Source organism: Vicia villosa, unplaced genomic scaffold (genome assembly GCF_029867415.1).
Source record: "Vicia villosa cultivar HV-30 ecotype Madison, WI unplaced genomic scaffold, Vvil1.0 ctg.005929F_1_1, whole genome shotgun sequence".
Classification (NCBI taxonomy): Eukaryota; Viridiplantae; Streptophyta; class Magnoliopsida; order Fabales; family Fabaceae; genus Vicia; species Vicia villosa.
The window spans coordinates 21,070-88,063 of NW_026706698.1; the positions used below are offsets into that span (position 1 = coordinate 21,070).

At 37.0% G+C, this 66,994-nt stretch overlaps 1 long non-coding RNA gene and 1 pseudogene across 7 annotated transcripts; one reads left to right on the forward strand and one right to left on the reverse strand.

Moving 5' to 3' along the window:
• Window positions 1-23,901: 23,901 nt before the first annotated feature.
• LOC131642853 (DNA topoisomerase 2-like) lies at window positions 23,902-30,769 on the forward strand (annotated as a pseudogene).
• A 277-nt stretch (window positions 30,770-31,046) lies between these two features.
• Window positions 31,047-37,614, reverse strand: LOC131642854 (uncharacterized). Of its 7 annotated transcripts, none has more exons than XR_009296058.1 (8): window positions 35,511-37,614; window positions 35,344-35,401; window positions 34,229-34,324; window positions 33,987-34,095; window positions 33,626-33,725; window positions 32,906-33,057; window positions 31,907-32,091; window positions 31,051-31,575 (listed from the first exon to the last, which is right to left on the reverse strand). It is a non-coding gene; the product is annotated as an uncharacterized LOC131642854 (long non-coding RNA). The 7 variants fall into 7 exon arrangements; XR_009296055.1 differs by having other exon boundaries at window positions 31,053-31,575; window positions 32,674-33,057; XR_009296054.1 differs by having other exon boundaries at window positions 31,047-31,692; window positions 31,907-33,057.
• Window positions 37,615-66,994: the final 29,380 nt, after the last annotated feature.

The window sequence follows — 66,994 nt, forward strand, 5'->3', positions numbered from 1 at the left end:
GTTTTATTTTATAAAACATGGTTGATTGTTTTATTAAAAAACGCGAGGTTTCGTCGTTTTGAAAACAGTTTGAAAGTTTTGTTTTGAAAGAAGTTTTCGGGTTAAAGAAAAACTGTACAAAGAAAAAGGAATGGGACTTATACTCTCTAATATTCGAGAGGCCCATGTTTTATTTTCATAAAACATGGTGGATGGTTTTGAAAAAGATATGAGATTTGTTGTTTAAAAAGCTGTTTGGAAGTTTTTGGAAAAAGTTTCTTGTTTAAAGAAAAACTGTACAAAGAAAAAGGAAAGGGACTTATACTCTCTAATATTCGAGAGGCCCATGTTTTATTTTCAATTGATCAATCCAAAAAGATTTAATCAGTAGTTTCTTTTGAAAAGAAAACCAAAAAAAAAAAAAGACAAGGTTTATCGTTTTGAAAAACTGTGATCGTTTGTTTTGAAACGGTTTGAAATTTTGAAAGAAATCAAATTAACTAAGATAAACACAAAGATTATACTTAATTAACACCTAAATGATTAGGGTTTGATCACAAAATATTTACAAATGATTAAGTTTGAAAAACCAAATGAAAAAAACAAATTTTAAAGTATAAAAAATACTTAAAAATATGTCATTTTAAACTTAATTAAAAATGTATTAAATTAATATTTTTTTGTGATTTTTTTGGATGTTCTTAAAATATACCTATTAAATAAAAAGTGTAAAAAAAATGAAGTGAAAATGATGAATTTTGATTGGTTAAATAATTAATTGAAGTTGTAAAGAAATTGAAAAAAATAAGTGTCAAAAAAATTGGGTTTTGGTCCTGCCAGGGTTTGAACCCACGCCCTGAGGTTCACTACTCAAAACAACAACCAACTGAGCTGCGCGCGCAGCTTGTTTATGATACACACTCATTTAATTATATTCAAAAACAAGTATTTGAAACTTCTGAACAAAAAATGGCGCCAAGAACACATCCCTATTTTGATTTTGAATTTTTCTGAAACTGAACCAATTTGAACAAGTAAAGGGTCTATTTCACTCGATTTTCCATAAGGAACATGATGGTGATCTTTAATTTCATTTATTTTTGTTCTAAGATGGTTAATTTTCTGATGAACACGAAGAACCCTAATATGACAAATCATTGTGAAATCGTGTATGATCATGAAATGATGCAATTGATTGAGGGTTATTATTCAGTGATGGTGCAGAAACAAGATGGTAACTCAATTTTTCATTTATGATGCATGTATGATAGAGTTTGAAGTTCATGAACACTTACCTTAAAAACGGCACAACTGAGGATCAAATTCTGCAAATGAGGGATTCCAGATGTTGTTTCTTGATCGGAACACCTTCAGTGGACCTTATGGAACATGTTTGGATGATTGGAATGAACTGAAAACCTCTGGACCAGTTGGTGATGCTCAATCTGCAGTAGGGCTCAAGTGAGGATTAAACTTGGTGATTTTGGAGTTACAGGTCAGGGATGATGATTGGGATAGTTCATATATGGCATATGGGATGTGTTTGGATGGTTAGATTGGACAGAATTGAGCTTGAATGAAAATTGGCATGATAAGGCTTATGTTATGCATATTTGAGAAGTGAGGTAGTGATTCTGAGTTCTTGGTGTTTTTGGGGTGTATGGATGGATCAGACACATCACATATGATGTTTATGAGTTGTGGGAAGCATCACTTTGCTCAGAACTTCAAAGGTTTGGAGGTTGGGATTTCTACCTCACTTTGAAACTTGAAACTTGCAATTCAAGAAAGAAGAGAGAAAACCTATGATTGTGAGGTTTTGGTGTGATTTGAAGAGTGATTTGCACCTCTATTTATAGGCCATGGATTCTGAATACAAGCCCTTGCAAGTTGATCCAAGAATGATGATTTGGCTTAAGAGATAAAATGTAATCTTTCACATTAAATGCAAATGGTTAAAAGTGACTAAACCATGGTTAAATCTCAAGCTTCTTATCCTCTTCCATTCTGATCTCAAACCAGAAAAATATCTTCCAATTATTGCATTGGTGTGTCATCACTTGGATTATAGGCCATATAGTATTGAACTTAGTGAAAATGGCTTGTAATTTCATGCATAATGACCTCTAATGACAAAATTCAAAACCATAGCTAGGCTCCATATTTTTTCATGCTCTTGGACATTTTGGAAAGCTCATATTATGTACTTCAAAACCCTAGTTGAAAGTTTCTTCAAGACCTTTAAGGAAATGGGTGAAAAAGATCCATGAACTTTGAAGAAAATGAGGTTTTAAGTGAAATTTTCAAAAGATACCAACTTTGAAGCTCCATATTTCTTAAATGGTTGATCTTTTGGAAAAAAATTATATGTGACAAAGTTGTTCAATGGATCAAAATCTACAACTTTCATGTTGGAAGTTTTTTTCAGTTTGTAGGTGAAATTTTGATAAATTCCCTTCCAAAATTTGGAAAAAACCATTGAAAAACACTTAGAAATTTTTCTAAGTATAAAAGTCAAACTTTTGACTTTTTGATTCTTGATTGATTTTCTTGATTTTTCTTGACCAAATGACTTCATATATCATATATTGATGATTCAAAACTTCAAAAGTCAAGGTTGACCAAAATTCCCCAAAAGTCAATGGTGATCTTGTGCAGTTGACTTTTTCAAACGAATCGCGTTTCTGGAGATTTTAAATGAACCAAGCTATCCTCACCAAATGAATGGTATGAATGGATCATATTGAGTTATTGGAGGACCTTGAGCCATGGTTTAAGTTATGGCACCATGTTCTGATTAAAAAGTCAGTTGTTCAGTGAATTAGGTCAAAAAACCCTAATTGTCGACCTGATGAGATTGATGACTGTGGATCTTGAATTGAGATGTAATTTCCATTGGATGTTGTCATAGGGAATATTTGAAGATGATTGAAACCTTTGATTGACTTCCTGGGGATTTCTAGGGTTTCCCAAATGTGATCCCTGATTTCAGTCCCTGATAGTTCAAAAAACCCTAATCTGATGATTTGAAATTTCATTGTTGATCAGTCCCTGTGTTGGAGATGTCTTGAGTCAATAGATTAGGTCAAAATGATGCACTTGGGGTCTTGAGGTCATGTCCCAAGTCATTAGGTCAAATCCTGAGCAGAAGTCAGGAGTATGTTATCTTCAATCAAAACCCTAATTTGGTTGATTCAGTGCCTTTGAGCTTGTTGAAATGAATCTCTGGGGACCAAATGTTGATTGTTGATGAAGATGATTCATTTGAGATGAAGGGGGAACAAAACCCTAATTGATTGTTGCTTGTACTGATGAGTGATTTCTTGTTTAAATCCTGCTGAGTCACAAGTAACAAACACAGGCTATGCAATTTGTTAGAGATGCAAATGATGCATATGCTATGATATGAGGTGGTATCTTAGGTTAAAAATTGGGGTATGACAACGGTTCATCCCAATCTTGAGCTCTCAAATACAATATATCTTCATTTGGGAAGTCCATTCTGATAGATTGATGATCATCAATTGGTTGGTGAGCGAGGTACTCCGCCAACACACTTCCTTTCACAGCTTTCTGAGCTCGATATTCAATATCATATTCTGATAACAACATTTGCCAGCGAGCGATCCTTCCAGTTAATGCAGGTTTCTCAAATACATACTTAATTGGATCCATTTAGGAAATCAATAGGGTGGTGTGGTTCAACATATACTGTCTCAATCGGCGAGCAGCCCACACCAAAGCACAGCAAGTTTTCTCAAGCAGCGAGTATCTTGTTTCGCACTCGGTAAACTTTTTGCTAAGGTAGTATATTGCATACTCTTTTCGACCAGACTCGTCATGATGTCCCAACACACATCCCATTGAATTTTCAAGCACTGTGAGGTACATAATCAAAGGCCTTCCCTCAGCTGGAGGGAGCAAAATGGGAGGTTCAAGCAGATATTCTTTGATGTTGTCAAAAGCTTTTTGACAATCATCATTCCACACACATCCCTGATTTTTCTTTAACAACTTGAAGATTGGCTCACAGGTAGCAGTCATATTGGAAATGAACCTGGAGATATAATTCAAACGTCCGAGGAAACCTCTCACTTGTTTCTCAGTCTTTGGTGCTGGCATTTCCTGAATTGCTTTGACTTTATCAGGATCTACTTCAATTCCTCTCTGACTGACAATGAAACCCAATAATTTTCCAGAACGGACACCAAAAGTACATTTGTTTGGATTTAGGCGGAGACGATACTTTCTCAAACGCTGAAACAACTTCAAAAGATCCTCCATGTGCCCTTCCTCTGACTAGGACTTGGCAATCATGTCATCCACATAAACCTCAATTTCTTTGTGCATCATATCATGGAAAAGAGTGGTCATGGCCCTCTGATATGTCGCGCCAGCATTCTTCAGCCCAAAAGGCATTACTTTGTAACACAATGTCCCCCATGGCGTAATAAAGGTTGTCTTTTCCATGTCTTCAGGTGCCATCTTAATCTGATTATATCCTGAAAAACCATCCATGAAGGAGAAAACCTCAAACTTTTTCGTGTTATCTACCAACATATCAATGTGAGGTAGAGGAAAATCATCTTTCAGACTGGCTTTGTTCAAATCTCTATAATCAACGCACATGCGAACTTTTCCGTCTTTCTTCGGAACAGGCACAATATTAGCAATCCATTGAGGATACACAGAAGTGACAAGGAAACCTGCGTCAATCTGCTTCAAGACCTCATTCTTAATCTTTTCCGCCATATCGGGATGACTCCTTCTTAGCTTTTGCTTGACAGGAGGACATTCAGGTTTCAATGGCAAACGATGCTCCACAATATCTGTGTCCAACCCAGGCATGTCTTGGTAGGACCACGCAAAAATGTCAACATACTCTTTAAGAAGCTCTACCATCCTCTTCTTAACATCTTGACCAAGCAGTGCCCCAATCTTGACTTCCTTCTTATCTTCTTCAGAACCCAAGTTGATGACTTCTAACGGCTCTTTATATGGCTGAATGGTGTCTTCCTCGTGCTCAAGCAGTCGGGAAATCTCATCAGGAATACATTCATCACTCTCTTCTTCCGCCTCATACACAGGACACTCGAAGTTAGGAGAGGGTGCAGGGTCATTACTTTCAACGGTTTTATTGATTAATCTGCACAAGTGATTATTATTTCAGGAAAAGGAAAGATATATGCAAACATGTAATCGTGCAGATTATGGCAAATGAAAACAATTTTTAAGGTTTTTTTTGTGTTACCACTTTCCAGAAAAAGCAAAAAGATAAAAAGCATGTATATGCAGAAACAAAATGACTTTTATTGATGATTTTAATGTTTAAAACAAACAGAAAATGGCCCAACAACTTCACTTTCATCTTGGGCAGAATGAAAGGATTTTGAAAAACATAAAAGCAAATTACTTTGAAGCATGAGTACACTCAGGAATGTCAATGGTGATCCAATTCTTAATCATCTTTCCATGGGTCAGAAAGTTTGGCACTTCTGGCTCTGGTTTATCTTCAATAACAGCGTTCACTTCTGGAAGAGTCGGATGTAGAAACCCAGCACTATGGAACATCTCCTGATAAGGACGAAAAGCAGATTCCGGCTTCATCACAGACTTGTCTGAGGCAGAAAATCCCAGACCAGCTCTATTCTTGTTCTCTTTCAGACGCACCACTTGTCCCCAGACTCCTGAATGTCCATTCTGAACCACCAGTTGAGCATCTTTGAAGGAGGCAATGGAAGCTTCATCCTTTTTGAATTCATCATTAACAGACAGGGCTTGGAATGCAGTTCCAATGACCACTTCATCAGCTTCTATGGTACGGAACAAAGAGAGATGACTAATCAGCAAAGCTTGTTCTCCATTCACAACAACCATCTTTCCATCTTTCACAAATTTCAACTTCTGGTGAAGAGTCGAAGTGACTGCCCCAGCCTCATGGATCCATGGGCGTCCCAATAAGCAACTGTATGCAGGGAAGATGTCCATCACTTGAAAAGTAATCTTGAAGACAAATGGTCCAATACCAATAGGCAAATCAACCTCTCCAACCACTGATTTCTTCGATCCATCAAAAGCCTTGACAATCACATTACTAAATCTCATTGGTGTGCCACCATAAGACAGCTTAGCAAGAGTGGATTTTGGCATGACATTCAACGATGAACCAGTATCAATCAAAACATTGGACATTGAGTCCACTTTGGAATTGACAGAGATGTGCAAAGCCAAATTATGATTTCTTCCTTCCTCAGGCAAATCTTCATCACTGAAGCTTAGATTGTTACACGCAGTGATATTACTCACAACCCCATTAAACTGATCCAGCGTCACATCATGATCCACAAAGGCTTGATCAAGTATTTTCATCAAAGAATCCCTATGAGCAGGAGAACTTGTCAGCAGCTCCATTATAGAGATCTTATACGGGGTACGGTGTAGCTGATCCACGATCTTATAATCACTCATCTTGATAAGCTTCAAAATCTCATCCATCTCCTTTCCTGAAGATGATCCAGCATTCACTTTTTTCGCATCATTATTGTTCACAGGCACTTGAGTAGGATTCCTCTGGACATCCACAACTGTTTGGGATTGAGTAAAAACTCGTCCGCTTCTAGTCACTCAACTAACATCTGCTATATTCTCAACAGAAGACAGAGGCTTAATCTCAACTTCTTTTCCAGCTTCCAACATGGTGGCATTGTATCTGTAGGGTACAGCTTTGTCAGAACTATAAGCTACAGATCCAGGCAAACATATCACAAGAGGTTCTACAGCAGCTTTGCCATAATAACCAATCTTTACACATTCCGGGATTTCAAAGCATGGTTCTTCATCTCTATCCCTCAGAATCTCGATGAGCCTTTGATCTATCATCTCTTGTAAATATCTTCTCACAATATAACACGCTCGAGGATTAACTGAACAGATCCTACAAGCAGCATGATTATGCTCATAATGACTGTATTCACACAGAGTGGCATGCATCTCTACCAATGATCCTCTGATGTGTTCCACACGGTAAATCTTATACTTCCTAGGGCACCCATACACCATATTCACAGCAGACGCTTCATGAGTTGGCAACAGATTGTTCTTCACATTAGGGCCAATATCACGGAAAGAAAGCATTCCAGAACGAACCAATCTCTGAACCTCATTCTTTAAAGGCCAGCAATTCTCTAAGTCATGCCCAGGAGCATTCTGATGAAAAGCGCAAGTGGCATCAGCCTTGTACCACCAAGGGAGTTTCTTTGGAACAGGAGGTGGTGACCTTGGTTGAACCAACTTCTTATGAATTAGAGCAGGATACAGTTCAGTGTACGTCATGGGGATAGGATCAATATTAACTCGAGGATGCGGATTCCGCCTTGCTGGTTGTTGATTATCAGGAGCTACAGGCACTGAATTCACGACAGGAGTTACTGACGCCACTTGTTGAGATTGATTTCTGAATCGACTATTCCTCCCATGAGAAACAACATTAGCATCTGATTCCTTCTTCTTTTGGAATGAAGAACCATACTTCTTTGCACCACCAGACGAATTGTCATTCCGAACCAGACGGCCTTCTCGCACAACTTCTTCTAACCTGACACCCATACCCACCATTTCGGTGAAGTCTACAGGAGCACTCGCAATCATTTTCTCATAGTAAAACGGACCAAGAGTCTTAAGGAAAATCTTAGTCATCTCTTTTTCTTCCATTGGAGGAATCACTTGGGCGGCAACCTCACGCCATCTCTGAACATATTCCTTGAAAGATTCCTTCTCTTTCTGCATCATAGCTCGCAATTGATCCCTATCAGGAGCCATGTCCACATTATATTTGTATTGCTTCACAAACGCTTCAGCTAAGTCATTAAAAGTGCGAATATGGGTGCTATCAAGGCCCATATACCACTTTGAAGCAGCTCCAGTCAAACTGTCTTGGAAATAATGGATCAACAGACGTTGATCATCAGTGTGAGTGGACATCTTCCTTACATACATCCCCAGATGTGCCTGAGGGCAGGAATTTCCTTTATACTTCTCAAATTCAGGTAATTTGAACTTAGCAGGTACTTTCACATTGGGAACAAGGCAAAGATCATGCACATTCTTTCCAAACAGTTCTTTCCCACGCAAGGCTTTCATTTCTTTCTGCAATTCTTCAAACTGATCTTGGAAACCATCCATTATGTCTTGAATTTAACTTGGAGCAGCATCATAAATGGGCTCCGGGACAAAAGGACCAGTATGAACAATAGTGAAGGATAGAAAAACACTTAGAAAGGGGGGGGGTTTGAATAAGTGTAGCTTTAAAAACTTGACAGATAAAAATAAATTGCACAGTTATTTTTATCCTGGTTCGTTGTTAACTAAACTACTCCAGTCCACCCCCGCAGAGATGATTTACCTCAACTGAGGATTTAATCCACTAATCGCACGGATTACAATGGTTCTCCACTTAGTCAGCAACTAAGTCTTCCAGAGTCTTCTGATCACACACTGATCACTCCAGGAACAACTGCTTAGATACCCTCTAAGACTTTTCTAGAGTATACTGATCCACACGATCACTCTAGTTACAACCTGCTTAGATAACCTCTAAGACTTCCTAGAGTATTCTGATCCACACGATCACTCTAGTTCCTTACAACTTAATGTAATCAATTCTAAGAGTATTACAAATGCTTCTTGAAAGCTATAATCACAAACTGTGATATTTCTCTTAATCGTTTAAGCTTAATCTCACTAATATATTACAACAGCAATGTAGTGAGCTTTGATGAAGATGAAGATTCTGAGCTTTTAATTTGAACAGCGTTTCAGCAAGTTAATAGGCGTTGTTTTTGTTCAGGATCGTTAACCTTGCTTCTCATCAGAACTTCATATTTATAGGCGTTGGAGAAGATGACCGTTGAGTGCATTTAATGCTTTGCGTGTTCCGTACAGCATCGCATTTAATGTTATACGCTTTTGTCAACTACCTCGAGCCTTGTTCACGCTGTGTCTACTGACGTAGCCTTTAGTAGCTTTTAACGTTCCTTTTGTCAGTCAGCGTAGCTTGCCACTTGTACTTTCTTCTGATCTGATGTTTGTGAATACAACGTTTGAATATCATCAGAGTCAAACAGCTTGGTGCATAGCATCTTCTGATCTTCTGACCTTGAAGTGCTTCTGAGCGTGATACCATCAGAACTTCAGTGCTTTTGTTCTCTTGTTCTTCTGATGCTTCCATAGACCATGTTCTGATTCTGCTTCGACCATCTTCTGATGTCTTGCCAGACCATGTTCTGATGTTGCATGCTGAACCCTTTGAGACAAAGCTTCTGAGCGCTGAATTATGCGTACTCTTTATATATTTCCTGAAAGGGAAATTGCATTGGATTAGAGTACCATATAATCTTAAGCAAAATTCATATTATTGTTATCATCAAAACTAAGATAATTGATCAGAACAAATCTTGTTCTAACAATCTCCCCCTTTTTGATGATGACAAAAACATATATAAATGATATGAATTTGCGATCAGAAAGAACAGACGGCAAAAGACAAATTACACAGCTATAGCATAAGCATATGAATATGTCTCCCCCTGAGATTAACAATCTCCCCCTGAGATAAATAATCTCCCCCTGAAATAAATACTCGAAGAACTTTAATAAAAGACTTCCCTGATTATTTCGGTAGAGACGATCATATAAGCTTCTGTCTTTAGAGAATTCATAGCTTCTGACTTCTGCTTCCATAGGACAGCTTCAGAACTAGAATTTCTTTAGATCCCTAGAACACTCACAGCTTCTGATTCCTGCTTCCATCTAGGACAGCTTCAGAACTTGAATTTCTTTGATCTTCTGAACATTCACAGCTTCTGACTTCTGCTTCCATCTAGGACAGCTTCAGAACTTGAATTTCTTTGATCTTCTGAACATTCACAGCTTCTGACTTCTGCTTCCATTTAGGACAGCTTCAGAACTTGAGTTTTCTGGATCTTTAGAGCATTCACAGCTTCTGATTTCTGCTTCCCTCGGATAGCTTCAGAGCTTGAATTTCTACCAACCTCACTTCATGCTAGATTTGTATCAGAACATTGTTGAATGTACCAGAGCATCATCAGAGCATCTCTACATCCTGAAATGTTACAGAACAAAAACTAAACGACAAAAGTCAGCATGAACGAGTCAGAACATAAAATGTATATTCGAACACATTATATGTATCAGAGCCATATAGGCTAAAATAATGTATCAGAGCAAATAGAATTTTGTCAGAACAAATAGACAAATATGGAAATATGGATCAAATTCTATTATCAGTGCTTCTGATTCATTCTTCTTTCTTGCTTCTGATCTCTGAAGCTTGACAGCACTCAGCTTGCTTCAGTTTCCATGGTTTTGCTTCTTGTGTTTGCTTTGAAGATTCTCTTCACTTCTTTATACCTGCAAAACACTTAAACCATATAGAACTTGCAGTTCTTGTTAGAAAATATGTGGGAGCTTTACCCAGCAACTGATAGATTAATCACATCATTTATCATTTATCTTTCTCCCCCTTTTTGTCATAACATCAAAAAGAATATTTTAAGCGATTCATATGAATAAAACGATAAATAAAAACACTGGAATGTAAAACAAGGAACACTTTTCATTGATAATCAAACAATATTACATGAGAAGATGTTTAACAAGCAGATGCAACAAGGAAAGAAAACTTCTAAGACCAAAACCTAGGACCCTGGCTAAGACAAAATCTGTGCCAGCATGCCATGAAGGAGTGAAACGCATCACTGACTGCTTCTTGGGCTTCCAGGCGAGGGGTCAGGGAGACTTGGTTCTGATGCAGATCTTCCACAATCTTTATCAGAGACAGCATTCTCAGCAGGTGAAGATGAGGAGACTTCTCTGGAATGGGTTGAGGGAGAGGAAGGGTTAGATGAGGAGGAAGTTGAGTCTTGAAGGTAGAAGGATGAGGAAGAAGATGGAGATGATGGAGGGCTTTCACCAGGGGGATGAAACACACGTCTAGAATAGTTTCCAGATAACATTGCTTCGAATGGATTCACCTTGAGAGGATCATAGGTGATTTTTATCTTTTTGGGTTTGGAAGGAGATGTTTCAACAGCTTTTCTCTTGTTTTTTTGATCATTTTCATGATTTCCTGGGCTTGATGAAGAGTTCATGATGGATTTGCAGATGATGAACAGCTAGGGTTTGATATGAATGCAAAAGGATAGGGAAGGAAAACAAGGACAAAGTGTAGTAGAGAAACTATAAGAGGGAAAGAGAAGCGTTTGAAGAGTATTTAAAAGAAAATAAAAAGAAACGAATGATGAATAGCATTTAATGTTACGTGACGTGAGGAGAGATAATAAAGACAAATGAGGTGACTAGCACAGTTACCTATGGTCGGCGTCCCTTCAACTGCACGCGCGCTTATCCATGAATAGTAACGACAGGTTTACCATCCCGAGATAAAACGTTACAGCTGTTTTGCTTTAAAAGAGGTTCTGAATCAACTTAGACAATGAAACGTTAGTAATAACCGAGTCATAATTTCTAAAAGATTTCAATCAGAACTTCTGATTAAAAAATAAATCCACATTCATTTCAGAAGATACTCATACGTAAGAACTTCTCATCTTCTCATTCTGGGCATAAATCCATACTGATGTTCTTCAGAATGAACTTAAACCTATCTTCAGCCAGGGGTTTTGTAAAGATATCAGCCCATTGATGGTCTGTATCCACAAAGTTTAAAGATATAACACCCTTCTGAACATAGTCCCTTATGAAATGATGTTTAATCTCAATATGTTTAGCCTTTGAATGAAGAATAGGATTCTTAGATAAACATATAGCAGAAGTATTATCACAGAATATAGGAATGTTACTCTCATATATCTGATAATCTTCTAACTGACTCTTCATCCAGAGCATCTGTGTACTACAACCAGCAGCAGCGACATATTCTGCTTCTGTTGTTGATAGAGCAATAGTTGCTTGCTTCTTGCTATACCAGGAGATCAAATGACTTCCAAGAAATTGGCAACTTCCTGAAGTACTCTTTCTTTCAATTCTGTCTCCAGCATAGTCAGCATCGCAGAATCCTACTAAGTTGTATTCTTTAGATTTTCTGTAAACTAAGCCAACATTAGTAGTACCTTTCAGATACCTTAGAATTCTCTTAACAGCAGTTAAATGAGATTCTCTAGGATCTGATTGGAATCTAGCACACAAACAAACACTGAACAGAATGTCAGGTCTAGAAGCAGTCAAATATAGAAGAGATCCAATCATACCTCTGTATAACTTCTGATCTACCTTCTTACTTACCTCATCCTTACCTAGGATGCATGTTGGATGCATAGGAGTTTTGGCTTCTTTGCAGTCTAGAAGATTAAACTTCTTCAGAAGTTCCTTCACATACTTGGTTTGATGAACATACGTTCCTTCTGATGTTTGATTTATTTGTATTCCAAGGAAATACTTGAGTACTCCCATCATGCTCATTTCAAACTCAGCCTGCATAGACTCAGCAAACTCCTTTCCAAGTGTAGCATTAGATGTTCCAAAAATAATATCATCTACATATATTTGACAAATTAAAATATCCCTTTTAAAGGTTTTACAAAAGAGAGTAGTGTCCACTTTTCCTCTAGTGAAACCATTATCCAGAAGGAAAGAACTTAAGCGTTCATACCAAGCTCTGGGAGCTTGTTTCAATCCATATAACGATTTCTTTAATTTAAAAACATGATTAGGAGACATAGAGTCTTCAAAACCAGGAGGTTGATGGACATAAACTTCTTCATCTATATAACCATTTAAGAAGGCACTCTTAACATCCATTTGATAGAGAGTGATGTTATGTTGAGTGGCAAATGAAATTAATAGACGAATAGATTCTAACCTGGCCACTGGTGCAAAGGTTTCTGTATAGTCAATCCCTTCTTGCTGACTATAACCCTGAGCCACCAGTCTGGCTTTGTTCCTTACCACTTCACCTTTCTCACTGAGCTTGTTTCTGAAGACCCATTTTGTGCCGATTATATTGAATCCATCTGGTCTAGGAACAAGATCCCAAACATCATTCCTTGTAAACTGATTTAGTTCTTCTTGCATAGCAATTATCCAGTCTGGATCTTCTAGAGCATGATCAACAGAAGTTGGCTCGATCAAAGACACAAGACCTAATTGACAGTCTGCATTGTTCTTAAGGAATGCTCTTGTTCTGATTGGATCATCCTTCTTTCCAAGAATGACATCTTCTGAATGACCAGAAATGAGTCTGGATGATCTTCTGACAGATGGTTCTTCAGAAATGCTTAGATTCTCCAGAGAAGCTGATACTTGATCTTCAGATTCTTTGCTTCTGATGCGTTGCTTCTTGGCTCAACAACTTCTGATATATCAATATCACAATCTGCAAAATTATCAAACTGCTTTGGTTTTTCAGAACCAAGCTTATCATCAAACCTGATATTGATTGATTCTTCTACAATCAATGTTTCAGTATTGTATACTCTGTAGCCTTTTGAGCGTTCGGAATATCCAAGAAGGAAACATTTTTGTGCTTTGGAATCAAACTTACCAAGATGATCTTTAGTGTTCAGAATAAAGCATACACATCCAAAAGGATGGAAATATGAAATGTTGGGCTTTCTATTCTTCCACAATTCATAGGGAGTCTTATTTAGAATAGGTCTGATAGAGATTCTATTCTGAACATAGCATGCAGTGTTTATTGCTTCTGCCCAGAAATGCTTAGCCATATTGGTTTCATTGATCATGGTTCTGGCCATTTCTTGCAGAGTCCTATTCTTTCGTTCTACAACCCCATTTTGCTGTGGAGTTCTAGGACAAGAGAAATCATGGGCAATACCATTTTCTTTGAAGAATTCTTCAAAGGATCTGTTCTCAAATTCACCACCATGATCACTTCTAACCTTTATGATTTTACACTCTTTTTCAGATTGAATCTGAATGCAGAAATCAAAGAACACTGAATGAGTCTCATCCTTGTGTTTCAAGAATTTTACCCACGTCCAGCGGCTATAATCATCTACGATGACTAATCCATATTTCTTTCCTCTGACAGATGCTGTTTTGACTGGGCCAAACAGATCAATGTGCAAGAGTTCTAATGGCCTTGAGGTAGAAACAACATTCTTGGACTTGAATGCAGGTTTGGAGAACTTGCCCTTCTGACATGCTTCACAAAGAGCATCCGATTTGAATTTCAGATTAGGGAGTCCTCTGACAAGATTCAGTTTGTTAATCTGAGAAATCTTTCTCAAACTAGCATGACCTAATCTTCTGTGCCAGACCCACTGCTCTTCAGAAATAGACATAAGACAAGTCACCTTCTGACTCATAAGATCTTGCAGATTTGTCTTATAAATGTTGTTCTTCCTCTTGCCTGTAAATAGGATTGAGCCATCCTTCTGATTTACAGCCTTGCAAGACTCTTGATTAAAGATTATATCATAACCATTGTCACTCAATTGACTGATAGATAAGAGGTTATGTGTTAATCCTTCTACAAGAAGTACATTAGAAATGGAAGGAGAGTTACCAGACTTTATAGTTCCAGAGCCAATTATCTTGCCCTTCTGATCTCCTCCAAACTTGACTTCTCCTCCAGACTTAAGCACCAGGTCTTGGAACATAGACCTTCTTCCTGTCATGTGTCGTGAGCATCCAGAGTCCAGGTACCATGACATGTTGTGCTTTGTCCTTTTTGCAGTCAAGGATATCTGCAATAGGAATAATCTTATCCTTAGGTACCCACATTTTCTTGGGTCCTTTCTTGTTAGATTTTCTCAAGTTCTGATTGAACTTGGGTTTAACATTGTAAGCAATAGGAGGAACAGCATGATAATTTTTAATGTGAGTTTCATGATATTTCCTAGGTTGTGTCACATGCTTTTTGGTGTGTGTTATGTGAAAACTTTGAGCATGTGAAGTGTGCCTAATATCATGGGAATGGCCATACTTGAACTGATCATACAATGGCTTGTATGCGAGTTTCATTTCATCAACAGGTTCAAGTTTGTATGGGGTTTCACCCTCAAAACCAATGCCGACTCTTTTGTTTCCAGACACAGCATATATCATAGAAGCTAGCTGACTTCTGCCAATACTTCTAGATAAGAACTTCCTGAAACTTAAATCATATTCTTTCAGAATATGGTTTAGACTAGGAGTGGATTTTTCTGAATCAGAAGGAGATCCAACATTATTGGATAATTTTAAAAGTTTTTCTTTTAATTCAGAATTCTCCAACTCAAGTTTCTTTGTTTCAAATTCAAATAGCTTTTTCAGCTTTTTGTATTTGAGACTGATCTGAGACTTGAGTTCCAGAAGTTCAGTTAGACCGGAAACTAACTCATCTCTAGTAAGTTCAGAAAATACCTCTTCAGAATCTGATTCTGATGTAGATTCTGATCTGTCATCTTCTGTCGCCATCAGCGCACAGTTAGCCTGCTCATCTTCAGAGTCTGAATCATCTTCTGACTCATCCCAGGTTGCCATAAGACCTTTCTTCTTATGAAACTTCTTCTTGGGATTTTCCTTCTGAAGATTCGGACATTCATTCTTGAAGTGTCCAGGCTCATTGCATTCATAGCACATGACCTTCTTCTTGTCAAATCTTCTGTCATCAGAAGATTCTCCACGTTCAAATTTCTTTGAACTTCTGAAGCCTCTGAACTTCCTTTGCTTGGTCTTCCAGAGTTGATTTAGCCTTCTGGAGATCAAGGACAGTTCATCTTCTTCTTCAGATTCCGATTCTTCAGGATCTTCTTCTCTAGCCTGAAAAGCGTTAGTGCATTTCTTGATATTGGATTTTAATGCAATAGACTTACCTTTCTTTTGAGGCTCATTTGCGTCCAGCTCTATTTCATGACTTCTCAAGGCACTGATAAGCTCTTCCAGAGAAACTTCATTCAGATTCTTTGCAATCTTGAATGCAGTCACCATAGGACCCCATCTTCTGGGTAAGCTTCTGATGATCTTCTTTACGTGATCAGCCTTGGTGTATCCCTTGTCAAGAACTCTCAATCCAGCAGTAAGAGTTTGAAATCTTGAAAACATCTTTTCAATGTCTTCATCATCCTCCATCTTGAAGGCTTCATACTTCTGGATTAAAGCTAGAGCTTTAGTCTCCTTGACTTGAGCATTTCCTTCATGAGTCATTTTCAAGGACTCATATATGTCATAGGCCGTTTCCCTGTTAGATATCTTCTCATACTCAGCATGAGAGATAGCATTCAGCAAAACAGTTCTGCATTTATGATGATTCCTGAAAAGCTTTTTCTGATCATCATTCATTTCTTGCCTTGTCAGCTTTACGCCTCTGGCATTTACTGGATGTTTGTAACAATCCATCAGAAGATCCCATAGATCACCATCTAGACCAAGAAAGTAACTTTCCAGTTTATCTTTCCAGTATTCAAAGTTTTCACCATCAAATACCGGCGGTCTAGTATAACCATTGTTACCGTTGTATTGCTCAGCAGAGCCAGATGTAGATGCAGGTGTAGACTTTTCACTTTCATCAACCATCTTTTACTGAAGCGTTTTTCTCTTCCTGAATCTTTTCTAAACACGGTTAAGTGCTTGCACCTTAGAACCGGCGCTCTGATGCCAATTGAAGGATAGAAAAACACTTAGAAAGGGGGGGTTTGAATAAGTGTAGCTTTAAAAACTTGACAGATAAAAATAAATTGCACAGTTATTTTTATCCTGGTTCGTTGTTAACTAAACTACTCCAGTCCACCCCCGCAGAGATGATTTACCTCAACTGAGGATTTAATCCACTAATCGCACGGATTACAATGGTTCTCCACTTAGTCAGCAACTAAGTCTTCCAGAGTCTTCTGATCACACACTGATCACTCCAGGAACAACTGCTTAGATACCCTCTAAGACTTTTCTAGAGTATACTGATCCACACGATCACTCTAGTTACAACCTGCTTAGATAACCTCTAAGACTTCCTAGAGTATTCTGATCCACACGATCACTCTAGTTCCTTACAACTTAATGTAATCAATTCTAAGAGTATTACAAATGCTTCTTGAAAGCTATAATCACAAACTGTGATATTTCTCTTAATCGTTTAAGCTTAATCTCACTAATATATTACAACAGCAATGTAGTGAGCTTTGATGAAGATGAAGATTCTGAGCTTTTAATTTGAACAGCGTTTCAGCAAGTTAATAGGCGTTGTTTTTGTTCAGGATCGTTAACCTTGCTTCTCATCAGAACTTCATATTTATAGGCGTTGGAGAAGATGACCGTTGAGTGCATTTAATGCTTTGCGTGTTCCGTACAGCATCGCATTTAATGTTATACGCTTTTGTCAACTACCTCGAGCCTTGTTCACGCTGTGTCTACTGACGTAGCCTTTAGTAGCTTTTAACGTTCCTTTTGTCAGTCAGCGTAGCTTGCCACTTGTACTTTCTTCTGATCTGATGTTTGTGAATACAACGTTTGAATATCATCAGAGTCAAACAGCTTGGTGCATAGCATCTTCTGATCTTCTGACCTTGAAGTGCTTCTGAGCGTGATACCATCAGAACTTCAGTGCTTTTGTTCTCTTGTTCTTCTGATGCTTCCATAGACCATGTTCTGATTCTGCTTCGACCATCTTCTGATGTCTTGCCAGACCATGTTCTGATGTTGCATGCTGAACCCTTTGAGACAAAGCTTCTGAGCGCTGAATTATGCGTACTCTTTATATATTTCCTGAAAGGGAAATTGCATTGGATTAGAGTACCATATAATCTTAAGCAAAATTCATATTATTGTTATCATCAAAACTAAGATAATTGATCAGAACAAATCTTGTTCTAACAAATAGGAGACGTGTTGACCATAACAGGAGTCAACGGACGAGTCATCTCAGGAACAGACAGATAACCTTCAGGCATACCCCAAGGATATCCATTAGGCATACGTTGCTGAGTAGTACCAACAGGAACAGCAGGAATTGTTGCAGCAGCAATTTCAGAAATCACAGTGGTCTGACCCTGAGTTTGGGCATTGGGAGGAGGAACTTGATTCTGATTCTGATTCTGAGTAGCCATCAATGTCTCAACCAGAGCAGTGAGACGATCCACACCATATCTCAAAGTAACAACCTCTTCACGTAGCTCACGATTCTCTTGTTCAAGACCTTCCATCTTCTTCTTGCAGTTAGCTCGAGTGTTATACCGGTGATACAGCTTGATTCTGTATGAAGAACACTGAATAAGACCTCGGGAATACTCTCGGAAGCAAGACCAAAATGCAGAATGATGCATGAAATGCAATGCAAATGATTTTTATTGGTTTTCAAGGAACTTTAAGACATTAATTGTAAACATTAACAAAAACAACATAAAACATAACAGTATTCTTTAATTAGTAATAGAAAAGCTTACAAAAGGATTCAAAGATCCAAAATTACAAAGTAAAGAAAAGCTAAAAACTAGAAGGGAACACTTCTGACGAAGATCCAACTCCTCTCCGCAGCTTCCTACGGAGCTTCTCCAACTCATCTTCATAAAAGGCCTTCAAATGAGCATTCTCGACCATCAACTTATCAGCAACTTCCTTCCATGCAACTGAATCTTCTTGACTACTAGAGGAAAATAAATCCTCTTGTTGTCTCTTTCGCTTTTTTACTTTGGTCTTCAAGATAGAGATCAATTTTCCATAACGGTTTTTGAAGTTGTCAATATTAGGAACCAAAGTTGCTAGCTCTTTCAATTCCTTTGCACTTGAATTCCTGAAAGTGTACTTCTTGATGCTTCTCTTTTGATCCATGGTACTTGTGATGTTTACAAAGAAAGTCTCTAAGTTCCTTAAAAACCATTTGTGAATGTCATTTTTTATGAATGCATGAATGCATGGTTTATGCATCAACCACAATCAAGAGCACACAAGATCACAGCAAATCACACAAAATCACACAATCTAGGTTCTTAGGTTCGACGTCACGAGCATGGAGCCATGGGTCTACCCATCCCACAAGGCGTGATCTAAGGAGTTTTGTACCTGCCAATCGGGTTCTACAAAGGTTCCCAGAGTTTTCAATCTTCTATCGGATATTACCGGCACACACAATTGCTCATGGGCGCCAACAATATGCCTAAAAAGACCTCGTCTGAGCGTAGTATCGCATGAAAACAAGCTCAAATTGGTACTTGATCTTGTTTCTGCACTACATCCTAAAAAGGCTTAGATGGGTTAAAAAGGTTCTAGGCCATTCAGCTTCTACGGACACTCACTATTGAAAGTAATAGCGTTATCACGATGGTTCGTAACAACCTCTACTACCTTCCATGAGGCCTCTACTGATTGGGGTTCCACCATATGACGCTCATGGTAAGGATTGCTCCTGACATGCGACTATTGGTCTTACCACCTCCTATCTCAAGTTACTCACCAAAGTCCGGGTTAGAACTTTATCTCATCACAGAGGAACCATCGAGCACCAAAAAGAAAATAAAGAAAATAAACAAACAAAGCACACAACAATATATACAAATAAAAACACACAGACAAACAAAAATAGGCTTAACACACTTAAAACTGGATCCCCAGTGAAGTCGCCATTTTTCTGTAGCGGGGAAAATCTGATATCGAAGCCATAGGATTGGCTCGAATCAATATTTCGTTTGAAATCGCCACCGCGCTTTATTTTTTCAAAGGAAAAGGGAAAAGAACGAAAAACCCAAAGTTTTGTTTTTAAAACAAGGAAGAGAACTCAGGTTCGGGTGTTGATTATACAAGGGGAAGGTTTTAAGCACCCCTCATATCTGTGGTATTCCACAGGAACCTTTTTGAAAATTTGTGTCGTGTGTGCTAAAAAAGAGTTTGTTTTATTTTTAAAATAAGCTCGGCAAAGCGTTAAGCTTTGTGCCTACATACCTCCTCGGTGCAATGGAGAAGTCAGAGCTAATGTAGTTCCGCTTAAAGGGAAAAATGTTTTTTTTAAAAAAACAAATAAACACTTTATCGTCGTTGGAGAGAAATACTCAGCCATTGATCTTGAGCATGAGAAAAAATGAGTTCTTTGCATCGCAAATGAAAGAAGGGCTCCAACTCGGATAAAATCAACGAGTATGCCACTAGCTCTCTCACGCGGAAAAGATCTCATTATATCAATCAATTTCAAAATCGTGGGGTATAACCACTCGTTTCGACAATTAACAGTGTCTAAGCTTTGAAGAAAAAAGGCCACTAAGGGCAAAAGATATTTTTTAAAGAAAAGGTTTTGAAAAGGTTTGCAAACATAAGAATGTTTTGGAAAAAGGGAGAAGATTTTGAAAATTTAAGAAGTGGGAGGAGATGAAGAGGCTATCCTATTGCGTAAAATAAAAGCTAAGGAAAAGAACGGTCTAACCGAAATAAGAAGCCAACACTTGACATTGTGAGTCAAGGTAGATTTCCCTTCCTTTGGAATATCAATACTAAACCAACATTATCACTTGGGGATCCAGATGAACTTATTGTCTTAGCACCACTTTGCATTAAGCACATTAAAATTCTGACAAAAATCGGGCAGAGTAACGGCTGTTTTCGGGTAAAATCCTTATCTCAATGCCTTGGAATTAACCATCAAGGACTTTCAAGGAAATACCTGCACATACAAACAGACAACAATCCAATGCCAGACAGACAGAATAACAGCAGAGTAATAACAGAATGAGAGTCCAGAGGTCCTAAGTCCATAAGTCCGAATCTCCAAAATGCTCGGGATAGTAACCAATAGTCCAAAAGAGAGCCTTAGGTGTTTTTTAGATTTTTGTTATTTATTAGTGTTTTAGCATAAAAGTAAAGTATGGTCCAAGTGGACAAAGGGAAAATAGCGGAAACATAAACATATGTCCAAATGGACAAAGAGAAAAATAGCGGAATGTAAATATGATGAAATGATAAAATAAAGCAATAAAGCGAGAAATATAAAGAACAGTATAGTAAAGTGCGGAAATTAAAGTCAATTGTTAGATGTTAAAGATAACCATCTTGAAACTTGTCCAGTATGTTATCAAAGTTAGTAGTAAAGATCGATGGTGAGTGAAGGATGTTCTCGGATTTAAATTCAATGGAACTTTATCAGAAGCTTGATAAAATCATAGCGACTACACGATAAATTTCCATAAGTCTTAAATCAACCGCATACAATTCTCTTCCATATTTGATCTTTTTTATTCGGGACACGAAATATTGCACTATGTTAAGCAGATCCCCAAGTGATTAATGTAGAAATCACCCTACAACGAGGCCGGTCAAAACTTTATGTGCTAATGCATGCGAGAGAAATGATATGTAGATCATTCTCCGAAAGCAATACCGCACGAAAAGAAAATAGGTAACGATCTAGTCTTTACTAAGAATCCATAAGAATTCTCAAAGTGTTAAGACTTTCATCGATCAAAAGAAAAAAAAGGAGAAGAAGAAGATAAAATGCATAAAGTAAAATCAACTCACACTATCATTAATATCATTCATCTAATATTATGGATTTGGTCCTTTCAAACCTATCAACATCCTAGATCCAATGATATTAATGAAATGGAGGAAGAAGAATAAAATTCACAAAAGATAATCAACTCACACTATCATTAATATCATTCATCTAATATTATGGATTTGGTCCTTTCAAAGCTATCAACATCCTAGATCCAATGATATTAATGAAGTGGAGGAAGAAGGAAGCCAAAACAAGCATAAAAAAGGCAAAAAACCACATTCTGCCAGCAGGAAATCGATTTCATGCAGGGGGAATCGATTTCCATAGTGCAGTTTTCAAAAAAAAACAAGTTACGTTTAGCAGGAAATCGATTTCATCCTTAAGGAAATCGATTTCATTAGTGTAAATTTCAGCAAAAACATCATTTAAAGGCATGAAACTTGATTTGAACAAATATACAAACACCTTATGATCACACATCAACTTGAGCACGAAATTTCCATCACAAAACCAGCAAATATCATCAATATAGCATCAAAGATTCATTGAACACAAGCAATAAAGATCTACATCATGGATCTAGCAAATTACCACTTCTTGAACAAAAGTCTTGGAGTAGCTTCAAGAGCAAGCACAAAGTGTATAGATCCTTCAAATTTGGAGATGAACAACCAAAGAAAAGAGAGAAATGTAGGAGGTTTAGTTCAAAATTAGCAAGATTCAATGTGAATCTCACTAATCTTATGAAAATGAACTTTGGGTGAGGGTTTTGGAAAGGGTGAGAAATGAATTTGCAAGCAATTTTTTGGCTCTCCAAGCTTGAGAAATGAGAGAGTAGTGGCCTCTATTTATAGGATGAGAGCAAGAGTAGTGGCAATTTGGTCATTTGCTCTTGGTTGATTAACTTGTGTTTAATTGGTGATTAAAGTGGCATTTAAATGGTAAAAAATGGTAAAATGAGGTTAAAATGGAATTAATGAAGGGAATTATTTTGGTGAGGTGGAAAATTGGTAAAATGACAAAAATGGTCAAAGAAAATAGGTGCCAAAATCAAATCAAGCTTCCCTCTCTATTTTTTAGAATTTCGCCTTAAGGAAATCGATTTCCCCCAAGAGTGAAATCGATTTCACTCTGTTCCAGAAGAGAATTTGGCGCAAAATACACTAGGGAAATCGATTTACCCAGGAGGGAAATCGATTTCATGCTGTCCAGAATGTGATTTTGTTGAAAATTGATGTAGGGAAATCGATTTACCCAAGAGAGAAATCGATTTCATCAGTCCAAAATGTGGAAAATGCCTTGTTTATTGCATGTCTTGGCTTGGTACCTACAAAACAAAAGCCTACAAAGAAACAAAGCAATATTTTTGGTATTTGGGTTAGTATAATATGCATACAAGATAAACAATCATTGGTGCTTGACGGTCCCTCTTATGGATGAGGTGAGTGCAACACCACAAACAAAACTTCCAAGTGAAGCTCTTGATTAATGATTGGGATATGAATGATATATGATCTTAGGGTCAAAAATTGGGGTATGACAGGTACCTTGGTACCTCTTGGCAATTCTGTTTGCATAATATATTCGGGTATGGGGGATGTGTAGTTTGGATGTCGAAGTCCATTATTAAGGCCATTATTAGCCATTATTCTTTCTATCATGGCAGTGAGATTGTTTTCTGTTGCCAAATTGTCTCTCCTAACCCTATGTACAACTTCATCAGGATGTTCGTCTCTTCCCACTACAACTACTCTATGCTGTTGTTGGGGAACTTCTTGTTGACCAACGTTAGTCGTTTGATTTTGAGTTTCTAAATCTACCACTTGATTTCGTTCGACTGGCGTCGGCCTAGGTGGCGGAACTGCATTTCGAATTTGTTCTAGAACTGGGTCCCCTTCTTGATAGGTTGATTGGTTGTTTTTTCGCCTATTTTGTGGGACTCCTAAGAAATCCGCCATCTGTCCTATTTGCGAAGATATTTTTTGATATGTTTCTACATTCTCCTGGTTAGTCCTGGCAATGTTTGTCGCTAATGGATTAAATATCGACCCCAATTCTCTAGCAAGGACACCTAACATATCATGGTTACTTGCATCCATTTCCTGTTGAAATGCCGCTTGACTATTGGTAGTTAAGGGAGGTATTTGGGCAGAGAAGCCTGTGTTTTGTGCGCTTCGACCTATCGAACCGACATTTGGCAAAAACGTCGTTGGGTTAGGCGCAGTGTATGTAGGCCCTGCCCCTCGTAATCCTACCATGTATGAATATGGCATTCCATATGGGTTGTTGGGTCTCCAACTTTCTAAACAGATGAGGATGGCCCTAGGGTAAATAATTGACTTGCAGCGTTTGTCGAGAAAGGTGGTTTCTCGCTTGCGCCTGTAAGCGGAGGCACGGTAGTCGAACTCGAGACTGGAACAGTCCCTGTTGGCCCTGATGTATTTTCGGGAATAGCTTGGGAACTACTTATGGCTGCAGATCCTGTCAAACCTGGTATATCCTGCGCTTCTTGAGTAGAAGTGGAAACATGCGTAGAATTTGCCGCTACTGTTCCTGACCCCTGTGGGGGATCTTGATCTCCCCCTCCACTGGCCACATTGACCATTTTCTTGTTGTACCTTCGTTTAGGAATCGGCTGCGCACTGCTGGTTAATTTACCGTTCCTAAGGTTCATACAAGGTCTTGATATTTTCTAGACAAAACAGAACAATCAATTAATAACAATCTGTTTGACACAGTCCCACTGGGCGTGCCAATTTGTTTACGGTGATTTCCGGTAAACAACCGCTAGTCCTCCAAACTATAAAATATACTTTGGTTACGCGTAGGATCGACTAGATTGTCCTAGGACATAGTCAAACAATTGCCTTTTGATATGATTTGGTTCATATTTGTTTGTTCTTGCTTCGAAAACTCGTTTGTGATATGATCATACGACTAAGAAAACATAAAAAGCGTGTAAACTGCAGAAATATAAAGTACAAGAATATAATGTGCAAGAATGTTAAATGCAGAAACGTAAAATGCTTTGAAATGAAAGTTAAACGAAAAAAAAAATAAAGGAATTGAAAAGATACTTGAATAAAGAAAGATACAAATGTATTTAGAATGGTGTTGGTGTCATACGTACATTTCTCAGCGAACTCGTTCTCTTAACACTTGATACTTGAGTAATTTGTGAGTGATTTGTACAAAATGAACACACGGAACCCTAACATTAAGACCCTTATTTATACTAATTTCGACCCTAACGGTCCTACACTAATCTGATGCCACGTTGCTCACATGAATCCCTGGGATGCCATCTGTCCTTGTTCGGTTACACAGACTATTTCGAAATTCAAATCCTCCCGCCTGAATCCTCTTTCGATACGTGGCAACGTGATCAGAATCGAGAATGCCACGAAAACACGCCAAGCTTCAGTACCATTCGTATTTCGCAAAACGTTTAAGTCTTAAAGACAATTCACTTTGAATTAGCTCCAATTCTAATCATCTTCACTTCAACTTAAACAACACCCTCAAAACATGGCCATCAGTAGCCATTTTTAATCTCAGAAATGGTCATCAGTAACCATCCTTCTTCGAATTCTAACTCTTCAAAGAATATTTTCTCTAAACGAAATTTCCAGCCAACACATGTATCAACATATGGATTTTCTTTTTGGAAATATATCTTAATATATGAATTTTTTAAATTAAATTAAAAATAAACAATTCTAACTAGTCAAGTTTTATTTAGGGAGTTGATCTTTTTCAAGAGATATTTACACGTGAAATTAAGCTGAAATCAAATGGTTAAAAGATTCAAGGATATATTTATAAAAAAAAAAGGATTTTAGTAAGCATGTTATAAAATAAGGACATTTAAAATAAAGACAACTAAAAAATTCTTCATTTGTTTTTGGATTTTTCAAAAACAAATAAAATTGAGTATTTTAGTCAACATACATAAAAAAAAATTGAGAGAATATTACAAATCAAGAACCTAAAAGAAAAATCCATGTTCATACATGTAAAAGAGGGGTGATTTAGATCAATTTTGATCCAAAATCACCCCTCCAAATCGTTTTTGTTTATGTATTACTTAAATAAGTGATTTTCACACTTTTTTTTTTGGTTTTTTTTATTTCGTGCGTCATCGTTTGTTTTGATTTCCCATATTTCTGTGGTGTATTTTGATTTCTCGTCTTTGTGCGGGTATTTTGTTTTTCCGTTTTTGTGCGGTGTTCATTTGTTTCAGGTTGAAAGATTAGTTTCGATCTAGTGCAGATTCAATCAATGACTTTGGTGCCGTCAACGCTACAGATCCGGAAGCATGAATATTTCGTACATCTCAATACAGTCAATACATTAATATTTGTAGGCATATGCAATTTGCCGTTTTATGCTATTAACATGGATGCTGTGGATTTGTTCGCAGATTCATCCTTTTTGTTTTTGGCGATTTTGAATTTGTATTGCATCGATGTACTCTATCGATTTAAATGAATGAATATCATTTATTTTCTGTCAAAAAAAAAAACTACGTCGTATTTATATACTTTGTTTTTTTTAATCATTTTATCCTTTCTTTGTTTTCTATGCCACTCTTAAAATGTTTTGAAAACGTGTAGATATAGTGTTAACATAGCATTAAAATTGTTAGAGTCAAATTTTTACCTTAATTTATTTTATCTAGTTAAATTCGAAATATAAAATCGAAGCGTAAAATTATAGAGTTTATTTTATATTAAAATAATATTAAATTTATACATACGACATACAAACAAAAACGTGTGCGAGCACGCATGCGCACACACATTTATGTTAAAATAATATTAAATTAATATACATGGCACACCCAAAACAACATCAATAGTTTAAAATTGCAATATAATTAAAAATGAAAAATAAAATATATCATAATAATAAAATATTTAAACTTCCATCGCCAGTAATTAAACTTCTTTTTCTTCTTCTTTCGTTTTATTACACTCAAACTTCAAAATACTTAAAACTTATACTCCCTCGGTTTTTTATTATAAGTCGTTTTAGACTTTTCACACAGATTAAGAAAAATAATAATTGTTGTATGAAAATGAGAAATTATGAAGGTTTTTACAAAATTATCCTTTATTAATGACATGTGGAAGATAAATTTATATAATTGAAAAGAGAGAGAATAATAAATATTTAAGGATATAATAGGAAAAATAGTATTAATTATTCATTGGAATTGTAAAACAACTTATATTAAAATACAATTTTTTTTCTAAAACGACTTATAATAAAAAACGGAGGGAGTAACATATATATTGTTTTACTTTACTTCAAGAAACTTATATATATTTTATTTGATATTTTAAGACACTTTTGATTTTCTAGATTATTTATTTTGCTTTGATTTTTAGGTTCAGTTGATCCACTAGCCACCGCTCCACCAGATAACAATGATTATATAGATATCTATGGAAATCAATGCTTGAGGAAATCTAATATAAGGTTTGTCTTTGTACGTACAATGGCGGGAGACGAGCTTGGTCTAATTGTAGTATGTATAGTTCTTTGCAAGTTCTTTTTTACAGACACACCACCACCAGCCAATGTTTACCAAACCATATCAGGAGTGACGAACATAACCAGCTAGGTTATATATATATATATATATATATATATATATATATATATATATATATATATATATATATATATATATATATATATATATATATATATATATATATATATAGGGATAAGATCAAATGACACCAAGGTGTCAAAGTTTAATTTGACACCAAATCTCAACCGTTAAAAAAATTAATCTAACGGTGATACTAAATAGTCTATTCTTTAGGATAAAAATATGCTAGGTATGTTTTTATTATTATTTTATTTCATCTAGTATCACCGTTAGATCAATTCTTTTAACGGTTGAGATTTTGGTGTCAAATTAAACTTTGACACTTTGGTGTCATTTGATCCTATATATATATATTATATATATATATATATATATATATATATATATATAGCTTCTATGGTGCAGTCACCTATTTGACTTTAGTGGTGAAGTCACTGCAATTGAAACAAAACCCTAATCAATTCTAAGTTAAACTAAGTCACATCAGCTCTATGGTAAAATAACTTTACTGTGAGATTCATTCTAAAAAAAACTTTTAATTATTGCATATAAGTCCTCATTTATTTAATAATATTTTACAAATTATATTTTTTCTTCAAATTCGTTCTTCTTGTTCATTCACCCAACTTCCCAATTCTTTCTCCCAACTTCCCAATCGAAGAAATCAATTCGAAACCCTAAATCTCTAAATTCCTCCGTTCCGGAGTTGATCTTTGGTCACCTTCTTACTAGCAGTAACTATGATGATAATGTGAAAAAAACTACCGGTGGTCGGAATGGCTATGGTGCGAAGCTCACCAACATTTTTTCAACTGAGTTTATCATTGAGACTGCTAATGGACGTCGTCTGAAGAAGTATAAGCAGGTAGTGATTCGTTTCTTGATTTTAGGGTTGGATTTGGCGTTCAATTTTAGGGTTCTGCTAGGGTTTTTGATCTTTGATTTTATAAATTGAAGTTGAATTTGTTGGAATATTTGTTTGTTTGCAAATCAAAATGAAGCCTGATTTTCTGTTACTTGAATATTGAGTATCATCTTCCTTATGATTTTTGAGTTGATTGGTTTTGTTATGAAGGTTTTCTCAAACAATATGGGGACGAAGTCTGAACCAGTGATAACTAAATGCAAAGCTGGTGAGAATTGGACTAAGGTGACCTTTAAGCCTGACTTGGAGAAGTTTAAGATGACTTATCTTGAAGAGGATGTTGTTGCTTTGATGAAAAAGCGTGTGTTGGACATGGCAGGGTGCCTTGGAAAGACTGTTAAGGTTGAACTCAATGGAAACTTGATTCGTTTTAAGTCGTTCCGTGATTACGCTGATCTCTTCCTAAAATGTGCTGAGAAGTCTAAACCCACACCCCTGCCAAGGTTTGTTTCTACAAACACATAGTTTGGGAACTCAATCTGTGCGTGTCGGTTTGTTTCCCGTTGTTGTTATTTAACATGATTTGTTTGTTGTTATTTAGGATTCATGCCAAAGTAGGCGATAGGTGGGAGATTTGTGTGAGTCTAAGCGATGGGCAGTTTCAACAGGTGAATAGCAAACTTCTGAAGTATAGTAATTTGGAGGTTTATTGATGTTAATTTTTTGTCTTACACACCTTAATTTGCTCTTTTTCAGGTCAGTTTTGTTAATTCAATTGCTACAATCAAGGGTGGGAGTCATGTCGATTACATTACAAATTAGATTACTACCTATGTAATGAATAAAGTAAATAAGAAAAAGAAGGATGCCAATGTGAAAGCTCATACTATAAAGAATCATTTGTGGGTTTTTGTCAATGCTCTGATTGACAATCCAGCTTTTGATTCTCAAACTAAGGAGACACTAACAACTAGACAAGCTAGTTTTGGTTCTAAGTGTGATGTTCCCGAATCAATGCTTAAGGATGGTTAGTAATGCATCATTTGTTGTTTGTAATTGGATCAATTAGAGGAAATGTTTTTTTAACACTCACATGTTTTAAACCTATGCAGTTGAAAAATCTGGAATAGTAGACACCCTCCTATCATGGGCTAATTTTAAACAAAGTAAAGATCTGAAAAAAACTGATGGAACTAAGACCCAGAGGATTCGTGGGATTGTAAAGCTCGAGGATGCCAATGATGCTGGTGGAAGGAACTCTGAGAAATGTACCTTGATATTGACGGAGGGAGATTCCGCCAAGGCTCTTGCGGTTAGTTGTTTATTGTATATACCAATAGAAAGAAATGCATTTCAATTTTTGGGGTTTAAAAGAAAACGGTGAAACATATATTCATTTAATTTAGAGTATGTCATTACAAATCCCCAACATACAAAGAATGAAGAATGTTTAACTTAATTTGATTTTTTCTTCTTTTGTTGTATGAAGATGGCCTGGCTTTCTGTAGTGTGCCGAGACCACTATGGTGTGTTTCCGTTGAGAGGAAAATTGCTCAATGTGCGGGAAGCTAGTAGCAAACAAATAATGGATAATGAAGAAATTCAAAATATAAAGAAGATACTTGGGCTGCAGCAAAACAAGGAGTACACAAATGTGAAGTCTTTGAGATATGGTCATTTGATGATTATGGCTGATCAGGTGAGGTTACTTGCTTAAAGATCATAGTTTAATAATATCTTAATTCTATGCTTAGTTTCAATAGAATAGGATGAGACACAATATATTATAGATGGTTTTCTTAATCACCAAAGCTATAAAGTCTCATGTTTATGTGTGATTCAGGATCATGATGGCTCCCACATCAAAGGGCTTCTGATTAACTTCATTCATTCCTTTTGGCCATAACTACATAAGGTTCCATCTTTCATGGTTGAGTTCACTACTCCCGTTATAAGGGTTAGTAGATTGATGTTGCATGTTGTCTATTTTATTTGGTCTTGAAATCCTTTGAGTTGTAGATATTTTAAGTAAAAGTCTCTTTTGGGTATTATATCCACATTTATCTTTCACAGCAGACTTGTCATTCAAATGGTACAATATTATCATTTTATTCTATACCGGAATATGAAGCATGGAGAGAAAGATTGGGGAATAGCGCAGCTAGTTGGAAGATAAAGTACTATAAGGTTTGTTGTTTTAACTTGTAAGCACAGGAAACTCCATATAATGTTTATAATTCTTCTTTCACTGTTTGCTTATTCTGTTATTGGTATTTATGCAGGGGTTGGGTACAAGTACTCCCAAGGAAGGGAGAGAGTACTTTCGAGGTCTTGATAAGTACAAAAAAGACTTCATTTGAGAAGATGATTTTGATGGAAATGCAATTGAGATGGCGTTCAGTAAGAAAAAAGCTGAAGATAGGAAGATCTGGATGCGTAATTTTGAGGTGTGATTGCCAAATAATTTACTTACAAAAGCTTACTCTTCTAGGATGTATAATTATTGTATATTTTACAAAAAAGCTGAAGATAGGAAGATCTGGATGCGTAATTTTGAGGTGTGATTGCCAAATAATTTACTTACAAAAGCTTACTCTTCTAGGATGTATAATTATTGTATATTTTACAATCTTCATTGTTGCAGCCTGGCACCTGTCGCGATCATAAAGAGAAACTTATAAACTACAAAGACTTCGTTAACAAAGAGCTTATATTATTCTCAAGGGCAGATCTCCAAAGGTCCATTCCCTCAATGGTTGATGGTCTTAAACCTGGTCAAAGAAAGATTCTTTTCTGCTCATTTAAGAAAAAGTTGTTCAAAGAAATAAAAGTTGTATATTTTGGCTAGGTTTTATGTTATGCCAAATGAGTGAAGTACTGTTTGAACATTTGTTTTTGAGAGCTTTACTCTCAAGAGATTCAAGTTAAGCTTGTTTTATCGAGCACAATGAAAAACAAAGTTGTTTGTTTTTACAATTTGGGCTGTATGAATATTTATTTAATACTGCAATGCAAGTAAGATGAAAATTAAATTAACTGGATTTCAAATTTGAGCAAGCAAAACAATAATGCAATAATGGATATTATAAAAACCAACTCATATTTGAAATGCTACAAAATCTAAAAGTTTTTGGTTACATATAAAAATTAAACTTAACTTTGTAATTATTTTATTTTATGAGAAGATGTGCATAACATTCTAAACCAACCACAAATAATTTTTTATGATTTGGAAGTCAACACAAAAACTGATGTGCTTAATACTCACACAAACAGTAAACAACAATATTAATATGGAGGAAATAGTGGTATATTGATTATAGCATATAAGCAGTACAATGGATGATAGCACTGAACCGATAAAATGTGACTCCCAATGGAGAGCACCCTACTGATGTGAAAACAACTCACATTCAGAAACAATTGAACAAAACCAGAAATTGTAAAATAAACAGAAACGAGCAGCGAAAATATCACTCGGTTCTTCGGCACAAATCTAGTCATCAATATCAAGATCCTGGGATGGATGTCTTCCAGCAACATTCCAAGATCCAATTGCTACCCTCACTTCCTTAGTATTTATGTACTGAGCACACAAAGTTTCCGATTTTCCTCTAATGTGTTTTGTTTTGTATCCTTTCTTAAAAGATGCATCTGAATAATCACAATTATGAAATCAATTCTAAAACTGAATTCACTGAAACAAACTTAATTGATAGCTGAAATGGAATGAATTCTTGCCGGGTATTTGACTTGAAAATATAGATTGAACTGCATATGCACGTTCCAAACATAAAGTTATCACATGCTTACAAGATTAGCAGAGTCAGTATATTAACAGTCCCACACCCCTAACAAATTATTTCTTCAGCCATACCGATGTTGTGTAAACATTGTTATAGGCATGTAAGGGTTACTATAAAATTACAAATTTAATCCCAACACTCCAAATATTTTAAGAACTAAGAAGTGCGTCTGATTATACCTCCTGATAGATGCTGTGAAGCAGTCTTCATTGTGGACATTGAGTGATTATATCGCTGAAGAAGTTTGATTGCCAAAGCACCAGCAACTTCTAGTTTATTTTCTATCTCCTCCTGCAAGTCATAGCATTTGCAAACTAGAGAGGGTCGAGAACACAAGTCCATCTTCCTTAAGAGGCAAAATTATCTAAACACCAATGGAAACAATATCACTCACTTAGCAAAGCAACATCAATACAATAAAAAGAATTATTGAAGGGTGCCAATCGTCACTAGATGTGATTTTTGTTTTACATTAAAAAATACTTCTTTTCCAGCTCGATTATTTTGCAAAATCTAACTATCCAGGCCACTTTTAATTATAAATATTGAGCATGCAACTACTATAAATATTTTCACAAAACAGATCCTAAGTTTGTTACACTGCAAGTCAGCTTTATTTTAAGAGTAAAAACCAATTGTGTTCATCAAATACTAACACTTTTGGTAGCATAATTAGTTTGAACTTAGGAACAATCAAATAAAAGATTACATCAGACTATCACCAAAGATTGGCAGGTTGCTATTTTGCAAAGTTTGTCAACTATTCTACAAAATACAAGCAGGACAAACACGTTCAGACTTCAAGCTACTAATACCACTTTATTCCACAACTCTGACAGTGCAGTTTCAAGATAAGAGCAGACTAATACACAACTGATTCAACTTCAATTGGTAAGTTATAAAGAAATTCACACTAAAATCCGAAAAGCACATGGTACATCGGTACCTTCTCGTGCAGTTTGTCTTTCCTGTAAGATAAAGGCATGAACATTTCACAGTACTGAAATGGACTGCCATGAAGTTTACGATTCCAGTAACGGTCAAATTAGATTACAGTTTGCATACGCAATTCTCACAAAAAACTATGAGAAAAACCTTTGTTTCTCAGAAATGTCAGTGTCACACATGATTGTAAAGACCCTTGTGTATTTCAGCCTATAATCTGATAAGACACCTACAGCTGCAAAATGAAGTGTATTCCTGCCAAGTATCGTAACCTTTGCTGTCAGTGCGGTTGGATCGTTATCAATGAAAGCCTTTGTAGATTCCCAATCTCCGTTTAGTATCGCTAAGTGCATGGGCTGGTAGTAACTGTAATTAAATCCCCTAGCTTTTGGCAATAATAGAGAAAACATAAGTTCCATATCCGTCATAATGTGATTGTAAACCAAGATTGTCAGAATCAAGAGTTTACTTTGAATCGAAAGAGTATAGTAAGATCGAAAAATCGTAAATCGCAACCAAAATCGGTGGATTCTACTTAAATCGTTTTGTTGAATCGAAAGGGGAAATCAAGATCGCATAATCGAAAATCGCAACCAAAATCGATGGATTCAACTCATAATAGTATATAACTATATAACTATATATACACACATTAACCTGTTAGCCATAGTCCATATTAGAAACAATTATTATCTCAGAACAGTGAATTATTTACCCATTCTAAAATTACCCACAAAAAAAACCCAAAATCGGTGGAATCCATATAAAATCGCGGATTCTGCTGCGATTCTGCGATTTTATTGGGATTTTGCTCTGGATTAGGATTCTACTCACGATTCAGATCGTTTAGGGTGAGAAAAATCGCAAAATCCATGGATTTTACGATTCTGATCGCGATTCTGATAACAGTGTTGTAAACTATATGTCTGAATTAAGAAAAATAAGGATCATACCGAACTCAGTGACAGCAACCTTGACGTGATCGAAATTCACGTGTAGACTTGATTCTTGAGATGACATTTCTATTCCAAGGTTTTGGCTTGATTTTGGAAGCTGAAAACAAATTCAAACGTATAAGAAGAAGCTGCAAAGTTAAGGAAAATATGCACAATGTTACTCATCTGGCTCGTCCTAATATCATAATTGGAATTTTTTGCTGTTGTTGGTCGGAATAATTGGGACAAACTATTAATGTACAGCAGAACATTATTTTATGCCTATATAACAGCACATTAATATAGACATATTATTTTCACCATATCTCAAGAAATTAGAATGAAGACAAGAGATGCAATCAATAAGAATAATATCTACCTAAAATCTGTTGATGGATCCTTCCCTTTCCATCCCATGTCTTTCCACTGCTCTGAAATCAAGCCCCTGAGCTCTTCTTCCAAAAATGTGGCATTCCATAAAGCCCTTACTGAACATTCAGAGCACGCTATAAATAACCCATAATACAATTGAAAAAAAATTTGTTATTCAACTGAACATTCAGCTTAATTCTATGAACTGCCTTTTGCAAGAAGTAAAAGCAATATTTGTTATGTTATTACCTCAACCTCAGTGCGAAATTCCAATAAGCATTCACGCACACGACACTTTGCTCTATGGGGCGAGTTAGCACTGTCTGTTTTTACAAATGCAAACACCTGAAAAATAATCAACCTCGTTGAAACACTTTGAAAAAGTTTATGAAAATAGTCTATGATATGTTCCTTAGCTCCAAATAGATAATTGTCATAAATTCATTTTAGATTATTCTATAAAATTCAATCTCATTCCAATTTGAATAGAACAAACATCTGGTATATATGCTCACAATCAGGGGCGGATCTAGACAATATATATTGATATGGCTAAATATAAAAGAAATTTTGAATTAAATTATATCAAAAATAATAAATAATATTGTTTAAAAAATTTGTTTATAATGAACATCGTCTCATAAATATGAGAGATTAAGATATATGATGACAGTGTTTTAAAAACTAGTCTTGACTGAACATAACAATTATGAATTGAAAGGGTCATCAGTCTGATTTGATTGTTCGATCGGATAAACTATTAAACTAGTGAGAGTCGGTTAGAACCGACCAAATTAATAAAAATTGATGAACCGACGATTTTAAAAAATCGACGGATTAAATACTTTTTTTCAGAAAAAATGACGTCGTTTTGATAATTTTTTTAAAGATTAAAACTAATATGTAAGTACAATTTGTTTATAATTTTTTAGTACAACTTTTTCTTTTTAAAATTAGATCTATTAGACACTTCATTTTTTTTATTTAATTTATTTTTCATACTTTTTTCAAAATTTATTTTGATTTTGTGTTTTGTATTATTTTGTTGTATGTGATGTATGTTTAAAATTTAAATTTAAATAATTATGATAAAATAAATTATTTATTTTGAGACAATTTTATTTTATAAATGAATCACTGATGATAAATAGGATGAACATATATTTAATGATGGAGAAAAAAAATAGTCTATAAGCAATCTCCATCACTAATTTTGAAAATAGTAAATTTTAAATAAAACAAAATAACAAAATGTTTCCACAATATAGTCACTAATTAAATGTGAAGAACATATAGAGGAGTAATTACCATTGCCAAGTAAAAATATATTAGAATTTTCTTTAGAAAAGAAATCAATGGCATACATTTTACCACATTCACTATCTACGTGAAACTTGTATCGTTTACAAAGTGTATCTCGACCTGCATTGAACAAAGTCAGAAATATAAGTCTGAACTTTGAGATCAGGAAACCGTTATTTTTAAAAACTGAAATAGGATTCAAATGGCTACATGTCATGACGACACGTACCTACAGTTGGAAGCTTTGCAAGCATCTGTACAAGAATTGCCGCAACATCATCCACATCATAGGATTTCTCTCCAATGTCATCACATATAACAAGTTTTATAGCAGCTGACTGGTCACTGATTCGCATTGGAAGTTTCCCGGGAGAATCCAACAATTCAAGATCTTTCCCAAATCGAATCCACCTTTTATATTAAGACAAGAATGCAATAAATCATGTATTCAGTACGGTATGAGAGATTCACCATTGCATCTTGCTTGAGCTCCACTTCTAGTCAGACCAATTTAACCGTGATAAACTTTGCATGAAACTGTCTCAGGAACACCAATCTCGAGCGTTATGGAACATGCGCAACCAAGGACTAGGTCCCTTCTTGTCAACATTCCACTACTTTGGATACACTGGATATTGCCACATTAAGAAGCAACGCTCTGGATGAGGCATCATTTCAAGATGTCGACCATCAGGAGAACAAATAGCTGCTACTCCTAATGGAGAGCCGTTTACATTGAAAGGATATGTCTCGGTTGGATTTCCATCATCATCACAATATCTTACAGGAGCTAAGTCTGAATGAACGATGCGTTCCAAAACACCTTCGTCTGGGAAATAAGCTCTTCCCTCACCATGAGCAGTCCATATCCCCATTCTACTACCAGACATGCCTTTGAACATCATAGCTGGTGAGTCCTTTATTGTCACGTTTGTAAAACGGCATTCGAACCGCCCGGACTCATTATGGATGAACCTAGGCTGCGATAGGTCGCCACCAGCACCTAGTGTACCCCCGACTTGAGGTCCCGGTATCCATCCCAACAAAGCCATTAGCTGACAACCATTGCATACACCTAGACTGAAAGTGTCGGGACGCTTTTAAAAGTCTTGAAACTGTTTTAAAACAGGCTCATTGAATCTTATAGAAGCAGACCAACCTTTTGCGGAATCAAGCACATCGACATAGCTAAATCCACCAACAAACACAATACCATGAAACTCTTGCAAAGAGATCACACCATTAAGAAGGTCTGACATAGTAATATCCCATGGTTCAAAACCAGCAACATGAAACGCTGCGGCCATTTCTCTGTCTCCATTGCTTCCTTCTTCTCTTAACACGACTACTTTAGGTTTTAAAGCAGCAGATAAATACTTATCATCGGTGAAGGAAGGAGTATAGGTCAGTTCCCCCTACACAATCCATTCAACAGAGTATTATATGTAACCACATCCATAACACAACCCCGCTCCACCATCTCATTCCGCATTTTCAGTGCACCGGTCACATCACCGTTCCTACAATACCCATTGATAAGAATCGTATAAATAACCGTATCAGGAACCAACCCAACACTTTTCATCTTGTCAAAATATGCCAACGCCCGACCAAGTTCTCCATTTCTAGAAAACACCCCAACAGTCGAGCTAAAGCTAATCAAATCAGGAACAACTCCACGCCGCAATATTTCATTAAAAACCCTCTCGGCCTCACAAACATCCTCCTTCCTACAACTCTCCACCAACATCGGATTAAAACTCGCAACATCAGGACACAATCCAACCCCCAACATCTCATCCAAAACACACCTAGCTCTCTCATAACTCCCCTCCTTACACAAACCATTAATCAAAGCATTATACGTAAAAAGCCCAGGCTTCAACCCGTTACAACCCATAGATTCCACCAACCGAAACGCCGCCGAAACAACCCCCCTTCGACAATAAGCATTAATCAGAGTATTTTAAGTTACAAGATCAGGATAAACCCCTTTTCCCTCCATCTCATCTAAAAAACCCCTAACATTATCCAATCTACCATCTTTACACAAAGCATTAACCATAATATTCAAAGTATAAACATTAACCTTACTCCCACTCTTGATAAAATCCTCATACACATTCCACGACAAAAATTTCATCGTTGAAGCTAGAAATCCAATACTGATATGATGTTGAAGAACTCAGAACACACCATAAAAGCACCGACACTTCAAATTGAAGGCCAGACACAATAAGATAGAACTCATTAAATTGAAGATGCAATCGTATATTCCCTTATCTGATTTCAAAATCGGAAAGGTGGTGGTGGTTCGGGTTGTGATGAGGCGGTGGAACCCTTGGACACATTGGTTACCTTATATCTTATATAATAATAATAATAATAATAATAATAATAATAATAATAATAATAATAATAATAATAATTGTAAGTTTTGTGTTTTTATGATTGGCTTAATTTTTGTAAGACAAATAATAATAGCAACAATATCTATCATAGGATGTAAAACTTGCTAAAAGAACACAAGTACAAAACACAACAGGTACAACAAGAAGATGTCCTATGAGATGTTGGAACATATTCTGAAATAACAAGTCGTATGGAATAGTTGGTTTCATCGCGTCTGCTCAATTGGATTAATGAGATTCAGTTTTAATTTAACAGATGCAGAATATTCTCTGGATATTATGCAAAACATATAAGGTGTTATATGTTTAAAAGGTCTGAAGAATCAATCAGAATATTTGAACATTATATAGTTTCTAAATATGGAGAAGTTACTACTATCTTGTAACAACAATTTAGTTGTGATTGAAGGCCCAAGTCCAGTTGGGTATAGGTTATTTTTAGGCTATAAATATATCGTTTTGTAACTAGGTCGTTAAGGATTGAAGATGTAGAATCCTAGGGTTTGGAAGGGTGAACCTCCCGGGTTGTGGGATGGTCGCCACGTCTGTCTCGAAGCTATGAAGCAAGAGACATATTGTTCACCTTGAAGCCCGTAGGTAAAATGTGTATTTTTCTTGGAGGAAGCTTTGAAGTAACTCCAAGTTATTATTCTTAGTTAAGAATCTTGACTAGGTATTGTCATGGAAGTATGCCTTCCAAAACTGTTTGTCTGTGTGATCAGAATGTTGGTGATTAGGTCGTTGTTGTAGATCCTGGGACTAGAAACCTTTACAACATCATTGAGGTGATTGGAAGTGAGATGGAGATATTCCATATCTAGAGAGGATCTAGGTATAAGGGTCATTGGGTAGGGATTAAGTGAAGAGTTGTAAAACAGAGAAGTTTAGCTTTGAATTAATACTACTGATAGTGAACTTAATTCCTGGCTTGGTATGCCCTCAGAGTAGGTGTGTTTGTCACCGAACTGGGTAAACAATTTCTGGTGTTATTTATCTTTTTAATGTGTTATACCTTGCCTGAATCAACAATGTCAGATCGGATGTCTCGACGTCCTTATAGGACATCTGAGTCTGTTATACCAAAGTTTCAATTGATATTAGAGCAGGCATCATGTTCTGTCTCTGGATGAGATCCTGGGAGGATACTTTCTGGTTTGGCAAGTATGAAGGTTATGAAAACACTTAGAAAGGGGGGGGGGTTGAATAATTGGTTTCTTTTTCGTTCACAACAACACACATTAAAGTTTGACTCTATTTAAAGCTTGATGAGTGGTTACCGTTGGAATGTAGTCGTTGCATTCTGGTTGAAGATGGTATTGAATGCTTTGTTTTGATTGGCTGCATGTGTTTGTGACAGAGCCTTATCTTCAACAAGGTGATTACTGTTGATGGCGTGCTTCTTTGGATTTGCTTGTCTTCCAATGCGCTGCATGTGGCTTGCTTCTTTTAATCAACCTTGTGAGTTGTGTTAGACGATGGCCTAAGGATCTAGAGGGGGGGTGAATAGATCTCACAGAGTTTTTCGGAATTATTTCGAACTAAAGCGAAAGCGGTTCTGAATCGACTTGCGTCTATTCCGGACCGCTATTGCAAGGGTTGTATATGTGATAAACCACAAGATAATTGAGATGAACAATGACCAGATATGATATCGAATCAATTCGTTATACTAAAGAAAATCGTTTAACATCTAATTCGATAACCTTAAGTTTACAATGCAGTAATAGTGACAGAAGCAAAAGCATAAACACTTGGTGATAATGTTCAAATTGATGGTGATTCAATATGTGGTGAATTGTGATGTTTATGCAAGTTCTTAATTCACAATTTTAACAATTGAATCGTTGATCAATTTGCAATTATAACCAAATAAGAACAGAACGTAAATGAAAGGATAAAAGCGACAAGAACACGATATTTGTTTAGGAAGTTCGTCGATCGTCCTCGCTACGACTACGTCTGCCCCCAATTCCAAGTTGAAATTGGGAAATCTTCCATTAATGTTGAAAGCAGTTTATACAAAGAAGGAAGCAAAGCGATAAACAATAAACCAAATTTGTCGATCCTTTGAATCTTCTCCCCCCTTAATCTTGAGCAGATCAAGGTATCCCAAGAGCTTCACTTGATCCCTTTTCTGTAGTGTCTTGAATTGCCTTGAACCCTTGTTCTTCAATCTTCACACTCAGATGGATCCTTGATGAAACCTCTTGATAAAAACCCCCAAGATTCACCTATCTTGGAGGACAAAACCCTCGGATTTTATTCACCACAAACCCCACAAATCTTCACCCACTGGGAATCTTCAATTCCGTTCCATGGAAGTTATCGATCTTGAACGTAAACCCTCAATGCAAAAATGATTGTGTATAGTTGTGTTGGAGTTGTTTCGATGATCGAAGATGAGAAGCCTTTGTGTATCTTTCAGTTGTTGGTGTTGAAAAATTGCAATAGTTAACCTTAGATGATATATATGAGAGTTGATCAGTTGGAGCATAGCAAATCAACAATTTTGGAACTTTTGATCAAATAGGTCGACCTCTTGTAGTGCTTAGGTCGACCTAATAGAGCTGAATTAACTTTGGAGAAATTTGCTCCCAGTTAGTTCGACCTGTTAAAGGCTTAGGTCGACCAGAATCCTGTTGAGATACGTTTTGGAGACATTTCTTCAGTTTAGGTCGACCTAGTTGTTGTGTGGGTCGACCTAACAGTAGGATGTGTAAATTTCACCAATTTAGGTCGACCTGGGTTGTGAGTAGGTCGACCTATCTGTTGTTTTTCTAAATCGTTATTGTTTTACTTGTATTGAGTCGACCTAGATACAGAGCAGGTCGACCTGCTTTGTCTTGAGTGGCCAATACTTGCTTTTCCTTGCTTTCTTCTGCTGGTGCCTTGTTGCTTGTTTGCTTGTGGAGTTTGCCATGGATCAAAAACATCTTTGTGAGTGTGGTCTTGTATTCACATACTCCCCCTTTTTGATGATGGCAAACAGGTAGTAAAAGCTTTGGCAACAAGTAGTGAAAGCTCCCCCGGACTTGTATGCGTAAGCTTAAGTTTCTTCATATTGAGCTCCCCCGTACTCTCAGCACATATCTCCCCCTTTGACAACATCAAAAGAAATACAACGGAACAGAAGAGGCGAGTAACGAGATAAAAATAGATATAACGCTAGCATTCATAGTATAATAGATAAAAGGTAGATAGTTATAGCATAAGAACCAAACAGATGTAAAGGTACATTTCAACATATATAATATTCCAAAAACAACTAAGTACTAGAACATGTAGCAAATGGTCATAATGATAGAGAAATGAAATGCTTATTTATGTGTGGGGATGGGTCGGGTCGACCAACAGACCCAATTTGGGGAATTTCTGTAGCAGTAGGTCGACCTAATTTAGGGCTGGGTCGACCTAACAGAAGAGCCCGAAAAAAAATGCAGATTAGGTCGACCTAAGAAGGGGGTAGGTCGACGTAACTGGGCCTTTTATATTTTCTGTTAAAAAAGAACTTGTGTAGGTCGACTCAGAGGTAACATAGGTCGACCTAAATTGCTGTAATTGTTGAAACTGCTTTATATATGATAGGATTATGCCTAGTTACTTGCTTGTATGCTTAGAACATGATATGCTATGATTAATGATGAAACACATACATAAGTAAGAGAGATATATGTATGAAGTCACTATAAGCATGTTAATTGATAACATATTATAGTATCAATAATATTTTTGGAAGTGAACAACAACCATGTTACCGCCTTCTCAATATGTAGGTGTCTTGTCACCGTTTCGTAGAATCCTTTAGTCAATGTGGATTGATGCCTGGCTTGATGATGAACTACCTTTATACTAAGAGAAATGTTAGCTTGAGAATAATCAATATATATATATATATATATATATATATATATATATATATATATAAAGTAGAGGAATAAACTTAAGAGAAACAAACGTAATTAGCCCAAATTAGAGATATCTAGTATCCCTAATTCTCTACGAATGTTGAAGTATTGCTCCATTGCTAGAGGTTTGGTGAAGATGTCAGCTAGTTGCTTCTTGCTCTCTACATGTTCAAATATAACGTCTCCTTTCTCTACATGATCTCTTAGGAAGTGATGCCTTATTTCAATATGCTTGGTTCGTGAGTGTAAAACAGGATTCTTACTCCAGTTTATGGCACTTGTGTTGTCGCACATGATAGGTATACGATCAAGCTTAATACCAAAGTCAAGAAGTTGTTGCTTGAGCCATAATATCTGAGCACAACAGCTTCCGGCAGCTACATATTCTACCTCAGCAGTAGATAATGCAATCGATACTTGTTTCTTGCTATGCCAACTTATCAATGAATTTGAGAATAGATGACATGTTCCACTAGTGCTCTTTCTATCGGATTTGCAGCCAGCAAAATCTGAGTCGGAGAATCCTACCAAATAACACCCATTTCCTTTTGGATACCATAGGCCATATGTAGTAGTTCCACGTAGATATCGCAGAATTCTTTTGACAGCTTTTAAGTGAGATTCCTTTGGACAAGATTGATATCTTGCACACATACACACACTAAACATGATATCTGGTCTTGAGGCAGTAAGATACAATAATGAACCTATCATACCTCGGTACAATTTCACATCAACCTCTTTACCTTTCTCATCTTTGTCTAGTTTAGTATTTGTGGCCATAGGTGTGTCAATCTCCTCCGCTTCACTCATTCCAAATCTTTTGAGCAGCTCTGTACAGTATTTAGTTTGACTTACAAACGTTCCATGACTGAGTTGCTTGATTTGTAGGCCAAGGAAGAAATTTAGCTCACCCATGAGACTCATCTCAAATTCACTATGCATAAGCTTAGAAAATTCTTTGACAAGTTTTGCATTAGTCGACCCAAATATAATATCATCTACATAAACTTGGACTAAGAGTACATCTTTATCTTTTCTTTTAATAAAGAGAGTAGTGTCAACTTTACCCTTAGAGTACCCTTCGCTAAGAAGAAATTTTCTCAAACATTCGTACCAAGCCCGAGGGGCTTGTTTGATACCGTATAGAGCATGTTTCAGCTTATAAACATGAGTTGGATACATGTAATTCTCAAAGCCGGGTGGCTGAGCAACATAGACTTCTTCATTTATATAGCCATTTAGAAAAGCACTTTTAACATCCATTTGGAATAGTTTGAAGTCTTTTGAACAAGCATAGGCAAGTAAGAGGCGAATAGCTTCGAGACGTGCTACAAGAGCGTATGTCTCTTCATAATCAATACCTTCCTCTTGATTATAACCTTGGGCAACTAATCTAGCTTTGTTTCAAGTAATAACGCCGTTTTCATCAAGTTTGTTATGAAAAACCCATCTAGTGCCGATTACTTGATGATCTCCCGGATGAGGGACTAAGTCCCAAACATCATTCCGTTTAAACTGGTTTAATTCTTCTTGCATGGCGATTAGCCAATGCTCATCAAGTAATGCGTCCTTAGCGTTTTTCGGCTCAACTTGTGAAACGAAAGCAAAATGATGACAGAAGTTACTTATCTTTGAGCGTGTTGTAACGCCCTTTGAGATGTCCCCTATTATGTTGTCAATTGGATGGTCTTTCACATTTGTCCAGGCCTTAGGAAGTTCTTCATTGTTTGAGATGCTTTCTTTTTCATTTTCATCATGAGACTCATCTTTCTCTTTCTCAGCATCTTTCTTCACTATATTTTCATTCTCGTCTTCCTTATCTTTGACAATATCTTCAGTGGATGGACCTGCACCATTAAATGAAAGACCTTTCTCGACATATTTTGTATAAGATTCATCAAAAGACACGTGTACTGACTCTTCTACTATAAGTAATCTTTTATTGTATATCCGATATGCTTTGCTAGATTGTGAGTAACCAAGGAAGATGCCCTCGTCAGCTTTAGCATCGAATTTTCCAAGATTATCCTTACCATTGTTCAAAACAAAACACTTGCAACCGAATACATGGAGATGAGATACATTTGGTTTTCTACCTTTTAGTAATTCATATGGAGTTTTGTTCAGTATAGGACGTATTATTATCCTATTCAAAACATAACACGCGGTGCTAATTGCGTCAGCCCAGAAATACTTAGGTAGACTACCCTCATTCAGCATTGTTCTTGCCAACTCCTCTAGAACCCGATTTTTACGTTCAACCACTCCGTTTTGTTGTGGTGTTCTAGGAGCTGAAAAGTTATGCTCAATTCCATGTTTATCACAGTATTTTTCAAAAAGGTAGTTTTCAAACTCTCCACCGTGATCACTTCGAATTGCAACTATTTTGGTGTTCATTTTATTTTGACATAATCTTGCAAATTGCGTGAAAGCTGGAAAAGTTTGATCCTTACTAGGTAGAAAGATTGTCTAACAAAATCTAGAGTAATCATCAACAATGAAAAAACCATAGATGTTTCCACCTATGCTTTTAGTCCTTGAAGGGCCAAAGAGATCCATGTGAAGTAGTTCAAGAGGGCGTGATGTTGAAACCACGTTCTTTGATTTAAAAGAGATTTTTGTTTGCTTTCCCTTTTGACAAGCATCACATAGATGATCTTTTGAAAACTTCATTTTAGGTAAGCCGATTACTAAGTCTTTTGTGACAACCTTGTTAAGTAAGTCAAAGTTTATGTGGGCGAGACGTCTATGCCAAAGCCATGAGTCTTCGCCTAGAGCAATTAGACACTTGGTACTAGACTTAGATACCTCATCCAAGTTTAGCATATAGATGTTGTTTACTTTTAAGCCATTAAACATAATGTCTCTTTTCTTAGTATGTTCTATTGTGCAGCCAAAATTTGTAAACGTTACTTTAAAATCTTTGTCGCACAATTGACTTATACTTAAAAGATTATGCTTAAGACCTTATACTAGCAGTACATCAGTTATAGTTGTGGTAGAAGGGTTACCTACACTTCCTTTACCAAGTATGACTCCCCGATTGTTATCTCCATAGGTGACATACCCCTTTTTCTTTGCGTGAAACTCAACGAAAAGTGATATGTCTCCCGTCATGTGTCTTGAACATCCGCTATCAAGGAACCACAACCTTTCGGCAATGTCAAGACACTTTTCCTGCAAAATTAATTTAGAATTGAAGGTCCCCAATTTTCATTGGGTCCTTGGTAGTGAGTAAATAAGGTGTTGCTTTTAGGCAACCATTGAAAGACGCCTTTAGGGACTAATATTCTCCTAAGCTTGCATTTTTTAATAGTATGTCCCTTTTTGCAACAATAGTGACATGTAATGTGAGGAGAATACACCGTTTTATTGGTTGATGCTTTAGGTACAAAAGAGTATTTACTGTACGGAGGATTATAAGACCTCTTAAATTTGTTTGGATCAACCGCAAACGTCACTTTTGGTTGTAAAGCTTTTTCTAATTTTGATTTTAAATTTCTTACTTCTTTTTGCCAAATGTGACATGTCTCACAACCAAACCAACCAAACCATGATGTGGGATCCTTTTCAAAATTATCCTTTTGAGCATCTATCATAGATTGTTTCAAAGCTTCCATATCTTTTTCGGCCTTTTCAAATTTTAATTCAAGATGTGAGAAGATTTTCTTATTTGAGGCCAAAAGTTTGAAAGCTTCGATTGCATTTCCATGTAGTTCTTCAAAAGCTAATTTTAATTCGGCATGAGATACTTTATTTATGAGTTCGGGTTTAAGATGACTTACAAATTTCTTTTTCTTGTGTTGATGAGCCATAAGACACAAGTTTGCTGATTCTTCTTCATCGCTTGATGACCCTTTACTAGATGAATCGCTTTCCCATGCTATATAGGCTCTTCTAGATTTGTTATGACCTTTACTTTGGTTCTTCTCCTTTTCCTTCTTAAGGTATGGACAATCCGGTTTTTAGTAACCGACTTTGCCACAATTAAAGCAAGGCCCTTTGATTTTTCCTTTGTTGTTTTCATCTTGTTTGAACTTGTTTGATTGCTTTCTATAGTTGATCAAGCCTTTGTCGAAATGTTTTGCTCCATTTTTCTTTAGATATTTGTTGTATCTTCGCATAAATAGTCCCATTTCCTCATCATCGGAGTCTTCATCGTCACTTGTATCACTTTCCTCTAGCTCTTGTCTTGAGGTCTTAGAGCTTGAAGCTTTTAGAGCTATTGACTTCTTCTCTACCTCTTTCTCCATGTTATTCTCTTTCTTTGCCCTTTTCTCATGCATGTCAAGGCATTTAAGGTGTTGTTCATGTTCCTCTAGTTTACCAAAGAGAGTGGTAATATCTAAGGTGTTTAGATCATTTGCTTCCTTTATTGCTGTAACCTTGGGTTGCCATTCCCTGTTCAAACATCTTAAGATTTTTTTAGTAGCAACTGCATTGGAAACAGGTCTATCAAGAGAATTTAAACGATTTTTCAAGTGAACGAATCTCTTCTGCATGTTTTCGATGGATTCACCATCTTTCATGTGGAAGAGTTCGAACTCTTGAGTTAACGTATTGATTCTAGCTAGTTTGACATCATCCGTTCCCTCGTGGGCAACTTGCAATGTGTCCCACATAGCTTTAGCGGATCTACAATGGGAAACGCGATAGTATTCATCAACTCCTAGAGCTGAGATTAGAATGTTTCTCGCTTTCCAATCGTATCCATATCTCTTTTCATCTTCAGCATCCCAAGTATTTTCTGGTTTTGGAACAACTGCACCAGCTGCATTTGTCATGGTGATCTGAAAGGGACCATTGATAATAGCTGTCCAGATGTTCCTATCAATGGCATTGATATGGACACACATACAATCCTTCCAATAGCCATAGTTTTCACCGTTGAAAACTGGAGCTCTATTGTGAGCCCCTTTAGGTCCGGAAGCCATCTTTCCAATAAGTGTTTCACGTAGCACGGAATTAACCAACTCTTGATGCCACTTGTTAGACGCTGGCCTAAGGATCTAGAGGGGGGTGAATAGATCTCACAGAGTTTTTCGGAATTATTTCGAACTAAAGCGAAAGCGATTCTGAATCGACTTGCGTCTATTCCGGACCGCTATTGCAAGGGTTGCATATGTGATAAACCACAAGATAATTAAGATGAACAATACCAGATATGATATCGAATCAATTCGTTATACTAAAGAAAATCGTTTAACTTCTAATTCGATAACCTTAAGTTTACAATGCAGTAATAGTGACAGAAGCAAAAGCACAAACACTTGGTGATAATGTTCAAATTGATGGTGATTCAATATGTGGTGAATTGTGATGTTTATGCAAGTTCTTAATTCACAACTTTAACACTTGAATCGTTGATCAATTTGCAATTATAACCAAATCAGAACAGAACGTAAATGAAAGGATAAAAGCGACAAGAACACGATATTTGTTTAGGCAGTTCGTCGATCGTCCTCGCTACGACTACGTCTGCCCCCAATTCCAAATTGAAATTGGGAAATCTTCCATTAATGTTGAAAGCAGTTTATACAAAGAAGGAAGCAAAATGATAAACAATAAACCAAATTTGTCGATCCTTTGAATCTTCTTCCCCCTTAATCTTGAGCCAGATCAAGGTATCCCAAGAGCTTCAGTTGATCCCTTTTCTGCAGTGTCTTGAATTGCCTTGAACCCTTGTTCTTCAATCTTCACACTCAGATGGATCCTTGATGAAACCTCTTGATAAAAAACCCCAAGATTCACCTATCTTGGAGGACAAAGCCCTCGGATTTTATTCACCACAAACCCCACAAACCTTCACCCACTGGGAATCTTCAACTCCGTTCCATGGACGTTATCGATCTTGAAGGTAAACCCTCTATGCAAAAATGATTGTGTATAGTTGTGTTGTAGTTGTTACGATGATCGAAGATGATAAGCCTTTGTGTATCTTTCCGTTGTTGGTGTTGAAAAACTGCAATAATGAACCTTAAATGATATATATGAGAGCTGATCAGTTGGAGCATAGCAAATCAGCAATTTTGGCACTTTTGATCAAATAGGTCGACCTCTTGTAGTGCTTAGGTCGACCTAACAGGGCTGAATTAACTTTTGAGAAATTTGCTCCCAGTTAGGTCGACCTGTTGAAGGCTTAGGTCGACCAGAATCCTGTTGAGATACGTTTTGGAGACATTTCTTCAGTTTAGGTTGACCTAGTTGTTGTGTGGGTCGACCTAACAGTAGGATGTGTAAATTTCACCAATTTAGGTCGACCTGGGTTGTGAGTAGGTCGACCTATCTGTTGTTTTTCTGAATCCTTCTTGTTTTACTTGTATTGAGTCGACCTAGATACAGAGCAGGTCGACCTGCTTTGTCTTGAGTGGCCAATACTTGCTTTTCCTTGCTTTCTTCTACTGGTGCCTTGTTGCTTGTTTGCTTGTGGAGTTTGCCATGGATCAAAAACATCTTTGTGAGTGTAGTCTTGTATTCACAAGTTGTTCCAATTAATTGTTATAACCGTTTTGCTAATGATGATGTTTGTAACGATTCTTCCTTAGATTCTGAGCTCTTGTGTTTTATTCAATTTGTATTCTGAGCTGTAGATTCTTCATTGGTTCACAAGTGACTCTATTCAGAACTTGTAACTTCAGTACTTCTGATCTTTCTACATCCTTGATCTTCATGCTGCAATGGATCTTCATGCTTCTGATTGTGCTTTTTGATTCTGTGCTTATTGTATGTAGACATTGGTATTTCTTTGAAGATTATCTTGTTGAAATCTAGCTTCTTGTGATACTGTTGTTGTTGCATGTTTACTTCTGATTTGCTGATCTTGGCTTGTTTGACGTATTTTCAATCAGAACATCCGTTGAATGATGTTTAGCTTCGTTAATCTTCTGAATGATTGATGTAATACGGTGAATTGACTTAATCAAAATGTCGCGGTAAGCAAGAGTCGCCACTGACTTTTATTTTATCCAAATTAATTAGAAAGGCTAAAAGAAACAGAAAAAAACCTTTTTAAAGAAAACTGAGTTCGTGGGGTAATTATGCAAAGGGAAGGTGTAAGGCACCCTTTGCATCCATGGTTTTCCATGGGCTCTTAATTGCTTTGCTCTTTTTCGTTCAGAAATGTAGAAGAAGTGAATATGGACTTTAGCTCGTAAATGAGCGTAGCCATTTTGAAGGTTTATGAGAAAGAATATGAAAAAGTTTTTAGCTAGAGCAACGCAATTAAGGGCAATTACCTTAATAATGTAGAAAATCAGTTCTTTTAGCCTTTCAGGGTGAAAGGGTCTATCCATGCCATAAGAGGGCAGGAAGCCTTTCATTTGGAGGTTGAAGGGTCATCGAGAGTTCGTTCGCCATAAGACTGTCCCATGCCATAGAGAGGCAGGTAGTCTAGGGGAAGAATCAAAATAGCCTTTCATAGGCAACCAGAGGATACCTCAGCCTTTCATAGGCAACTTCCGAGGGTCGAGATCATGTTAGCGTATCGAAGGCAGCATCATTAGGGACTCATGATCTTAATCGAGGCAACATGGCTGAGGTATCCTCGTATTTGAGGGACATGGCTATTCTGCAAAAACACAAGGCAACAAAGGCAACAGGCAACATGCAACAAGAGGGGTTACCAAAAAGCGTGCGTGGGTGCAACAATCATGTGATTCGATTCAGAAAATTATCTTGTAGTTAATTATTCTATATTCAATTTCAGGGTTACCACTCCCTATGATTACTAACCATATAAACATATAAACAATTAAAGCAATTATGGGGAAGGGAAAAAGAAACCAGCGGGGGGAAAGGGAAAATGAAACCAGCGGGTTTATAATAAGGTTTGACATAAGTAATAATTAAAATAAAAATAGAAGAGGTTAAAGTTTTTAGGGTTACCGACTATTTGAACTTCGGCGGTTGGCAAACCCTGAAAAATTGGCAAAAGGAAAAATACGAAGGGGTGAGTGCGTTATCAGTTCAAATGAAGATTAGGGTTAACCCTAATTTGATGAAGGAAACAAAATAAAATGAAATAAAATAAAATAGAACTTAGTTTTCGATTTGATCTGATATGGTTTGTAGTCGGAGAAAACCCTCTTGCTAACCCTGAAATAATGCACAAAGAAATATTTTTTTTCAGTGTATGAATGATACTCGTAAACCCTGATTAGGGCAAAAGTTAGCCATGGTTAATAAAACGGATAAAATCGGTTTAATTAAATATTGATTTTCAACCTAATTAATTAAATCGATGAAGATGAGGTTTCGAATAAATATCCTAACCCTACTATATATTTGAAAATATTAATAATTAATTAAATCATTAAGCGATTCACCTTAATCAACTAATTTATTAAAATCAAATAAGAATTATTATTGGTAATTAAACTATATTAATTACTTAATTATAAAATAAATACTTAAAAATAAACTAGTTGATCAAGAAGAATAAAAGTTTTTATATTTGAAGAGAAAATAATAGTAAAAAAAAGGTTTATAATTGAAAAGAAAATAAAGAATAAAAATAATTAGAATAAAAGGAAAGAAGAACTTAGCAGCAATCTGGTGTGGTCGCTAGATGAGCATCCATGGTAGGCCAGCAGTCTCTTGGCGCGTTGGATTTGATGGTGCAGTGATATGAAGGCTGATAACGTGAGGGCGTATTGTGGTAGAGTGTAGATGAGCAATACCAGATCAATGGGTGATAATCTTCATAAAGTTATCAAAAGAAAACTGGGACCGGTGGGGTTCGAACCCCCTCCCTCACGCATACTAAGAGAAGCGCCTCTCCACTAGGGCACGTTTCGCTTGCTGTTAAATAAGTAACTGGAAAGTAATATAACACGTATCAAAGATGATGATTCAAAAAAAACAAAAATTTGCGCCCAGGCCCCTTCATCTCCTTCACCGAATTTCTGAAAACACAACAACCTTTAGCCACGGTTTTTTCCGTGGCCATAGACATACTTCGTTCAAACCTGCAATTTAACACTATATAGTACCATACAAAAACCCAGATCAACCATAATCAAACTCCCGGTCCTATTGATGCCCTTAATTCGACCTGGAACCACCTCTATGCAAAGTTCCCAATTTCAAAAACACCAAATCCTAACTATGGCGGATGATGATCCATACATTATCAATCCAATTAAACTATTCATTCATCATCAGAACATCAACATTAACAAGAATACACGATTAAATATGATTGCAAATGCTGGTATGCGCAAAAACGAACATAAAAAAAACGAAGGAAAATTTAGAAAAAACCAGAACGTGATTTTATGATTCAGAGCGATTTGCTCGATGGAGGATGACTGGAACGTATTAGAAAAGTATATGGAATGAGTTGGGACGCTTTGGATCGCTTGAATTTCGCTCAAACCTTGACTGCAACTTTGCTTTTTTTCACGGTTTTCTTGTTCTTGGAACAGGGTCTCCTTGCAGCCAAATCTTTCCTCTCTGCTCAGGTTTTATTGTGGTTTTATAATGAAGCAATTTAGGGCAAGAGGAATCATCCTAATATCTTTGATTTGTCCATCAAATCTTTGATTTGGAGCTTGATTGAAATTTACTAATTTTGAAGAATATCTTGCCCAAAAATTCTCTCCAATCCTTTAGCCACGATTCTTTAATCAAATATCTGAATATAATCTTAATATTTGATCACAAAATAAGTTTAGGACAAGATTATTGATTTTTCAATATTTATTTCAATTAAAGTTGAATTTAAATTACTTAAATTCAAGAATAACTAAAATAAATAATAAATAAAAAAAAGCATATGATTGGGCTTAGAGGTCATGGATATGCTTAGCGTCATGTTTCAAAACTAAATGTTAGACCCACGAGTACATTTCTCCAAAATTATCCAACTTCATCAATGCATAACTCTCTCGATTTTAATCATATGAAGGTGTTCCATGACTTTTTGGAAAACTCAAGATGTCCTTTAAAACCTCCTTTTGGTTTCATCTCAATTGAGCTTACCATGTTCAAATTATGAGCTTTGACTCAGAAGGTGTTTTTGTTGACTTTTAGAAGGACCTATGATGTCTTGGTTCATATCTCTCAACTGAAGCACTTTTGGACTTGGTATGTGAGAGACAAAGTTGTAGAGAATCAAATTTTTTTCAAAACGAGCTTTGGATGGAAAATTTCTGATGTTCCATGTAGAAGTGATGTTCCATGTAGAAGTTATGGCTGGTCAAAGTTCAGTTGACTTTCTCCTATGAAAACCCTAATTTAGAAACTTTTGAATTGTCGATTTCTGATCTTTCCTTGATGAACCATGATCAATTATTGATCAAATGGTGAATGATACTTCAATTTAAGGATGTTTGACAAAAAAATCAGGAGTTTTGACTGTACTTTGACCACAATTGACTTTTAGGTCAACCTAGTCGATTGTTGACTTTCTGAACATTTGAATGATCAATCTTTTGACTTGGACCCTGAAACTTGTCATGGAGGTAGTGTGGAGTATCATAGACCCTATGGGATGCCTTGGAGCCTTTGGTTCATTGATTTTCCCTTAGAACAACAAAACTCTAATTCTCTGAGCTTTGTTTAGGAGAGGGTGTCTTGGAGCTTTGTATCTTGATTTGACTTTTGAATAGGAGAAATAGTATGGGCAAATTTTGGGGTATGACAATTGATTTCATATCTGAACCAGTTTCTGATGTAGTTGTTGTACTCTTTTTCTAATGAATCCTGTATAAGGTTTATAGCATAATATCTGCACACTAAATGAAACCATTAGTAATAAAATTGTTACTCATAAAATATGTGCTTGTTATCATCAAAACTAGATTCTGAACATAGATTCTCAATCTTGTTCCAACAATCTCCCCCTTTTTTATGATGACAAAAACCATGTATTTTGATGGAACAATTTTATGAGAGGATAATAATTAAGTAAGTAAACTTTATCTCATTTTTCATGTCTAATCAGATAACAACCTGTAGCGGTGAATTTGGTGAAACTAGAGTCATGGGAAGACTTAGCTCATTTTAAACAGAGTCGCCACCGCTCTTTATTGTTTCCAAAAAGGAATGGTTGAAAGAGCGAATAAAATCCACAAAATTTTTTAAAATCAAAACTAATAAACTTACTAGAGTTCTGGCTACAGAGGGTTTGTTATACAAGGGGATGGTTTTAAGCACCCATCATATCCATGGTACTCTATGAGAACCTCTTTATTTTTGTGTTATTGTAACACCCCGTACATATATGTCTAGAATAATATGCGGTAATGTTATTTATGGTACAAGAAACATACAAACTAGGTGAAAGACAAGAATTGAAAAAAACTGAATACAACATAAATCTTAATTATAGAGTATCCAAGAAGCTTGTCTTCATCATTACACAGCAGAAAGGTAACTTCTACAGAGGTCTTCCTGCCTTCTGCACATCTGCAGCTTCGAAACCGATCATCTAGCAAATCTAACACTTATAACCTGTTCCTGAAAAAAATAAATAATTGGAATGTGGTGAGATTACTAAATCTCAGTGAGTTCCCCTATCTTACGGGTTCACTCGGTTCTACAGGGTGCATGCATCATAAACAGATTCACCTAAAATCCGGGGTTATGCCTCACGTTTAGGTGCAAATACAAACAAGGGTATCACCACAATTGGAAGTCCCTTAACTATCCAATGAGGCGTTCAATAAAATAACAATTCACAATATGCAAACTCACATCCTTATGTGAGGAATCAAGGAGTTATACCCATCTGACTAGGCTACCTCTGCCACGTACCCTCGGTGAGTATCCAAGTACATATATGTCGAAAGACTTGCACAAGCACACCGCACGATGAATTTGGGTCATTCCTATACGGAATTCCACCCGAGATGAGTTAAGTTGTACCATTGCCTACGTGGCATTTACAACCTCATCACCAAGCACGCTAGTGAGTTACCAAGTGGGAAACGCCATTAAAGACCCCGGTCTTGCTTCCACTGCAATGGTATTCATCCTCTGTACGCAGGTGAGTAAACAGGTGCAATATGTCCTTTTCGACGTACAAGCCCACCGGGCGAAAGCCTAGTAACATTGTCTAATTGACGTTACTAGAGGCAAGTAATTCAGTGATTGCCTACGTGGCATCACCCACTTACCATACTAATCACGCAGGTGAGTTACCAAGTGGGAAACGCCATTAAAGACCCTCACTTGCTTCCACCGTAATAGTAGCTCAGGTAACGCAAAATATACGGATATAGACACGTATATACAACAGGCATAAAAGCCAAATCATCCATGGTATATAATACATATCACAAATGCCACACGGGCTACCAATGGGCATCCACATATTGGGTAAACAGGATTTACTATCCTAGCAGTACGGTTATACTCCGATTCACGCATATTCAACCAAGGCAAGTTCACAAAAATCAAGCATCCGAACGTCCAACCGGAACGACGGGAAAACAATTTACATTGTATTATATGCACATAATATTAGACAAAATCCATCGCATAAACATCATGTCATTTGTACATACTCGTCACATGTGAGTTAAATACGTTTCGATCATGGAATATATTAAACATTATCAAACCATATAATTATTTAGAACGTACATGGACACACATTAGTCTCATAACAAAGAGGCTTCCGATTCCCGACATGGAACGGAACCGCACTCGGGGAATTAAACATATCATTCTTGATTCTATAAATGTTAATCCAACACCATGTAACTAAAAGTCCATTTGCCATAACTTTTAAATCAATTAAAAGCATTATATCTAAGCATATTCATAAAGATCATTAAAAGACCTTTCCAACGCTTCCGACCGGGCTTCATTTCGAGTTACGAAACTCAAGATATGATCAAAACAATAAAAGTCATTTTTCTTTTAGTGAGCAATCGATTTACAGTATATGCAAATCGATTTGCATCTGAAGCAGAGTCAAAAATGACATATTTTCCTGCATAATTCAGTCCCAAAGCATTCTAATACATCCCTAAGGTTCCCCAATTGACCAAATTCGAATCTCATCATGTAATAACAACACAAGACATTAATTAGCATAACAATCAATCATGTTCCATCATGAAATCAAACATGCATCATATAATCTCAATCTAAACCCTTGATCATACAATTTCCCCCAATTCCTACCAAAGTTTCTAACTAATGGAACTCACCTGACCAAAAGGAGGTTAGGACATCATCCATGCATCAATAGAACTCCCACCATGGCCAAAGTTTCACCTCCATCAACAACAAATCTGTAACCCCTTTTCTCCAATTTTCAGCATGAACATCCAAGTTTCAAACTCACTTTTCTCCTTCAATATAGAAGCTATAAACATGAACCAATATACTAAATTGAAGGTAATTTTGTGTAGAATCCAGAAATGCAAGAATTACCTAAATCAGAGCTTCAAGTAAAAAGGTATTGCTTGTTGAATGAAAACTGTCCATGGAATTCGTGTAAAACTTTCAGCTTCAGACCCCTAACTTCAAACTTGATTATCTCCCTCCTCAAGAACATGCAAGAAGCGAACCATATATGTAGATTGTATAGAATTTCGTGAGCTTTCCGAAAAGTCCGACCTTGCCTCATTCCGAGTTACGAGCAGAAGGTTATGATGGTTTTAGTGCAGGCTGCTCAAGGAATACGGGATTGGTGTTTGAAAGTGAAGAAAATGGCTTACCATCTATATTCTCTCTATTCTCTATATAAAAATCTGATTTTTATGGTGTTATAACGAAACACAACCTTAAGTCCACATGCAAACTTTGGCCCATGACTAAAATGCCCTTCAACTAAACCTTAATTACTAGTTTGCCATCTTGTTAGTTTCTAACCAATACCATTGTAATCCAACTACTCCACTAACTTAGTGAAATAAATATTAGGGGTGTTACATTCTCCCCCTCTTAAATAGAATTCGCCCTCGAATTCCTTACAATCACCACAAGAATAGGTTCCTGACAACCTTTCCATCAAGGGGACGAATGCTTCTTACGTTCCTCCTTTAGTTAAACCATACGACTTTATCCAAAAGTCGTCCTATCCCAGAAAACATCGCTCCCTACTACGCTCGCGCCGTTAACAATCCTGACTAGAAGCCTCAGTCGCTTTGCAACACATGCTTCAATATTTCGTTCAATCTTACTTGCAAATTAACTCTCTCGAGGTTTCCAACCTAGATCCCCTCACATCGAGCTTGCATAGCTCAAGGATCTCTAACAATCCATTTTAGTCAGACAATTCTCATTCTCAAAGTTTTCCAAGCTCATCCTTGCTTGACATATGAAGCTGAACTTCACCTCCTTTCCATTGACTACTTGCACCCCTTTGAATCCATACATATCCACTACATTGCCTCTTTACTGATGACATTCAAATTCATTTCCACACACGTCTAAGTAAGTGTGGTGTCGTTTTCTTTACCTCCCCGTTTCACTTGGGAGGACGGCACGCTAAACCCTTCACGCGAAATTTGGAAGGAGAATGCGCCCGTGGCGGGATGAATTTTGTTTCAGTTCTTCCTACGATATCACACGAACTTTCTTATTTGTCCTACGAGTAGGAAAGGGGAAAAAAGATCTCAACTAAACCCTAGGAGTTTGCTAAGTGTGGGGATTTCACCTAGACTAGAAATTCTGGAGTCCGGGGGGTCGGTTATACATAGGGAAGTGTTTAAACACCCTACATATCTGTAGTACTCTACAGGAACCTTCTCTGTGTCATTGTGATTGTGTTTGCTGCTAATGATTGGGAAAGTTTCTCCTTTGTGTTAGGAGAGAGAATTGAATTGATTAAAGAAAGACAGACAGATAGACAGACTGACTATTTTTGGTATTTTATTAGCTCGCTGAGATTCCTTGTGAACCTCATGCCTACATATCCCTAGTGGAAGTCAGAGCTTAATGTAGTTCGGGGAACTAACTAGGGAAATTAATGTTTTTGGTGCCTTGCTTGAAGCTCAAGGTTGAAGCTTGGAATTAAATCTCTGTTTACAGTAAAGAGACATGAAATCATCTTTACAGAGAGGTATTTGTACTATTCTACCACAAACATTTAAAGGAGTGACAGAATAACTGGATTCATTTCATTCAAGAGGGGGACCTTACTTGTGTGTGCAAGTATGCCAGTCAGATGCCTCTTAAATGAAAGAAAGATGCTCGTCCAAATTAGGGAAAGTGTACAAGTCTGGGGATGTGCCAGAGCATGTCTTTCAGAGTCCTAAATGGGAGACTTTGATTGAAATTGAAATTGAAATGTTTGTTTGTTTGAATGTGGTAGAGTAGTAAAAATATCTCTCTATAGAGATAAGCTATGTCTATCTACTGTATAAAAGATTTGAATTTAACTGGCTTGTATGAGGCCCAAGCTTGAGGCTTTTTGATTGATTTATTAATTATTATTGACTCTGGGAGATGACTCCACTGGGGATTAATTACAGGGTATTTTTGTGTTCTGTACAAAGCCCAGAATTGAGGCTGACTCTACTTAGGGAGACTCTATTTGTGTGCCTTGTACAAAGCCCAAGGTTGTGGCTAACTGTTGAGGATAATTGAATGAATGACTCTATTTTATGTGCCTTGTACAAAGCCCAAGGCTGTGGCTGATTCTAGCTAGGGAAAACATTATTTTCTGCCTTGTACAAAGCCCAAGGTTGTGGCAGACTCTTAAATAAACTGAGTATGGATGACTCTATGAGGAAAAGATCCTAGGTGTTAGGAATCTTTGACACATGAAAATATGGTTCATCTGCCTTGTACAAAGCCCAAGGTTGTGGCTACTGAATGATGAAGAACTCACTGGGGAGACTCTATTATCTGCCTTGTACAATGCCCAAGGTTGAGGCTGACTCTTGACAGGGGAGTTTTATTGTTTGGGTGCCTTGTATGAAGCCCAAGGTTGAGGCTAACTGTTTTTGTTGGTTTTGACTCTACTGAGGAGATTTTATTTATTGAAAGACTGTTTTTCTTTGGAAGCTAACCCTTTCCAGGGATTTTGACTCAGCTGGTGAATTTGTCTGTTTAAAAGACTGACTTTATCATGTTTTTTGGAGGCTGACCCTTTCCAGGGGTTTTGACTCTTTTGGGGAAATTATCTCCTAAGAGAAATGAATCTTTATTAATTGACTTTGGAGGCTAACCCTTTCCAGGGGTTTTATTGAAAATGAAAGAATGTGTGGAAGCTAACCCTTTCCAGGGATTTTGTTGAAAAGGAGGTTGATTTTAATTGACTTTGGAGGCTAACCCTTTCCAGGGATGTTTATTGAAATGATTGGCAGAAAGATTATCTAGTGGAGACTTCTTGTTTAAAGCCCAAGATGAAGGCTGACACATGCTGAGGAGAAAATAAACATAGATCCTAGACTCTGCTAAGGAAGATTGATGAAGATAAGGGTGACAGAGACTGTCCATGTCTCTCATTCCAAAAGGTGTACTCAATGCAAAATTGAGACAAACTTAGCTTGTTTAAAGTCTGGTTTAAATTGGAAGAAACTCACCAGGGTAGGCTAAAAGGTGACTAAAGACCTGTTCCTATGTTTATAAGAAACCTGATGGGTCCTTGTATACAAGCTCAAGAGGAAGCTGGAAATGCTTTTAAGAAGCCTGTGGGTCCTTGTACAAAGCCCAAGAGGAGGCTAATCGAGGGTCCTTGTTATAGCACAAGAGAAAGCTATGTAGTTTTGAACTTATTTTGGCTCTAAGCAAATGGGTAAGAGGTTTCACCGGGAATAATTCCTCTTTGGGTGGATGTGTCCTATTATTTTTGGATTCTAAGGTTTTTGCCAAGATGTTTCACCGGGAATAATTCATCTTGGTGGTTTGAACTACAGATCTCTAATTAGGAAAGAGCCTTCACCGGGAAGACATTCTCAATCCTAGGTCATATTCCTATAATATATATATAGTTTAACTGTCCTAAGGTTTATACTCAAACGTAGTTCTAAACTAATATATATATGCACAGTTTATATTTGACAGTAATTTAAATAAAGACTGTAAATTGAAAGCTTGTAAAGCCTAACCTGGATGGAGTGGAGGCCATTGAAGAAGTATGTACAGAGCCTCAACAATATTTTTGTTGTTTTGTTGATAACAGTTGAATATATATGATAAACAGTTAATGGTTTTTGAAAACAGAAGAAGTGAAGATGGACAAAGGTCACATAGGTATCTGAAGAGTTTCACCGGGAATAATGCCCTTCAAATACCAGAAGAATGTTTTGAAAACAGAAAGAAGATTTTGAAAATACAGTTTTGAAAACAAGCTAAGAAGAGAAGGTTTTTGGGACTTACACTCTATTAGAGGCCCAGTACTTTACAGTACTGGTGTGAAAGCAATTTGAAAAATGATTTTGAATGATACAAGGTTTTGTTGTTTGAAAACCCTAATCATCTGTTTAATTAGAGATTGAAAACAGTTTTGAATATTGACAAAAGTCAACTTAATTAAGGCAAAGATGAAATCTATACCTAATTAAGACCTAAACAATTAGGGTTTTATCATAAAATTATTCACAAAGTAATTAGGTTAAAACAAAATGAAAATATATATTTTAAAGTGTTTAAGAAAACATTTAAAACATACTATTTTAAACCTAATTAAAATACATGAAATAAATAATATTTTTATGATTTTTTTGATTATTCATAAAATAGATGTATTAAATGACAAGTGTGTGAAAAATGAAGTGAAAATAAATTAGTTTGATAGGTTAATTAATTGTGTGAAGTTGTGAAGAAAATAAGTGTGAAAAGTGATAAAAAATAATATTTTGGCCTCACCATGGTTTGAACCCACGCCCTTGAAGCCAACAATCAAAACACACACCACCCAGCCAACGCGCGCATGGTGTTATAGAGGGGGTTTCATTGCAATATGTGTGTTGTCTGGTGCATAGAGTGGAAAAAAGAAAATAAAATCAAAAGGTCTGAGGCGAGGGGGATTCGAACCCCAGACCTTGGGCATGAGGAGACTTTGGACGCGCGCTGTAACCATTGAGCCATTACGATGAATTCGTAAATAACACAACTACCACTAAATTTATTTTAAACTTAAACCTAAGAATTCAAAAAAATGGCGCCACCACCATTACCATCTTCAACCTCTAGCTCTTCCATCTTGAATTTCTGAGCTCTCTCATCTCTCAACCATTTTAAATGATTCAAACATCAAGCATGCTCGTTTTCAAACGAGGAACATGATCATGATCTCAGAATTTATTTATTCTAAGTGTACTTAAAGAATTTCAGTATGAACACGAAGAACACATAAACCCTAATTTTAAAATTAAATGATGCACAAGATGAATAAATGAATGATGATAGAGGGTTTTCAATCCTCTGATGATGCTGAACAAGATAGAATCGAGCTTTATCACAAAGAGTGCTTAAATTAAAGAGGTGAGGTTCAGAAACTTACCTCTGAAAATGGAGGTCGTGAGGATGTTGGAGAGCACCTGGGCTTGAATGAATGATCTCAATAGCTTCCCTGAGACTCAATGATGCTAACTGAATGCTTATTGTAGCCTGAATCCTTCTGAATTGTTCTATGGACCTCCCTCGATTTCAGCTTCAAGTGGACATGGAGGGTGTTGATTCTTGAGTTACAGATGAGCTGCAGCCATCTGGTTAGCTTCACTATGACCTGAGGAGTGTGCCTGGATGATTGGCTTGGCTCGGAACCTCCTGAATTACTCCATGGACCTCCAACTGCAAATGCTCCAAAGTGAGAGCAACAATGGTGTTCCTCCACTTACAGAAGTGATCCAGGTGCTTGGATCACCTCAAATGACCTCCCTTGAGATGTTAGAATGTTCACTTCCCAAAGATGAGCTCTGGTTTGAAGAAATCGATTCTTCTTGCCAAAGAACTTTGAAAAACAATGAACATGAGAAGAGAAAGAGAAAGCAAGGAATATGGTTGCTTTGGTGTGTTTTTTGAATGAGGAATGCCTCTGTATTTATAGGCAAATGGATGCAGATCAATTGGCTGTGGTGAGCTTGCTTAGTGTAGTGAGTTTGGTTTCTTAGCCATGAAGAAATTCAAAGAATCTCCAAAATGCAATGATGCATTTTCGGGCTAGCTTCCCCTATCCATTGATTCTATCTGATCTTAGGGGACATTTCAGATGCAAAGTGAGCTCTAATTGGTTGATAAGAAGATTCCTTGGGTGATTCATCAATTTGCCATAAATTCACAAATGTAATCATTACATAATCACATGTTCTTGTTTTTAGAATCTTCTTCAATTCTTATGGCATGGTGAAAATGAATGCATGGCATGGTTTCAGATGTGTTATGGGTCGTGTAGCATCCATAAGAGAGGTTATTTGCACAAAATTTGCAAAGTCCAAAAGTGTCCATGACCTATAATTTTACTTCATGAGGCCAACTTTGAACAAGCATAACTCTTAGCTCAAATTGAATTTGGAGAAGGTTGAACACAATTTGGAAAGCCCTAAACATCTACTTTAAATCATTAGTTTATGTCTTCTTCAGAATCATTTGGGAAATTTGTTAAAAATGAGCCCAAAGTTGGATGAAAACTAGGTTAAAACACTTAGAAAAATTTCTAAGTGTTTATGACCTAAACTTCAAAATTTCCAAAACTTCATAAATGATTGATCTTTTGAAAAAAGTTCCTTTGTAAGATGTTGTTTTATTTTGCAAGATCTACAACTTTCATGTTGGAAGTTTTTTGAGTTGTGTAGGTGAAATTTTGAGTTCTCACCATGCCTTCAAAAACCCTAATTCCCGACTTTTTGCTCCTTGATGAATTTCTTTGAATTTCTTTGGTCAAATGACTTTAATATCCATATATTGATGATATTGATCTTTGAAAGTCATTTTTTGACCAAAAACCTTAAAAGTCAAAGGTGATCCCATACAGTTGACTTTTGCCTGACAAAGTGAATTTTTGGACTTTTGTGTAGAAACAAGATCTTATCCTCAAATGAATGATGTAGATGGATTATATTGAGGTAGTAGAGACTCTTGAATCATGTCTTGAGTTTTGGATTCATGCCCTGATTAAAAGTCAACTATCTTGGTGAATTAGGTCAAAACCCTAATTGTCGACCAGAGGACAATGATGAGTGTAGACTTTGAATTGAGGTGTAATGTCCAGTGGATCTTGTAATATGAGATATTGGAAGATGATTGATGTCTTTGAATGGTCTCTTTGGGCCTTTTAGGGTTTCCCAAAGGTGATCCCTGATTTTAGTCCTTGATAGGCTCCAAACCCTAGTCTGTTGATCTGAGTAATCCTGTGCTTAGATGACTGGGTGTCTTAATCAATCATAGGTGTAATAATGAAGCTCTTGAGTCTCATGATTGTGTTAGAGACTAATCCTCCTATTGATTGATCCTTTGCCTGAGTTTTCTTGTCTTTGAACACCCTCGATTGAATGTCAGGCTGCTCTGGGTACTTGCTTTGACTTGATGAAAATCCTGAAGATATGTCATCTCAGGGGGGTCAAAAATTAGGGTATGACAGATGCCCCTATTTAAGTTTCTTTTATCTGGAGGGAGAGAGATTGAGATCTCGATCTCTCCTGCGTAAAAGAGACTTAAATATCAAAGAATGCCCGAATTTTGGGCGCTCCTGAGATGATAAAATCTTTGCATGATTTGATCCCGTTGTCGCACTTGGCGGGGGATGAGGAGACAAACTCCTGCAGAAATGCTTGATGTGGATTCTGGTGAATGGATGGCAATGTAAGATGCGCAATCCATCTTCTTTAACTAAGTGTTGACACTTAGAAAAAGGCAAACAACCTCCTCTCGTTCCGGATGTCCATATCTCGAAACTGGTCTTAGTTGCGTTTGGACAATATCTCAGATAAAGAGAAAATTTCCAAAGGTTTGTTTCCTCATCAAACTTCTTACCAGCGCTTGGAGGTAAGATGCCATTTGACGGCTGTAGAGAAACTTCAAAGGTTTGTTTCCTCGTCAAACTTCTTATCAGCGCTTGGAGATAAGATGCCATTTGACGGCTGTAGAGAAACTTCAAAGGTTTGTTTCCTCGTCAAACTTCTTATCAGCGCTTGGAGATAAGATGCCATTTGACGGCTGTAAAGAAACTTCACCATCTTCCCTTTTGACTTGACGTCTTTGAAAGATTGTCATATGGGCCCGCGCTCTTTTGAGGGGCTAATGACTTTGTTTGAAGGCGGACGAACTGTTTTCGGGGTGAAAACTGCCATTCGTCGACTGGTGCCTGGGGAATCAACAAACTGTTTTCCTAAGGGGAAAACTACCATCCATCGACTCTGTGGGGAACTAAACATCCCTGAAACAGACAAACTGTTTGAAGAAACTGCCATTTGTCGATCTCTTGAGTATTTAACAGACAAACTGTCTTTTCTTGGGAAAAGACTGCCATTTGCCAATTGCTAGGGGAACAAACTGTCTTCTGCCGGGGAAGACTGCCATTTGTCGACCCTGTCATGAAGGAAAGTGAGCAAACTGTCTTCTGCTGAAAGAGACTGCCATTTGCTGACTTTGTTGTGATAAGAAGTGAGCAAACTGTCTTCTGCTGAAAGAGACTGCCATTTGCTGACTTTGTCATGATAGAAAGTGAGCAAACTGTCTTCTGCTGAAAGAGACTGCCATTTGCTGACTTTGTCATGATAGAAAGTGAGCAAACTGTCTTCTGCTGAAAGAGACTGCCATTTGCTGTTTTTGTTATGATAGAAAGTGAGCAAACTGTCTTCTGCTGAAAGAGACTGCCATTTGCTGACTTTGTCATGATAGAAAGTGAGCAAACTGTCTTCTGCTGAAAGAGACTGCCATTTGCTGACTTTGTTGGGGAATCTGAACTATCTTCTGGACGAAGACTATCATTCGCTGACTCCGCTAGGGAATCATTTGTCGTTCTGCTGGCAGATTTCCTGAATTATTTTCTTTGACAAGAAGTGGCACCTCTTGACCCTGCTGGGGAAATACCAAACCTGTAGGGAATTCCAAAATGTGAAGCAGACTATCTTATCTGAAGAAGACTGTCGAATGTCGCTCTGCAGGAGAATCTCGGCTGAGGAATTCCAAAAGTGAACAAACTATCTCCTTGAGGGAGACTACCATCTGTTGACTTGCTTGGTGAGATCCTTGTGTATGAACTGTTGTTTCGAAGGAAAAAGTTTCTCCGGAACTTGCAGGGGAAACTCGAGTTCATGCCTAAATGACTCAGGCATTCACAGGATCAAAGCCTGATTCGGCTATGCAATTATGATGTAATGTATGCATGAATATTATGACAATGATAAAATGTAAAGTGAATGGTGAATAGAATTGTCGCAGATGGAAAATCCTATGATGCAATTTGAATTCTTGTTGATCAGAAGATGTCCTCTTCTTGTAGTTCGAACTCCGTTGGGAATATCTGGTTATCAGTTGTCCGCTGTCCGAAGTGAGTAATATGAATTGAAGTAAAGATCCGTCATCGGGAGATGTTCGCAAAGCGACCTCATGGGGAAATTTTGGTTCCCGGAGTCTCAACCGTTCTCGGAGCAACTGTTTGCATTCTTCCTATTGTTTGTAAACCTTAGAAAGAAATTTCACCTTTATTTTTTGCAAGTAAATTCATTTTTATTTTATGAAAACATTTGTTTCAAGAAAATGACTGTTTAAAATTTAAAATGCATTTCAAGAAACTGAAAAAGACTAGATTGCAAAGGAAAGCACAAGGCTCAAATTATTATATATGGAATGGTAATCAGCCAAATGCTTGATTCCATGGAGTATTTACAAAGTTGGAAATTGGTAATTTTCGGGAAAAGGGCTACGATGAAACGTGACGACCGTTATCTTTCCCTTCCACTCAGAGTTGCGCTGTATTCGTGCTTCGTAGAAGATGACTTACTGCTGATGAATACTCCGCTATGGATTTTGAATGATCAAGTTTGTCCTGAACACAGTTACTTGCCATATATCCCTAACTTTTGCGTAAACTACCCCTTTCGGGTTTTAAGTCTACCGGGATTGATTAATGTATATTTTTTATGTCTCTAATTTTTGCCTGAATCGCCCTTTCGGGTTTTCGATTCACCGAGACGCTCTTTTTTGCCTAAGTCGCTCTTTGCGAGTTTTCAACTTAGCGAGCTGTTCTTTTAATTATTTAGGCGAAGTATTTCTTGACTGCGTCGACGTTCACAGGACGGATGAATTCTTCTCCATCCATAGTCGTGAGTATTAAGGCTCCTCCTGAGAAAGCTCTCTTGACCACGTAGGGGCCGTCATAATTGGGAGTCCATTTCCCTCTCGAATCTGTGAGAAAAGATTGAATCTTTTTGAGTACAAGGTCGCCTTCTTTGATTGTGCGAGGTCGAACCTTTTTGTCGAAAGCTTTCTTCATTCTTTGTTGATATAGCTGTCCGTGGCATAAAGCTGTCATGCGCTTTTCTTCGATTAAGTTCAATTCATCGAATCTGCTTTGACACCACTCGACTTCTGTTAATTTTGCCTCCATCAAGACTCTCATTGATGGGATTTCAACCTCTATAGGTAGGACTGCCTCCATGCCATATACAAGGGAGAAAGGAGTTGCTCCAGTCGAAGTACGTACTGATGTACGGTAACCATGAAGAGCATACGGGAGCATTTCATGCCAATCTTTGTAAGTGATGACCATCTTCTGAATGATTTTCTTGATGTTTTTGTTAGCTGCTTCTACAGCTCCATTCATCTTTGGTCTGTAAGGAGATGAGTTGTGATGTTCGATCTTGAATTCTTCACAAAGCTCCTTCATCATTTTGTTATTCAAATTTGACCCATTGTCAGTGATTATCTTGCTAGGAACGCCGTAGCGACAGATGATGTGATTTTTGATAAACCTGACGACAACTTGTCTTGTAACGTTTGCATATGAAGCTGCTTCAACCCATTTGGTGAAATAGTCTATGGCTACCAAGATGAAGCGATGTCCGTTGGACGCTTTTGGCTCGATCATTCCAATCATGTCGATTCCCCACATGGAGAAAGGCCAAGGGGAAGAGAGTATGTTGAGAAGAGATGGTGGCACATGAATTCTATCGGCGTAGATCTGGCATTTGTGACACCTCTTCGCGTACTGGTAGCAATCTGACTCCATCGTCAGCCAATAATATCCTGCTCTCAGTATTTTCCTTGTCATGGTGTGTCCATTGGTGTGAGTACCAAAGGAACCTTCATGTATTTCTCTCATGAGTATTTCTGCTTCTTTTCTGTCAACGCATCTGAGCAGAACCATGTCGAAGTTTCTCTTGTACAGAACATCTTCATTCAAGAAGAATCTACAAGCTAACTTTCTCAATGTCTTTCTATCTTTCTTTGACGCCCCAAGAGGGTACTCTTGCTTTTGAAGAAAGTTCTTGATGTCGTGATACCATGGTTTGTCGTCGATGATTGCTTCTACTGTGAACACATGAGCAGGCCTATCCAGGCGCATAACATCGATCCGAGGAATGTCATTCCAATGATTTATCCTAATCATGGAAGAGAGTGTGGCTAATGCATCAGCCAAATTGTTTTCTTCACGAGGAATGTGATGAAAATCTACCCTGTCGAAGAATGGTAACAATCTTCTCGCGTAGTCTTTGTAAGGAATTAGCCCTGGTTGGCGTGTTTCCCATTCTCCTTTGATTTGATTGATGACCAAAGCAGAATCTCCATATACATCCAAGTGTTTGATTCTTAGATCCATGGCTTCTTCGAGACCCATGATGCAAGCTTCATATTCGGCCTCATTGTTTGTGCACTTGAAAGTTAATCTGGCAGTAAATGGAATATGGGTACCCTGAGGTGTAACAATGATTGCCCCAATTCCTCGTCCATAAGCATTGACAGCTCCGTCAAAGATTAAGCCCCACTGGGATCCTATCTCAGGTCCTTCGTCTGGTAGTGGCTCGTCGTAATCTTTCATCTTGAGGTACATGACGTCCTCGTCCGGAAAGTCGAAACTGGTTGATTCATGACCATTGAGTGGATGGTGAGCCAGGTGCTCAGCTAGAATGCTTCCTTTCACGGCTTTCTGTGCGTGATACTCAATGTCGTATTCTGATAACAACATCTGCCAACGGGCAATTCTCCCGGTTAAAGCAGGCTTCTCAAAGATGTACTTGATTGGATCCATATGAGAGATCAAACAAGTAGTATTTCAAATCATGTACTGGCGGAGACGCTTGGCAGCCCAGGCCAAAGCACAACACGTCTTCTCGAGCATGGAGTAGCGGGATTCACAGTCAGTGAATTTCTTGCTCAGGTAGTAGATGGCATGCTCTTTTCTCTTTGTCTCGTCTTGCTGTCCAAGGACACAACCCATGGAATCTTCTAAGACGGTTAAGTACGTTATCAAAGGTCTTCCTTCCACTGGAGGAGATAAGATGGGTGGTTCGAGCAGATATTCCTTAATGCTGTCGAACGCTTTCTGA